The sequence below is a fragment of the Nicotiana tomentosiformis genome, chromosome 2 (genome assembly GCF_000390325.3).
Source record: "Nicotiana tomentosiformis chromosome 2, ASM39032v3, whole genome shotgun sequence".
Lineage (NCBI taxonomy): Eukaryota > Viridiplantae > Streptophyta > Magnoliopsida > Solanales > Solanaceae > Nicotiana > Nicotiana tomentosiformis.
The window spans coordinates 179065431-179137519 of NC_090813.1; the positions used below are offsets into that span (position 1 = coordinate 179065431).

General features: G+C 38.5%; 4 protein-coding genes and 1 long non-coding RNA gene across 5 annotated transcripts in view; all 5 read right to left on the reverse strand.

Annotated features, from left to right (window-relative positions):
* LOC104086188 (outer envelope pore protein 16, chloroplastic) overlaps positions 1 to 223 on the reverse strand; it is a 3652-nt gene extending 3429 nt beyond the window's left edge. The window contains exon 1 of the mRNA XM_009590387.4: positions 1 to 223. This exon is cut by the window's left edge and continues 31 nt beyond it. Within this exon, the coding sequence (XP_009588682.1) occupies positions 1 to 83 (83 nt within the window). The 5' untranslated portion in view covers positions 84 to 223.
* A 15336-nt stretch (positions 224 to 15559) lies between these two features.
* LOC138906174 (uncharacterized) lies at positions 15560 to 16441 on the reverse strand. The gene is made up of 2 exons (XM_070194700.1): positions 16366 to 16441; positions 15560 to 16227 (listed from the first exon to the last, which is right to left on the reverse strand). The coding sequence occupies exons 1-2, from the start codon at positions 16439 to 16441 to the stop codon at positions 15560 to 15562; spliced, it is 744 nt and encodes a 247-aa protein (XP_070050801.1).
* Positions 16442 to 35223: 18782 nt separating this feature from the next.
* LOC104113771 (uncharacterized) lies at positions 35224 to 38844 on the reverse strand. Its single transcript, XM_009624058.4, has 3 exons — positions 38629 to 38844; positions 36462 to 36675; positions 35224 to 36082 (listed from the first exon to the last, which is right to left on the reverse strand). Exons 1-3 carry the CDS (start codon positions 38734 to 38736, stop codon positions 35592 to 35594), a joined length of 813 nt encoding a protein of 270 aa, XP_009622353.2. The 5' UTR covers positions 38737 to 38844; the 3' UTR covers positions 35224 to 35591.
* LOC138906765 (uncharacterized) lies at positions 37377 to 38622 on the reverse strand. Its single transcript, XR_011414407.1, has 2 exons — positions 38467 to 38622; positions 37377 to 38419 (listed from the first exon to the last, which is right to left on the reverse strand). It is a non-coding gene; the product is annotated as an uncharacterized lncRNA (long non-coding RNA).
* Positions 38845 to 68695: 29851 nt separating the features above from the next.
* On the reverse strand, positions 68696 to 69169 carry LOC138906175 (uncharacterized). The gene has a single exon (XM_070194701.1). It carries the CDS (start codon positions 69167 to 69169, stop codon positions 68696 to 68698), a length of 474 nt encoding a protein of 157 aa, XP_070050802.1.
* Between the last annotated feature and the right edge of the window lie 2920 nt (positions 69170 to 72089).

A 72089-nucleotide genomic window follows, 5' to 3' on the forward strand; every position in this document is an offset into this window, starting at 1 on the left:
TGGTTGAGAAGTGGGTTGCCCATATCGATAACCAAATCCACCTTTGGAGAAGCTAATGATCCTGAAAATCGACTCCTTGGCATTTTTTCTTCCTTTTCTTCTTCTTCTTCTTCGTCGTCGTCGTCGTCGTCGTTCTTTGCTTTTTAGTTCTTGTATCACAGGTAGTCCACTCACTAACCTCTCGGGGTACGGTCGTATTGCTTTCTTTTTTATCATTCTTATTTGTTTGGCCTTTTCCAATGCATGCAAATTCCAATCGGATAAATAAGCCATTTTTATTTGCGGTCTCTGCTATCATAAATAAGCCTTATTTATCATCCGTTTAAGTTTTCTATTAAAAATATCCCTACAGTTATACATTAGGTTCATATTTACCCCTTACATGTTAAAACGGATTACATTTACTTTTCGTTATACTTTAGGATCATATTTACCCTTTACTCTTCAAAAAGGGTTACATTTGGCCTTCGTTATACTTTCCTGATATATTTATCCTTACAATTATACTTTAGGATAATATTTGCCCCTCATCTGTTAGATCGTCATGTCTCACCTTTGTTTTCTTACATAACGCTTATGTGAATTTCTTTTTCTTCCAATTTAAATATGGTCACCTATTTAAGATAATTTAATCTGTCCACCCAATTTAAATAAGGCACACTAACTAAAATAAATAGAAATCATAATTCCCAATCCCCCCTACTCATCCATCTCTATTCTCCGGGTCAGCTCCATATTTTTCGGAGAGGGAGAAAATTTTGGACAGTGAGTGAACGAAACTATAGTGTTATCTCTAATTGATTTATTTAATTATTTCACCTTTGTCTATGTTAATTTATTTCCCTTTAATACTTAGGAGTTAAGAGAAATGAATCACTCAATGATATTTTGAAGTGTTTGTAGAGATACAACTCTGTAAAGTCTAAACTGGGTCAATTGACCATTATTGATCCACGAAAAGTAATTTCCTGATACGGCATTTACAAAGATTATACGAAATACAATAGTTATAGCAGCGGCAACATATTGGCAAATAATAACTTTGAACTCAAAATCACTAATCTAATGCATCTCACAATTATTGCAGTAACCAAAGTAAATTACGAGAAGCTGCACAACAATGGAGTTAATGAAGTCTTATTTAAATTGGGTGGGCGGATTAAATTATCTTAAATAGGTGACCATATTTAAATTGGAAGAAAAAAAAATCCGCATAGGCGCCATGTAGGAAAACAAAGGTGGGACATGGCGATCTAACGGGTTAGGGGCAAATATTATCCTAAAGTATAATTGTAAGGATAAATATGTCAAGAAAGTATAACGAATGGCAAATGTAACCCTTTTTTGAAGAGTAGAGTGGTAAATATGATCTTAAAGTACAACGAAGGGCAAATGTAACTCGTTTTAACGTGTAAGGGGTAAATATGAATCTAATGTATAACTGTAGGATATTTTTGATAGAAAACTTAAACGGGATAAATAAGACATATTTATGATAGTAGAGGGGCCGTTATGTGAATTCCAGTTATGCCAGCAACCAGCATCTTTTTTCTTTGACCGTTTTTTTCTTTTCTTTTTTTTTCCTTGCTTTTATAAAAAGGACTTTTAATTCTATTGCATTGAAAGTCTATAAAATAATTATATAATTGAGTCACTAATACAAAAAAATTATAAGTAAATTTCTATAATATGTATAACTCAAGTGATAATAAAAATGCTAGCTATTTTCTATCACAAATTTTACTTAACTGTAAATTTATTTGGATATTTTAAATATTGTGAGGAAAATATGTATATAAACGGGAGAATCTTCCAAGTTGGAAGATATAGTATTTTTTTTTCAATGATTTTTATTCATTTTATTGACTTATGAATCACACCGTTAAATATAGAATTTAGAAATGTGTGCCTAAATAACTCTATTTCTCTTTTCTTTTTCACTTTACTCATTTTAATCAATATTTAATTTTCTTGGTCGGACGTATATTTTTTGTAAAACAAGAGCATGTTTGGATTAGCGGATGGTAAATAGTTGATAAGATTGAGTGTTGAAAAGTATTTTTAAGTGTTGAAATTGATTTTTTAAATAAGCATTTACGTGTTTGGATATACATGCTGAAACTGATAATAAACAGTTGATGTGTTTGGTAGAAAAGTGTTAATAAGTTGTTCTTTTGTAATAACTACAATATCCTTAAAAACTTTAGAAAAGATTATAAATTAAAAAGTTTGTTTGTAAAGCAAATGATGAACAACGAATATGGAATGAAAACAAAGTTAGAAAATTTATTTTGGGAAAAATATTTTGTGACTTAAAAATTATTATTAAGAATAAACTGGTAAAAACAGTGATCAAACTAAAAGTATTTATAAGATGAAAAGCAATAAATTGTGGATGATCAACTTATGACTTATGACTAATTTTAGCTTATAAATATTTGACTTATAAGCACGGCTATTTAACAAACGCGAAAAGATGCTTATAAATCAGTTTCTTAGCTAAACACACTCTAAATCGTAATAGAATAAGCCGTGTTATTTATGAGAGTATTTGCTAAAAAGGCGTTGATGCAAGTAAGTGGTAGCGACTATAGCTCGTCCTTTACATTTATAGCTAATATCATTCAAAAGAAAATTGTAGTCCTACGTATATTTTATATTATTTTCTTTGCACTATTTTAAGGTGCGTGTAATCATAACTTATATGTTATATTGATTGAAAAAGAAAATAAGTTGTGGTTGAAAAGTAAGTAATTTGATAGAGAGAATATTAATATCAAGTTCAAACTTTGATTAATTTAATGGGTTTAAATGATTAAAAATTGTATAAATTAAGATGCTATCACTTACTATTTTAAAACGTAAAGAGCATCATACAAATTAAAATAAAGCTTATATTAAAGGCACCACTCTCAAAAGACTCAAAATTAATTAAAACAAAAGAAACAATACGAAGAGTCTTTGCTTGCGGTGTCATCTGTCGGTGTATAACAAATTGGAATCTCTATGAATTTAGAAGTTCATGTAGGAAAAAAAAGTTTGTAGTCATCAACATCTAGAGAATATTCTCTCTATATATACTTTTTGGTACATTGAAAATATAATTAAATAAAACAATTAAGATTTCTTATAGTCACATGATTTAAATCTAATTCTTTTTAGCGCAATCTCCCATAATCCAATTTTTGTTGTGTTTGTGATCTTCATTTCCCAGAAAATCTGCATATTGGTTCGTCTCTCTCCAAATATGCTTGATAATGGCCTTGTTAATTTCCAATAAATACTTATAATCTTCAATTATAGTCCCAAGAGAGTGACACTGTATGTCTTCCTCTTTGATAATCTTAACAGCAATTACAGTACTCTGTTTTCACTTTCAGTTCTTTATATATGTCATATTTTTTGTTAACTTTAGCTCTTGTTTTGTTAGCCTCAAGGTTTCATATACTGATTTTGATGAAATCAAACAAAAATAAATTTTAATCAAAAAATATTTACTTGCGATAAATTTATCGTATGCATGTTTGGTAATTGAGCAAAGACAAAAAGGAAAGAAGACATACAAAGGCAATAAGGGAAAGAAGATTTGTCCAAAATTAAGAAGACCGTACTGGAGGGAAATAGATGTATAAAAATTCATAAATCAAGTCAGATGTACTGCATAAATCGGGAAACCAAAAATGCAAAAAGGATAGTTACGTACAAGGAGAGGCGGACCCAAGTTGCGAGTTCAGGGGTCACGGGACCCCGTTAGTCTCAGCAAATACTCTGTATATATATGTCATATATATCTGTACAAATATAGATGAAACTCTTAAATAATTTTCTTGTGCCTCCAAATACGAAAGGGCAGACTGGTGAAGTGGTTGGCTGGGGCGCCTAATTTTTTTTCTTTGTTGAATGTCGTGGGTTTGAAACCCAGTTAAGCTATTCCTCCTCCTTCCTACTTTAGTTCTTGCTTTTTCTTCTCCTTTCTACTTTAGTTATTGCTTTTTCTTCTCCTTTCTATCTTAGTTCTTGCCTTTTCTTCTCCTTTCTATTTTATACTTAATAGCATATTGCTTTATTTTTATATTTATCTTTTTTTTAATTCAATTATTGTTTAACACTAACACATAACAGTCAACTTCATTAATTTTTCTTTTTCAAATTCCTCCCTTAAATTAAAAGCCTCAAATTATAATTTATCGCTCCATAAATAGAAAAATGTCAATTCTTTTGCCACAACTTTCTTTAACAATTACTTTGACTCCAACTCGACAATGACAATTAAGAGTTTGAGACTCTTCTTCAGTTCTTTGACTATTAACATACCCTTAATCTTGATTTCATGAGTAAGTTTTTGATATTTTAAAGTCTGAACGCCCTTTTCATCACTGACCCCCTTTTTAAAATTAATAAACGAGAATTTTTAGTGTGAAAGATGCTTAATCAAAACCTTCTCTTCCAATAACACCGATTTTGCGAAGAAATCTCTCTCTGTTCGGTGCTTTCTTTTTCTTTAGAACTTCTTTTTGTTTATACTTAGATGATAAGTCATCATAATCATTAAGTTTTCAATATATTGAACGCCAAATTTTATCGCTAGTGATTAGTATACAATGGTGCCTCCGTCGTGCTCAGATCCTGGGTCCGCCTCAGCGTACAAGCTAAGAGCATATATCAACAAAGAGACTACATTCAACATATATCTTTTTGAAGATTTGGGCAAAACTTAAATCTGTACAGCCAAAGAATTTGATATGAAGTGGAAGAAATCATGGAAATAACGGTGGTCAAGTTGTGAATAAGGAAACAATTTCAAGACTCCAATCAAGAAGAATTTCCAAGCAAGGAAAAAAGTTGGACGTGTGAAAGGAAGCAAAGGAAGATGGAAAATGAGTAGAAAAAAAGTAGTGCACTTTCAAAGGAAAGAAGATCTGCATGCTTTTCAATATCCGAGAATTAAGGATCTATTTAGTGGTATTATCACTGTGCTCGAAACCAGAAAATCAAAGAAGTAAAGATATGTTTGTTCAATAAAATAAAACATAAAATAATTTCTGAGCCCACAAGTTATTTGTGTGTCCTTAAGAATTTAGTTCTCTCACTGTTGCCCAAAGTTATGGATTACTTCCTCTCGGGATAGAACAGAAAAACTATTCTGTAATACTGACAATCGAAATTTTAGAATTTCAGTGAACTCAACAAACAGAGCAAATCACACCTGACACTTTGTTTATTTAAAAAAATAATGCAACAATGTAGAAAAGAGGGGAGAAGTTTTCAGATTTTTCATGTATAAAAAATGAGGCTAAGCCTCTAAATTTATAGACAATGAAAGGGTGAGATGAACAGGTGCAATTCAAAAGGTGCCTCTTCGATTTCCCATTCACGAAACCTAACAATCCTCCACATGAATGGAGAATCAAAATATGTTTAAAAAACATGCAAAATATTATGTGATTCGCAAGTAAGGATTAATCGCATCTGGATAAGTATGTTTCCCTTTGAACTTTCTGTAGTGAGCTTATGTCGGATATACTCGGTTATTCGGTAGATTTGATATTTTTGAACTGTCGAGCTTTGATGTATACCTAGACAACCATAAGTCACACAATCAACCCTTAACCGTCTTTGGTTCTCATTGTTGTGTTCGTTTCAGCCATGAACACCGCTTGGTTTTATAAGTGCATAGAGAATTGGCCTGCAAAATTCTCTTTGAAGCGGCTTACACTTCACACTTACATAGATGATTTCTAAACGTGTTATCCTGTAGATACACTATTTGATATACCCCGTACCAAATTTAAAAATTATTAAAAAGCCTTAACACTTTATCCTTGGTACTGAACATTGTCTCATCACGAGAATGGACCAAAAAAAAAATTTTATTGACAATGTTGAACCGTCATTAATGACTTTGTTTGAGCTCCTTGAACCTAGATCTTGGGATCTCCAGTCTTCTAGGTAGAGTTGCCGCTACAATGACTTGTCCTAGTCCATAGTCTCATTCCCCTCGATGATCTTTTAACTACCTCTCTAGTTAGGCCTTTTATAAGTGGATCCGACACATTATCGCTTGACTTCACATAGTCAATTATGATAATTCCCCTAGAGAGTGGTTGCATAACGGTTTTATGTTTTCGTCGTATATGACAAGATTTTCCGTTATACATAATTCTCCAAGCACTTTCTATTGCCTCTTGACCATTGCAATATTTGCATATAGGTGCCAAAATTTTGGGCTAAGATGCAATTTCTTCAAGAAATTTCGGAGCAATTCAGCTTCTTCACCAGCCTAGTCTAAGGCTATAAACTCAGCCTCCATTGCAGAGCGGTAATGCATGTTTGTTTGGATGATTTCAATGACACCGCTCCTCCACTAATTGTAAAACTATATCCACTTATGGATTTAGTTTAGGTTGATCCGGTGATCCAATTTGCATCAATATACCTCTCAATAACCACATGATACTGATTATAGTGCAATGCATAGTCATGGATATATTTTAAATATACGTAAACTCATTTTATTGTCATGACAGTTCAATGCTAACTTCCTTATGTCGTAGACTAATACGTCTCGACTTTCAATTGCATATCAGATTATTGACTACACTTAATATAGCAATAGTATATTATAAAAATAGCCGGAATGATTGGCATCAGTTATGGCCACAACCTTTTAATATAAAACATATTTTGCAATCACTCCGCCATTTTCAAGCATTTGTATGATATTTATTCATACTGTCTAGATGATATGCAAATTATAGCACGTTTATTCATGAAATAAATCTAACTTGCGATGGATTTTGGTCATGTTCATCGGTTGGTTCACCTCATTATAGACCAACGTGGTAATACATTCGTTCATGAACGATCATGTCTATAAACGTATAAACACATCTTTCATGAATAGTCACAACCTTCACCCTTTCATAAAAGAGCTAAACATTATAAATGTTCAAGAAAGAATACATCCATTCTGGAAAGACACGTAAACAACTTTCGAATTTGTAGTTTCATCACTAGTCATCACTAAGACTAAATAAGTAATGAATTCACCGACTACCATATCAATATCCATTAAGGATTCGTGGGGTTCGAAGAATCATATAATCTAGTTCTTCTAAATAATATAGACATCACGTCTAACATTAGCTTTTGTTATGCATAAATTAAAGACCCCCACATTTCACATGTTTCATGTGCCTTTTTCTATCAACATATCATCCATATATAAACAAACAATGACTATATGATTTAGAGTATTCTTAATGTAAATACATTTGTCACACTCATTGATCTTGAAATTATTTGATAACATTGTTTCGTCAAATTTCGCATGCCATTGTTTTGGTACTTGTTTTAGTCCGTAAAGTGATTTAACAAGTCGAAATGCCTTCTTTTCTTTTTTTGGAACTACAAACCCTTCAGGTTGTTCCATATAAATTTCTTCCTCCAAATCTCCATTTAAGACGGCTGTCTTCACATCCATCTTATGGATTTGAAGGCCATACATGGCGGCTAACGCTATTAACACCCGGATAGATGTAATCCTTGTCGCCGGCGAGTATATATGTGTCAAAGTAATCAAGACCTTCTCGTTGTCTAAACTCATATACAACTAATCTTGCCTTATAATTGTCAATAATACCATCAACTTTCATTTTCCTTTTAAAAATCCACTTAGAACCCAAAGGTTATTTCCTAGAGGAAGATCAACCAATTCCCAAGTATGATTACTTAATATGGATTCTATCTCACTATTGACTGCCTCTTTCCAATACTGTGCTTCCGAGGAAGACATTGCTTCTTTGAACGTTTGAGGCTCATTTTCCTTTGCTTATTCCTGAGATCGCTTAGATATTTTACTAGACGTCTCATATTCCTTTTTATTCGAATAAATATTCTCAAGAATTCAACACTATCTGATTCGATTACCGTATTAATATGAATGTCGGAATTTTCTGATTTATAAATTAGAAAACGATATGTCTTATTATTTGTTGCATATCTTATGAAAACGCAATCAACGATTTTCGATCTAATTTTTATCCTTTTGGGTTTAGGAACTTGCACTTAACTCAAATACCCCAGCACTTAGAAATATTTCAAGTTGGGCTTTCTTTCTTTCCATTTTTCATATAAAATAGATTGTGTTTTGCTATGGAGAACTCGAATGAGTATTCGGTTAGCTGCAATAATAGTTTCCTCACAAGTTTTGGAGTGAACCAGAACTTATCAACAAAGCATTCATCTTTCTTTCCATAATTTCATTAGATTGTGGTGACTCAGGGGCTATTGTTAGATGAATAATGCCATATTTCAAACATATTTCTTCGAAAGAAGATTCACATTAACCGCCCCTATTACGTTGTAGAGCCAACCACATGAACTGTTGTTTGTATCACGACAGAGCCAGAATTAATAAACGATGAAGTTTTTAATCTTCAAACCGAATAATATCTGACCCAACTAGATTTAGTAAGCGGTGGAATTTTTAATCTTCAAACCGAGTAATAAATTGGAGTAGAAAATCACTAAGATTTTAATCTCCAAAACGAGTATAAAGTCACTTAGACTTTAATTTTCAACAAATGAGTAGAAAGTCACGAAGACTTTAATCTCAACGAATGAATAAAAAATCACACAGATTTTGATCTCGAAACAGGAGTAGAAAATCACGAAAATTTTATTCTCCATAACGGGTATAATAAATCATGAGAATTTTAATTCTCTTTCCAAATGGTTTTCTAACTAAACCATTACAACCCCTTAACATTTCAACAGTTTGATATATTGTTCTTATCAAACTAACATATGTATATCTGTATTCACTCCAAAATAATATACATATAAAATAGTATCTTTATGATCCAAAAATAATTTTCAAGTAAAAATGTAAGTTTAATTCATATCTTACAACCTTGAAAATTATCACTCACATAATTATATGTGCTACCAAATTATATACCAATTAATTAATTTTATAGCATGCAAAAAAAATATACTTTGAGATCAATCTACCCTAACATTTATTGAAACTAAATTTAAGAAATCACATTGGGCAGATTTAAAGAATTAGTTGAGTAAAGAAGTAGAACCCATTTTTGCCAGTTTCTTCTTTGCCAAAACGCAATACAACTCTACTTAGCCACTGTTGTACGGCAATTCCGCAACAAAAAGATTCTCTGCCTCCAAATACCCTTTCGGTTTCAAGACCTCTTTAGGCTTGTTTCTTTAATTTCACATCAGAATGAATATACTAGAATTCATGTGAATGACCCAATGACACCATTTAATTAATGGTTGACACTTGGCAGTATCTACGATTCCAATTTCTATTTTCTAAGAATTGAACTTTTCAATCTTACTTTTCTCAACAGGAGTACCATTATAGGACCAAGTTTTGTATACAGAAATTGTTGTCGATTTGAACTTTGTCGATTTAAATCCAAACTCAACAAATTTAAATTGTCGGACACCCCAAAACAAGCCACCACAATGATGACCAATAATTCTTCTAAATCAGTGATGAAATATTTCAACAGACGATCATTTTTTTTCCCTTCCTTTTCTTTTTCCGTGACTGTTTCCGCAAGAAGTGGTATTGTGTCCAAACAATTTTCCACCCACAAATTCGATTTTTCTTGAAACTAATATCAACAAGCAGCCTCTAGTAATATCTGCTTGTAGTGACATTTCCTGAAATGACATCAATTGCCATATATCCCATCGAAATCCAAGTTGGTGAAACCAAACTTCTCTACAACTTTTACGAGTTCAGAAATCATTTGTGGTTTTTTTTAACAAGCATGACGAAAATGTGTGTTTAAAAAAAAGAGTGACATTTTTATATATAACGCTCTTTTAAAGGGCGTTATATATATATATATATATATATATATATATATATATATATATAACGTCACTGTAAACCGCGCTATACATGGCTGATAAGACAGTTATGCATAGCGTGGTATATAACCGCGCTATATATGTATAGCGCAGTTATATACCGTGCTATATATAGATAAATAAACGGTCCTTCTCCTTCTTCCCCACATTCGAACCAGACGACTCCCTCCCCCCTCAAAATTCTGAATCAACCCTCCCCCTCCCCCCCTCCCCCCCCCCAAAATTTCTTCTAAAATAATTGTAGTGGACCCCATCCGTCACACAAAAAGATAAGATTGTAGGTCCCACATCCTAGCCAAGCCTTCTATTGTTGTGGTTTCCTCGTTTCGGACTCAAATTTTCAATTCATCGACTTTCCGAAAAAATATAAATCGAGGTATTCCGATTTAGTTTATGTCGAAACTCGTATAATAATGCATATTAGTTGTTTTGAATGTGTTTTCATGTTGTTTTGTATTTTTTTTCCAATTAAACTAGTATGTTATTTTTATCCGGACTAAGATATTAGTGTTTTGTGTTTGTTTTGTGATTAAAATGTATTTGTTGTTTTTATCTAGTTTAGATTATTTATTTGCTTAAAAACTAGTGCCCTTTTACCGTAGTAAAATGTAGAGCCTTTTAGCGTAGAATCCCTGTAGTTTAAGTATCTTTTATACTGATAGATCAAACACAAACTCTGTCCAATTTATAAAAATTCATTATTTAATTTATAAAACAAACATACAAAATTATAAAAATATTAAAATTGACACACATAAGAATTCAGGATAGCTTGGTGCTACTGGGCCTCAAATATCGAGTCTGGAACCCATAAGTATATACTCTGTCTAATTAAATATGATAAAAATTAATTATTTAATTTACAAAACAAACATACAAAATTATGAAAATATTAAAATTGACACACATAAGAATACAGGATAACTTGGTACTAGTGGTCTCAAATATCGAGTCTGAAACCCATAGGTATATACTCTGTCCAATTAAATATTATATAATTATAAAAAATAATTATTTAATTTACAGATCAAACATAAAAAATTATGAAAATAATAAAATTAACACATACAAGAATTCAGGATAGCTTGGTGCTACTGGGCATCAAATATCGAGCCTGGAACCCATAGATATATACTCTGTCCAATTAAATATTGTATAATTATAAAAAATAATTATTTAATTTACAGATCAAACATACAATTAATGTTGTTTAATTTACAGTAGACGACATGGACGTGCCGTCTATGCATCCGGACCTGTCTCCGTATTAGTGTTACAGCGCGATCATAGGTCTGCCTACGTATGGGAGGGAGAGTTACTAGTCCAGACTCTCCGCGCCAGGAGAGTGGACGACATGTGGGATTTTATGAAGGATAAAGATCTCCATCCCCGTGTAGTCCAGCGCCTGCGGGATACGGGCTTCTACAGGATTTTGGAGATCGCGCGGCTGCAACTCGACTGGTCTTTGATCACGACCCTGATAGAGCGGTGGCGACCGGAGACGCACACTTTCCACCTGCCCATTGGCGAGGCCACCATCACGCTGCAGGACGTGGAGGTTTTATATGGGATACCTGTTGATGGACTGCCTGTTGCACTGCCTCAGGCCATGAGAGAGATGACGCGTGGGCAGTATTTGGACATGCTGCAGCAGCTCACTGGTTTCAGGCCACAGGATGAGACTGCACACTCAGGGGCCAGTCGCATGAGTTTGACAGCTATTCGACACTATTTGGAGATATTGCACCCCGACATCACCGGGGAGACAAATGATCTGCATATTCACCGGTATACGAGGTTGCTGTTGCTCCTTTTGTTTGAAGAGGTCTTGTTGCCGAACACTTCGGGGAACCTAGTTAGCTTGTGATTTTTTCATCATCTTCAGCTGCTAGATGATTTACCCCAGTACAGCTGGGGTGTTGCTGTTCTCACCTACTTGTACAGGCATCTGTGCCGGGCGAGCATGGGCACCCAGCATGACGTATGTGGATTTTTACCGCTTCTACAGGTGACAACATATTCGAATACTCTGTTCATTCCTTCCAATTCTATCTAGTCAAAATTTATCTTAAACGTTTACGTCAACTTTATATGTTAGGTTTTGGCCTGGGAGCGGTTCCTGCAGTTGCAGCCACCTCTACCACCATTACCTCCGGATGTACCACCTCTATTTCTCCCTCTAACTAGGAGGTGGGTTCTCCGGCATGGATATGTATGAGATTACGAGGCTCGGCATAATCTCCCCTTTGCAGGGATGTGTTGGATATGCTGGAGGGCGCACAGGTAAATGTGTACCTAAACTTACTTGGTATAGCTTCACATGTGTTGCGCATACTCACATTTTCTGTTGTTATTTGATAGTTCATCTGGATGCCATACAACAACGACTTGATAGGTGACCTGCCCGATTATTGCTCGGCCGACCGACTGATTTGGAGCATTTTGGTCCCGCTGATGTACCTCGATATTGTGGAGCATCATGCCACAGAGCGGGTACTTCGCCAGTTTGGCCGTCCGCAGTATATACCGAGGGGGCCTACATGGGAGGCCACACATTATCAGCGGGATGATCGTTCTAGGGCGGACGACGCATATGTAGCATGGCTAGAGGCGCAGGTCCATACTTGGGACCGGCGAGCTGACCTGATTCCACCCTCCCCCCCCCTCACAGATCCAGACGGAGACTATTCAGCTCTATATGCCCTGGTACCGCCGCGTTACCCGACTTTTTGTTGGGAATTCCATTCATCAAGCTGGCGATCGGTACATTCCATATGCCGGGCGGCACGAGGCCCTGGTATGTTTTTTGTTATTATTAAATATATAACTGTAACTTAGTGTTCTGTAGTTTATATTTTATACGTTGTGTAGGCTATTGGCTTACATATAGTCTACCAAATGGGACTGTATATGCAGCAGCATGCCGGCGAGGGAGCGGCCGCTTTGCACGATTACGGCCGGCAGGTTGCAGAGGTGGCTGCCCGGACACTGCAACAAGCTCGAGAGGATCAGCGCTTGGGACATGACCCTGCTTATGTGGCGCCAGAGCAGTACCACCGAGGTAGGGGTTTCGCATGAGGTAGGGGTTTCCTACGAGGCAGAGGTGCCCCTCGAGGTGGGGGTGCCCCACGAGGCAGAGCTGCCGCACGGGGTCGTGGTGGGCGGCGAGGATGTGGTCCCCAGCAAGGGGGCGTTGAGGCCCCTGTTGATGATATTGATGCTGATTTGCTGGGTGACCTACATGAGCCAGACGAGTATTCCACCAGCATGCCGTCATATAGCCTTGGGATGCATCTCATTCTAGGGACTTCGCAGGTGACCCCGTCAGGTCCATTATTGATCACGGGCACGGACCTTACCGGAGAGGATTGGGAAGCATACTTCCCAGGCTCATCGACCGCTGCTGAGGATCGGCCGGCCCAAGATTTGGATAGTGGGCGCCGACTGAGTTATGGCTCATCATCACAGGCATAAGTATGTTTTTATTAGTATTAAATTTAAATTTATTTTTTTTCCTCATTTATTTTCCATAACTTTATTAATTTTCTTATTAAGGCTTCATCCCCGCCCATCACGAAGGCCCATTTGTGCGATGCTGACATGGATACGACGGATGATTATATTCAGGAGCCCGACGAGACCATGGTAAGACAATTTAAATTGTTGTGACTTAATATATACTTTTCTATACTGAGCTGACTTATTCTTCTGTAGGTTTCTACTGGACCGAAGACCCCTTCTACCGATCCTGCCAGCACCACTGATAATCATACTGCAGCGCATCCTGCTATAAAGAGGCGCCGTGATGAGGGTGATCTTGATAGCGTAGCTGGGCGGGATGGGATGCGCCTCAAACCAGCGGTTGCATTGAAGCACACAGGCTGTGGGACACATTGATTCTTTTTTTTTTCTATTTTATGTAAATATTAATTTATGTAAATAATAACAATAATTTTTTATGTTTACATAATATGCGCATTATGTTTTTATTTTTCCGTTCCTTCTTTATTTTAATACTTCAACACAAACACAAAAACATAGCAACTTAACATAATTTAAATTCAGTACAACTAATAAAAATACATGACACGGGAAACATAAAGATAAAGTAGCACACTCAACACATACATGTCATTGTTTAGTCACTGCCGCCCATTATTCTCTGTTCCAACCACTTAAATTTCTCTTCCATTTTATTTTTTTCTAATTCTGCCTCTTTCAGTTTCTCCTTCACTCGTTTATATTCTTTTTTATATTCACACTGTTTTAAGGTCAAATCATGAAGATACTGCAAAGATCGTTTGTAGCATTCCTGCTTACAGGGTTCATCAATCCATACCTCAAAATTGAAAAAAGTTTCGTCGGGAACCCTATAAAACTTATTCACATACATCCAGTAGTGGCGTCCAACTTCACCATCATCCCAACAGTCATTCATCATACATTGTTTGCCACACTGGCACCTTGGTACATAAAGGCGTTCAGACATTTGTTAAAGCGTAAAAAATAAACCTTGCTTTTATGGAAAGTTTTGCTATTGGTTATTGTTAAGCGCAAAAAATAACTAGAATGCGCCTGTTATTTATAGGCAAGGCAACACACATAACGTAGTATTTAACCGCACTATATATATTCACATAACGTAGTATTTAACCGCGCTATGCTTTACGTGTTAAAGATTCTTTCGGATACAAAACAATTTTTTCTCAGACGGGCAACTTTTCAGTTCGATAAGACAATACACATAACGTAGTATTTAACCGCGCTATATATATTCACATAACATAGTATTTAACCGCGCTATGTGTATTTACATATTTATCAAAACTTTACCTTTAACTCAATTATTTTTGAACTATATTTATCAACTATATTTATCAAATATATTCACATATTTTTCCGTTTTTAATCCAATACTATTTTTGATTACATGAATGGGAGGGAGAAATGCATTAATTTACTCAACTGGAAAATGTTAAATATCAATAAGATTTAACAACAATGGAAACATAATTTTATTTGATACATCTTGCAACATAAATAAAATAGCTACTTATTACAACATAAACTCATTGATAGTTGGTCATATTAGAAGAACACCCACCACGAGCTTGATTACCACCGCTACCCAAACCAGCCGAAGGACATTTTCGACGGTCGTGTCCTGTTTGCGAGCATATACCATATTTGCGCGCATAAACAGTATCGCTAACATCCATTTGGTTCCGTATACGCTTTCTCTTCTGCACCTATATTCGACGCAAATAGTCCTTGTTACACACCATTTTAAATGGTTCCGGCAGCCAATAATGCTCAGCACCCACTGGCTGCAACTGTCCACTATAGGTGTTTAAGTAAGCAGCAACACTATATTATTTATCAACGTAGTTGGTTGGACCTAAACCTGTATGTTGAAAGCACCTGATGGCATGTGAGCACGGCATGTGGTAGATGGACCATTTCCCACAAGAGCATAACCTTCTAGATTCATTTATGGTATGTACATTATTCTCCCAATTTTAGTGGATAGCGGTGCGAACTTCAAAAACATTTATGTCGTGATCATACTGCAAAAATGAATGCCAATGTGCTCGCCGCCTGCATTTCTCAAATCTCTTCATCAGCAGTGGCATAAATTTAACACCCCTTTCCATCAATGGCGTTGCAGCTGCAAGCCTGCAATCCTTTCAACAAACCTCTCCGCCATCTGCTTGAACGACATCCGCACCATGGCAGTGACATGCAATCCTCTTGCCGACTTCAATAACCTATTGAAAGACTCTAACACGTTTGTAGTCAGAATTCCCCATCTTCTTCCACCATCCGCATGCAAAGTCCACTTGTGAAGCTCATGTCGCATCAACCAATGATAGGCTCTCTCGTCTTCCTGCCTCATAGATTCCATGTGCCTCCGAAATTTATGCACTTGGTGCTCTGTTGCTGCTATCCACATCAAATCATGCAGATCCTTGTTGGGATGTGTCTTCTGAAAATTGGCCTTAAAGTGCCTCACACAGTAACGGTAGTTGGCATAAGGTTCTTGCCATGCAGGCAAGTTCTCTACAGAACTTAAGATACCACCATGCCGATCAGATATTAGACAAATGCCGGAATGCTGTTTGGCAACGTGCTCTTTCAAATGGTTCAAAAACAACGTCCACGTCTCTTGGCTTTCATTGGTACAAATAGCAAAAGCTAGAGGAAATATTTGTCCATTAGCATCTACTGCAATGACTATCAACAGCTTGATATTATACTTTCCATAGACATGAGTGTCGTCTATGGATATTACCGGCCCACAATATGAAAAACCATCAATTGCTGGTTATGCCCAGAACACATAATTGAATATATATTCTGATTTTCCCGGACTCCGCTCAAGCTTCCATTCAACAATTGTCTCGGGGTTAAAGTGTTGCAGTGCGGCCATGTACTTGGGTAGAGCTGCAAATGACTTACCCCAGTTACCATAAAAAATTTCAAACGCACGTTTGCCCCGAGAGAAATGCCTTTCTTTTGGTAATGGTATGGCCATATTCCTGGTGGACTGATGTAATGCACTGTTTAATTTTATACCTTATGGACGCTTCAAGGTGTGGAATAAGGACAAGAGAAATCAAGTCAATATCCAAGTTGTAGTGATTCCCATTGAATGTGTCCATTTCACATCTGTGCTCTTCAAAAATACTAACCCAATCCAAATCGTAAAAATCCCCTCAAAAATCGCCCAAAATCGAGCTATCTAGCTCAAAATGTGATAAAATAATCAAACCCTCTATATATAAAGCTTCTGCCCGGGGGTTCCGCATTTGCGGACCCAAACACGCCCCTACGAGCTCGTATTTGCGAGCAAATGCTCACATCTGCAATATTAACTTACCCCGTATTATGCACCGGAACTCGCATCTACGGCAGTGCAGAAGGACAAAAACATCTGCAGAATCGGACACTCACCCTGAGCCTCAAACCTGCATCTGCGATCCACCATCCGCAGATATGACCCCGCACCTATGGTCCCCTACCCGTAGAAGTGGAAGACCTGACCATGCAAAATCTCGCAGAAGTGACACAAAATCACGCAGAAGCGAATTCGCATCTGTGCTCCAACATGCGCAAATGTGAAACACCAGAACCAAGTCTGCCTAACAATATGGAAATGATCTGAAACTCGTCCGAAGTTCATCAGGGCTCCTCGGGACCCCGTCCGAACATACCAACAAGTCCCAAATCATAATACGAACTCACTCGAGGCCTCAAATCACGTATAATAACATTAAAATTACGAATTGCATCTTAAATCAAACTTAAATGAACTTTGAACTTTGAACTTCCAAAACTCGTGTCAAACCATATTAAACCAACTTGAAATGACCTCAAATTTTGCATGCAAGTCCCAAATTTCATAACAAAACTATATCAACTCCCAGAAATACAACCCAAACCCGATATCAACAAAGTCAACTCCCGGTCAAACCTCTCAACCTTCCAAACCGTCAACTTTCCAAATTTCGCCAAAAAGTATCAAATCAACCTACGGACCTTCAAATCCAAATCCGGACATACGCCTAAGTCCAAAATCACCATACGAAACTATTGAAATCATCAAAACACCATTCCGGTGTCAAACCGGTCATACACACAAGTCATAATGCATAATATGAAACTATTCAAGACCTTAAACCACCGAACGAAATGGTAAAGGTTAAAGCGACTGAATGAGTCGTTACAATACTGTAGTCGACTAAATTTTTAGCAGACATACAATTCACTCCTCTTGTATTTTCATGCTTGATGCTCTGTAATAAGGCTTGAGGCAGGTTACATCTTACCCCCGACTAACCTAGCATTCATTTTTCTGTATATACACGAACATCTGTTACTTCACATACAATGCTGTTATAATTCTAAGAAAATTTTAGAGTCGAACATACATCAAAGCAAAACCACCAATTTCCAAGAAAATTTTATAGTCGAACACTTGAGTACTTATGATATCCTCGAAAATAGGTAAGTTACACTACTAGTGGCCAGTGGCGAAGGTAGGATTTTCACGAATGGGGTTAAAAAAAATTAAAAAAATTGTAGCTAGTGGGAATTGAAACTATGAATCTTACAAAGATTTTGAATCCCTTGACCACTAAGCTACACTTTTGAGTTGTGTTAAGGGGATTCAAAACTTAATATATAGAGGTAAAAATAGATTTTATCTTATATATATACAGTGTAATTTTTCGACGAATGGGTTTGGGTAAACCCCTTCCGCCCCCTAAATCCGCCCCTGCTAGTGGCAAGTGTCAACTACTCCTATATTAACAAAGGAACGAATAAATTTGTTTAAGATAAATCTTGAAATCCTACTATCGTGAGAACTTATTTTAGATAGATTCAGGGACAGATGTAGTACAATTATCTGAATTTAATATTTTTAATGGGGAGCATAAATTTATATATAAAATTTACTAAAATTACAATAAATATTAGATATGAACTCATAATTTCAAAAATTCAATGAGTTCCATGCTAAAAATCATAAAGGTTAAACCAATAAAGTTTAAATTCTGGATCGTCTTTTATATTTTACTTGTTTTTAATTTATTCGTGAAACACCTATATGAGTTGCCATGGAGGATTTAGCACAAGTGATTTCAATTTATTGTAATAATTTAGTTTGTAAGTGAGTCTTAATCTAGAGTTGTGGTAGCGCATTTAAAGAGTTATGTTTTGTTCTAACTTAAAATTTATTTTGTAATTTTTCTAATACTATCATTTATTTTATGTATGCATATCTTTTTTATTTTTTACACACATATAAATCAAATCAAATTCGTGTCTTTGCCACTGAGCTGATGGTAACTATGAAAAGGCATGGTTTCATTATATCAACGATTGATTTTATACCAACATGTAAATGATTGTGTAATTGCTGCCAAGGGATGTACAAAGTAATTCACGCTAAATCAATAATCTGACAACTCGAAAAGACTAATAATTTTAGTTTGATTTGATCGGGTATAAAGAAAAAACTTAACCATAATTGATTTAGTTTGTATTAACTAAAAAATAAAATCAAGACCAAATCAAATCAAATCATATATAATTTTTTTAAAAATAATTTAATTTGTAATTTTTTAAAAAAAATTTCTTAATTTTTGCCTTTTAGCATTTTTTTAAATGGCCCAATCGATCTTCGAGCTCGACTTCACCCGATCATAAATATTTCGACCCTGGCCTAGTCAGGGGGTTTGGAAGCTCGATCAAATATCGAGCTCGGTTTTACCCATATACAGCTTCAGACAAGGTAATGAAGTGGCACATATTTTGGCTAGGGAAGCACTGATGCAGTCCAACATAAATAAACTATGCCTCTTAGCAGCACCTCCACAACCGGCGATGGAAAAGTATCAAAGGAACCTGGAGGGTTTTTCTTGTGTAAAATATATTTCGCTTGATGTATGCACTAGATTGGCTGCTCTAGGTAATGTTGATGCCATAGAAGGCAATAGTTCGTACATAGGTGCCAACAATGGCAGTTTGGTTTGTAATATCCCAAGACTTGATGACTAGTTATTAATATATTATCCTTATTGCTCAGAAAAAGCAAAAAAAAACAATTGCAAAGTCTTGTTGAACATTCCTGTTATGTTTTCCTTTTTCCAGAAGAGCAACAGGTTAAACAAATGGTCTCTTTATACTAACTTGAATCAGAATAATAAACACCCGAGACACAAGAAACCTTAAAGCTTAAACCATGGAAAATAACAATAAAAATACATGAATGGTTATATATTGAGCTATAATTGTTGTATCTTACTAAGGCAAAAAAAATATTTGAAGCACTGATTACATGTTTTGTGTTGTGGAGATCTTATTGGAAAAGAAAATAAAAAAACCCGAGAAGATCGAAAAAATAAAAAATAAAAAAAAATCAACTTTAGTTGATTCGGTTTGATTTATAAGTTTAGCAAACCGATACGATTAATTCGATTTGCAAAATGAAAAGGCCAAACAAAATCGACCTATGCACATCCCTCATTGGTGCTAACATATATTGTGCTCGAGAAAATCATAATTGATTTGTTGAAAGCATGTGAAGTTGTGGGGTTTGAGAAAATGAGATAAAGATCATTGAAAGGGATGTCTAATAACTACCAAACCTTCTTCTTATACACCGTTGGTGTCAATTGTCAACTATTACGATAATTATGAATATTGGTAAATTTGGACCAACCGTGCATATAGAAACAAAAATCACTTATGTCCAACTTCTCCTATAAAACATCAATATGGTTGATTCAATTATGAGGAAGCAAATTAGACTAGTCCCTACATCTAAAAAAAAAAATAAGCTACTTGTATACTGTCGAAATCGAGTATATCCAATGTCGTTGGCAGGGAAGTTGCCTCGAGGGTAACCTCATAATAGATCGGGCTCGAGCTCGAATATAAAACATCAAGCCTGGAGATCGAAGTGTTCATTGAGATCGAGGCCAGCAACAATCGAGATCAAGCATGACTGACGTCGAGTAAAGTGTAATAACGGAATGGCGAGATATCAGTAACCGGTCGAAGATCACGACGGAAATCCCAGAACAGATCAAATCAAAGCGGTTATTAGTGCCAATCATGGGATCTACTTCCGTTATTATAGTTGTACCTTATTTAGGATTCCTCTATTATATAAAGAGGGATCTCATTCACTTGTAAGCAGAATAATCATTATTCACTGATAAGAATATACATATACGTTGTTTTCTTTGTTTTACTTACTGTTCATCACTGTTCATCGTTGTTTGTTCCCTCCTCTATTGTTCTTATTAACTAACCTCGAGACTATCTCGAATCGAGGTCGAGGCATTGTTTGCAGATCGGTTTGATTTATTTTATTGTCCAATTTATCTATTTAATTCGTTGTTTATCAATTGATACTGGGTTAACTCACATATCCTTAAAACCACAATATAAGTTTAATTGTTACTCAATTTTTAGGGTAAACAGTTTGGCGCCCACCGTGGGGCTAAGGATAATAGTGATTATTCAGTATTGATTATGGTAAAACACATTATTTTACGCTTGTTCTTGTCAAGTATCTTTGCTTTCAGGTTAAAACATGTCAAACTCACAAAATGCATCCACACACGGTGACAATGGCCTCGGATTCCACTGTGAAAACGAAAATGTGATTGCTCCAGGAGTCGAGGTGCCACAGGCTAATCTCGGGGGAGCACCGGTTGCCAATCCAGTCAATGTCAGTTAGCACGTTGCTCTAAATGCGGACCTAGGCACAGATCTCGATGGGAGTGTACGCAGAGAAGGCCGATCTAATGACCAAGGAACACAGGGCAGAGGAGACGAAGGAATCAGTCTCCAAGTGATATTCGGGATGCTTCAGGCTCAGCAAGCCGCTATTGCTTAGTTACAAAATCAACATAGAGCTCCGAATAGGGTCGAGCCAAAAATTACTCATCGTACCGAGCCAGTACCGGAAAGGTCGAATGGTAACGAATCGGGGACTGATCCTGCGGTAATGAAAATGCTTGAGGAACTCACCAAAAGAATTAAATCAGGGGAGAAGAGAATCGAAGTGAACGATAAAAAAATAGAGACATACAACTCTCGAGTTGATCAGATACCGGGGGCACCGCCAATTTTGAAAGGGATGGATTCGAAGAAGTTTGTACAAAAGTCGTTTCCTCCAAGTGCGGCTCCAAAGCCTATTCCAAAGAAGTTTCGTATGCGAGACATACCCAAATATAATGGGACCACCGATCCCAATGAGCATGTTACTTCATATACATGCGCCATCAACGGTAACGATTTAGAAGATCATGAAATCGAATTTGTGTTGTTGAAAAAATCCGGAGAGACTCTTTCGAAGGGAGCAATGATTTGGTATCACAACCTGCCACCAAACTCCATCGACTCATTTGCCATGTTAGCAGATTCTTTCGTAAAGGCACATGCCATGGCCATAAAGGTTGCAACGAGGAAATCGGACCTTTTCAAGGTAAGACAAAGGGATAATGAAATGCTGAGGGAGTTCGTGTCCCGATTTCAAATGGAACGCATGGAGTTGCCACCGGTCATAGATGATTGGGCCGTTCAAGCTTTCACCCAAGGGTTGAACGAGCGGAGTTCGATAGCATCACGTCAGTTGAAACAAAATTTGATCGAGTATCCAACTGTAACTTGGGCAGATGTGCACAATCGATATCAATCGAAGATCAGGGTCGAGGACGACCAATTAGGAGCCCCTTCCGGTTCAGTACATCCAAACAGGTCGGCAATTAAAAACCAGAGGGACGTCGACAGGGAGCCAAGATCAAACAGAGGCCGATATCAACCATATACCACAGATCGAAGGAACAATGGTTCAGGACGCAATTCCGCCCGGAACGATCGAAGAAGTGATCGAGGACAGAATTCTCGGGGACTTGTGAGCAAAAGTGGTTTTGACAAGTATGCCGATCCCACAGAGGCACCTCGGTTATCAAAATATAACTTTAGCATCGATGCATCGGGCATTGTATCGGCAATCGGAAGGATCAAAGATACTAGGTGGCCCAGACCCATACAAACCGATCCTTCCCAAAGAAACCCAAATTTGATATGCAATATCATGGCACGCATGGTCACAAGACCGAGGATTGCAGGCAATTAAGGGAGGAGGTAGCCCGTCTATTCAATGAGGGCCACCTTCGAGAGTTCCTCAGTGATCGAGCCAAGAATCATTTTAGAGAAAGGGACGCCAACAGGAAAAATGAACAGGAGGAACCCCAACATGTCATTCATATGATCGTCGGTGGGGTCGACATTCCACATGGACCCATATTCAAACGCACTAAGGTATCAATTACTAGGGAAAAACGAACCCGAGATTATGTGCCCGAAGGCACTTTATCATTCAACGACAAAGAAGCATAAGGAATTTCTCATCCCCACAACGACGCTCTGGTAATTTCTATCTTATTAAATAAATTCAGGTTAAGCATGTTTAAGTAGATCCAGGTAGCTCGGCGAATATCATCCGATCGAGGGTCGTGGAGTAGCTCGGCCTACAAAATCAAATCGTGCCCGCAGCTCGAGTCTTAAATGACTTCAATATGGCCAGTGAAACAACTAAAGGGAAGATTATTCTACCGGTGAACGTGGCTGGAACTATTCAAGATACCAAGTTCCACGTAATCGAGGGTGAAATGAGGTATAATGCCCTGCTTGGAAGGCCTTGGATCCACAATATGAGGGAAGTCCCTTCGACTCTCCACCAAATGATGAAATTCCCGACGTTGGTCGGTGTAAAAATAGTATACGGGGAGCAACATGCTGCAAAGGAAATGTTTGCGATCGATAAGGTAACGCCGATATCGACACAATCAACCTCGGAAAGGTCGAGCATCAAAGGTAAACAGGAAGTCAAATAGCAATCACAGCCATCAGCCTCGACCGAATTGGGGAAGCAGGAGATAGAAGAAGAAGAGGAGGATTTTCTAACCCCTCGAACTTTTATTGTTCTTGAAGATTCGGACGCTGCCTAATCAACGGTCGAAGAGCTGGAATAGGTTATATTGATCGAGTGCCTGCCCGAGCGAAAGGTATACCTGAGAACGGGATTAACCTCCGAACTCAGGAAAAAGCTTATTCAATTTCTTATTGATAACATAGATTATTTTGCTTGGTCCCATTTAGACATGACAGGGATCCCACCGGAGATAATGATGCATCGGCTAAGCCTGGACCCTAGGTTCAAACCGGTGAAGCAAAAGAGAAGACCCCAGTCCGAGGTAAAGCACGCATTCATAAAGGACGAGGTAACTAAACTTCTCAAAATATGGTCCATTCAGGTGGTGAAATATCCCGAATGGTTAGCCAATGTAATTGTAGTCCCTAAAAAGGGGAACAAACTTAGAATGTGTGTAGATTATAAGGATTTAAATAAAGCGTGCCCCAAAGATTCTTTTCCACTGCCTAATATCAATTGCATAATCGATGCCACGATTGACCACGAGATCCTTACTTTTCTCGATGCCTCTTCCGGGCACAATCAAATCCAAATAAACCTAGAAGACCAAGAAAAGACTTCATTTATCACAAAGTATGGAACATATTGTTATAATGTAATACCCTTCGGGCTAAAAAATGCAGGAGCTACTTACCAACGCCTAGTAAATAAAATGTTCAAAGAACAAATACGTAAATCAATAGAAGTTTATATTGATGACATGCTAGTTAAGTCCATGAGCGCAGAGGACCATTTGGCTCATTTGCAGGAAACGTTCGAGATTTTAAGGAAATACAACATGAAGCTCAACCCCGAGAAATGTGCTTTCGGGGTCAGTTCGGGCAAGTTCGTTGGCTTCATGGTATCGAATCGGGGGATCGAGATTTACCCCGATAAAATCAAGGCCATCGAAGACATCACCATCGTGGACAGTATAAAAGTCGTGCAGAGGCTAACTAGACAGATAGCTACCTTAGGCCGATTCATTTCGAGGTCGTCAGATCAAAGCCACAGATTTTTCTCTCTACTCAAAAAGAAGAACGATTTCGCCTAGATCCCGGAATGCCAACAAGCATTGGAGGAATTGAAGCGATACCTATCGAGCCCACCACTGCTTCTCACTCCAAAGGCAGATGATAAACTTTACTTGTACTTGGCAGTATCGAAAATCGCGATAAGTGGTGTCCTAGTTCGAGAAGAGCAAGGTATGGAATTTTCCGTTTATTATGTAAGTCGAACCTTAGGAGAAGCAGAAACTAGATATCCACACTTAGAGAAATTAGCTCTTGCACTGATAAGCAACTCTAGAAAGTTAAGACCATACTTTCAATGTCACCCCATATGCGTATTAACCACTTACCCACTTCGTAATATTTTGCACAAACCCGTACTATCGGGCCGATTCTCCAAATGGGCCGTCGAACTCAGTGGGTAAGATATCGAATATCAACCCCGGACGCCCATCAAGTCTCAAATTTTAGCGGACTTCGTGGCCGATTTCACGCCAACCCTTGTACCCGAAGTTGAAAAGGAACTCTTGTTAAAATCGGGTACATCATCGGGGGTATGGACCCTTTTCACAGACGGTGCTTCGAATGTGAAGGGGTCCGGGCTAGGCATCGTTTTGAAGCCGCCCACGGGTAGCACTATTAGGCAATCTATCAAAACTTCTAGGTTGACTAATAATGAGGCCGAGTACGAGGCCATGATTGAAGGTCTCGAGCTAGCTAAAAGCTTGGGAGCAGAAGTCATTGATGCCAAGTGTGACTCTTAATTGGTGGTGAACCAAGTAAACAAAACCTTCGAAGTTCGAGAGGATAGAATGCAATGGTATTTGGACAAGCTGCAGGTAACCTTGCACCGTTTCAAGGAATGGACTTTACAGCATGTACCTCGAGAACAAAACAGTGAGGCCGATGCACTTGCAAATTTGGGGTCATCGGTCGAGGAAGATGAGATCATCTCGGGGACTGTCGTTCAACTCTCGAGATCCGTGATCGAGGAAGGTCATGCCGAGATAAACTCTACAATATTAACCTGGGATTGGAGGAATAAATATATTGAATACTTGAAGAATGGAAAGCTCCCATCGGACCCTAAAGAGTCGAGGGCCCTACGAACCAAAGCTGTTCGATTCACATTAGCTGAAGATGGAACATTATACATAAGGACATTTGATAGACCATTGGCAATATGCTTAGGACCAGGAGACACCGATTATGTTTTACGAGAGGTACATGAAGGCACTTATGGGAACCACTCCGGCGCCGAATCATTGATTCACAAAATCATTAGAGCGGGATACTACTGGGATAGCATTGAAAAAGACACTAAGGAGTTTGTTTGAAAATGTGATAAATGTCAAAGGTTTGCACTAATGATCCATCAGCTCGGAGAACAACTTCATTCAGTCATATCCTCATGTCCATTCATGAAACGGGGGATGGATATCGTCGGCCCTCTGCCATCAGCCCTAGGTAAAGCTAAGTTCATTTTATTTATGACTGACTATTTCTCTAAATGAGTTGAAGCACAGGCGTTCGATAAAGTGAGAGAGAAAGAGGTTATAGACTTCATCTGGGATCACGTCGTATGTCGATTTGGGATACCTGCCGAAATAGTGTGTGACAATGGAAAATAATTTATTGGCAATAAAGTGACAAAATTCCTCGAATACCACAAAATAAAAAGGATATTATCAACGCCGTATCACCCTAGTGGGAACGGACAGGCCGAATCGACGAACAAGACTATCATTCAAAACCTAAAGAAAAGGTTGAACGACGCTAAGGGAAATGGAGAGAAATTCTACCCGAAGTCCTTTGGGCATATCGAACAACATCAAAGTCCAGTACGGGGGCAACCCCGTTCTCCTTAGTATATGGCTCCGAAGCCTTGATTCCAATCGAAGTCAGGGAACCCAGTGCCAGGTTTCGACATACAACAGAAGAATCAAATCACGAGGCTATGAATACTGGCCTCGAATTATTGGATGAAAAATGAGAAGCCGTACTCGTTCGAATGGCTGCACAAAAGCAACGAATCGAAAGATACTACAATAGGAGAACCAACCTTCGCCACTTCAGATTCAGGGACTTAGTCCTGAGGAAAGTCACCATCAACACTCGAGATCCTAATGAAGGGAAGCTCGGCCCAAATTGGGAGGGACCTTACCACGTCCTCGACATCGTCGGAAAGGGATCTTATAAGCTCGACACGATGGATGGCGAACAACTGCCAAATAATTGGAACATATCGCTTCTCAAATGGTATTATTGCTAAGGTGTTCGATCGAAGACATCGAGACCTCAGGTTTTAAAGCACGCGTTGTACTCTTTCTCCCTTAGATCAATTTTTGTCCCAAGTGGGTTTTTCCGGCGAGGTTTTTAATGAGGCAACAATTATGTGCTACCTGAGGACAATTCAACAGTATCCAAGGCTTATTTACAATCAACCTAGAATACTGGGGGGCATCACCCTCAGATGTTACACTTTCGAGGAAAATACTTTATGTCAAAGGGTCTCGATAGGGAAACTTTATAATGGGCCAAACGATCGAATGAACCGTGTCCATATAGATTAGTCGAGCCCCGATGGAAAAACATGTACGCATGTATAAATTATACAAAGAAGTATTCTTTCTATATCAAACATCTTGTGTCTCAAAGAAAATTTTCTACTATACAAGCTCCATACTTATGATTTTGTGAGAAATGGCTCAAGGGCCAAAAGCAAATATACCTCGTACACTCGGGGACTACCGTCGACGATCGACATATTCGAGTAATCTAAACTCAAATTCATAAGACTTCAAAGAGGCACCCCTCGATCTATAGGCCAAGGCCATCATTCTCGGGGACTAACACTTCGAACTTTTATTGGGAAATAAGCCCAAGAGGCATACCCAAAGGCTACGGACAAATTAAGGCGGCTCGGAGACGTCTGAATCCCGCAATAAAAATAGGCCTTCGAATTCTTTGAAAAATCGGTTTTAAAAGGCTACCCTCGGCAAGTAATCAAAAGGGCTTCGATAAAATCAGCCCTCAAAAAACTTTAAGAGGTATCAAACTATCTTAACACAAACGTGCTAAGGCACAAAAAGTAAAGGGGTTTCAATCGACATCGAACCCTCAAAAAACCCAATGGGTAAAGAATACGTGTTAAGGCATAAAGAAATTTTTTACTACGTCTTCTAAGCCGAAAAAGGGAAAAAATAGCCATCTTTTAGAGGCCATATCGGCCCAATCTAAAGAGCCTAAGGGCCAATACACTTAGAGTTCAAGATTTTGTTCTCACTCAATTCGGACCTAAGGGTTCCACTATTCCGAGCTCAAATAAAACTAACTTGAATATAGCTCGAGGATTCATCATTATTTGATATAAAACCTTAAAGGGTCTGTTACTGTGAGTTCGAAACTTACTCGAACTCGGCTATAAAAACAGTACAATTACGGCTTCGATCAAGCCATCCGAAATCAAAATCCAAAAACATATTGTTGAGCTTGGGGACTCGCCCTCGCTTAACTAAAAAACCTAAGGGTTTGTTCTACTCTGAGTTCGAGCTATTGCTCACTCGATTATAGATGCTACAGCAACCCGATTGCAACAAAGTTTTCACAAGGCAAAGGCAAGACAAAATTTATCATAAATAAGAAATCGGAGACGAAACGGAAAGAAAAGGAATCTTTCATATATGAAGTATTTACAAAGACCACACAGGGTCTTGCACAAAAAACAAAAGGAGAAAAAATCCTAAGTGCCTAGTCTGCCTCGGGAGCCGCATCTTCGGGAGCTTCATCTTCATCTCCTCCGTTCTCGGATCCACTCGTAGAGTCTTCATTATCGGAAAGCAAAGCTCTGGCATCGTCCTCCAAAACCTTCACACTCTCGATATCAGTCGTGAGGTCGAAGCCACGAGCATGTACCTCCTCAAGGGTCTCTCTTCGAGATTGGCGCCTAGCATGCTAGGCAACACGGGACAATCTAACCTCAGCAGCGTCTGAAATTTCCTTTGCCCGAGTGTTAGCGGCTTCAGCGTCGGCTCGGTAGGAGGCCACGAATGCCTCAGCCTCAGATATGGCCCTTGCAAGCTCAGCGGCCAACCGAGTCTCGAGCTCTTCAACCTTCTGGGCTCAGGCCAAGTTCTCCTCCTCCACACTTTGGAGTTGACGCTCAACCGAATACAGTTGGGCCCGAACCGCATCTTTCTCCGAGGCGAGACGGTCCATGTTCTGCTTCCACCCCAAAGTCTCTGCCTCTTTCATCTTGGCCTCCTCACGAAGTTGCTCAACCAATTCGGCCTTCTGCTGAACCTACATGATCAAAGTGTTAGTCGCCAATATCAAGTTAATACATAACAAGCTCCCAAAAATTTACATTACCCGTTCAATGAGCTCGGTCTGATCTTGATGAGCTCTTGTCAGCTCGGCTCGAATACTCATGATCTCCTCTTCTTTTTGCACATAGAGGAGTTTGAGGGCGTCTCTCTCCTCCGTAAGCTTTTTGAGATCAGCGTCATATCGGGCCAGCTCAACTCGGTATTTGGAGGACGCTTCTCGATGGAGCATCGTAGCCTGCACAGAAAGGAAGGAAATCAGACTTAGAGAAATAAGAACAAACGCAAACATGGTAACATGGGCTAAAACTCACTTGGTTTAGAAGCCGCTGAGCCTCATCAAAAATGAGTGATGCGTCCAGGTCGGGAACATCATCGACCCCTGTGAAGCAGCTGCGAAATATATCATCCCCTTCGGGGGACGTCCCCACATCGGGAGTCCCCATGGACCGGGCATCCCGAAACTGCCCCTCAGAGAACGTGGGGCCGGGTGGCGAATCATCAATGTTAATTTCCCCGAGCGAGTCACTTGGGGCATTCTCTTCTCTTTGAAGGGCCTCAGAACTAGACCCTTCGGGCACACCCGCCGGTTGCTCATCACGACATGAGGCATCATCAACACCCGATGACTCGGGGACTATGCTCGGACCTCCCTCCGAGATTACCTCGGTCTGCGGCTGAACCTCCTCGACTGTCACCGGCTCAGTAGTTCTCGAAGCTTCGATGCCTCCCCTCTTCTGAGCCACCAGCAGGCAGTTGGCATCTTCTCCCTCCTCGTCTTCATCTCATAGTATTTGGACTACATCGGGAGACAGAATAGCCGGATCAATCTTCGACTTTTGAGCCCTGCTTTTCCTGGGCTTTGGGGTATCTGGAGACGAGGCCCTTCTCCTTTTCTTGTCTTTGGTCAGCTTCGGGATCTCCTCTTCCCCGGGGGGAGGCAGCCTCATGATGACATTGTCACCAAGACCTGTATGAGAAGAAATCAATTTAAAAAGAAGTATTCACAGAAAAGCATCAAACACGGACATGGGAACTTACCATGATTTTTTTCCTCCCATCGACCCTTGGCCAAATCGCGCCACGAGCGCTCAACATACAAAGAAGTTGAAACCAGTTGTCGAACCCAACCTGCAAGGTCCGGGACTGCACCAGGAAACCAGGGGGAAGCTGCACCATAAAGAAAAATATAGATAAGAAAAAGTAAAGGAAATATAACAAGTAATCAAACGTTATCGGTGAGGTCCTACTTACGCTTCATGTTCCATTCTTCGGGGAATGGCATCTTCTCGGCGGGGATTAAGTCGGAGGTCCTGAATCGGACAAACCGGCTCATCCATCCTCGGTTCTTATCCTCGTCTATGCTCGAGAACAACACCTTCGTGGCCCAGCGCTGAAGCCTTATCAGTCCGCCCCGATAAAGACATGGGCTGTATAGCCTAGTGAGATGATCGAGTATGAAAGACATCCCCTCGACCTTGCTCGAGAAGAATCTGAGCAAAATGACAATGCGCCAAAAAAAGGGGTAGATCTGGCCTAGGGTTACCCGGTATTGGCGGCACAAGTCGATTATGACAGGATCGACGGAACCCAGTGTGAAAGGGTAAGTATACACACTTAAGAACCCTTTCACATGAGTGGTGATGTCCTCCTCGGGGGTAGGAATCACCACCTCTTTATTCTCCCAGTGACAGTCTTTTTTCACCTGCTCGAGATCGCCTTAGGATATCGAACAAATGTATCTAGACATGGGCTCGCATTGGCTAGGAACCGAAGAGTGTTTTTCGACTTTAAAGTCGGAAGTAAGTTCACATGGCTCGGGGATGCACTCTTCGATACGTGGCTTCACCGGTGTTTTGTCACCGGCCGGCCGCGATGAGGAGGCCTTTTCCTCTTGAGGAACGGTCTTTGATGTTTTTGCCATTGCTATATGAGGTTTAAGAAAGAAGAAGGCGGAATTTGTGTTTTAATAAGAGATTGGCAAACGGAAACCGGCAAAGTTGATGAACTTGAAGAGAATAGAAGAGCTTTTGAAGATTAGAAGAAATTTGAAAGTAAAGTTTGAGAAGATTATGAAGGTGTCTATTTATAATAGCCACTTTGATGGTTTGAAAGCACTGGTGGCCGACCATCAACTGGCGTTAATTAATGACCTTGGGAACTGTATAGACACGACGCTTCAATCGCTTCTGTCGCTTACGTCACGATGTTGATATCATAATTGATCGAGGTATTAAATCGAAGTCTCAAATTCGTTTCTTCTCGTTACACTCCAAAAAATGAGGGGACTATCTGTATACGATCGAAATCGGGCATACCCGATTTCGTTGGCAGGAGAGTTTCCTCGAGGATAACCTCATAATAGATCGGGCTCGAGCTCGAAGATAGAACATCAAGCCTGGAGATCAAAGTGTTCATTGAGATCGAGGCCATCAACAATCGAGATCAAGCATGACTGACGTCGAGTAAGGCGTAATAACGGAATGGCGAGATATCAGTAACCGGTCGAAGATCACGGCGGAAATCCCAGAACAGATCAAATCAAAGCGGTTATTAGTTCCAATTATGGGATCTACTTCCGTTATTAGAGTTGTACCTTATTTAGGATTCCTCTATTATATAAAGAGGGATCCCATTCACTTGTAAGCGAAATAATCATTATTCACTGATAAGAATATACATATATGTTGTTTTCTTTGTTTTACTTACTGTTCATCGTTGTTTATTCCATCCTCTACTGTTCTTATTAACTAACCTCGAGACTATCTCGAATCGAGGTCGAGGCATTGTTTGCAGACCTGTTTGATTTATTTTATTGTCCAATTTATCTATTTAATTCGTTGTTTATCAATTGGTACTGGGTTAAATCATATATCCTTAAAACCACAATATAAGTTTAATTGTTACTCAATTTTTAGGGTAAATACTACTAGTGTTATTTAGAGAGTTAAATAACTATTATATTTTTTTCAAGCATTTTTACATAATTTAACTATATATTAGTAGTAATTTTGATTCAGTTTCTAATTATGTAAATGTTATATAGTAGTAACACAATTAAGATATCAAAGTCCAAATTCAAGAAAAGAATTTGGGGAAATTAACTTTGTCCTATGTAACAATCTTCTTATTCGAGAATTTACCAAGAATTCTAAGGGACTTTAGGATCCTAGTATTTAGGATTTGTTCCAACTGTGAACGATGACTATTATATTTGTAAGAACATAAAACTCTCTAAAAAATTTTAGCTCTCGGTTGTTTCTCGAGTATACTTCTTGAATGACTAACTTAGTAAGATTCAACTTTATATCTCAAGGAGAGCACTTAGACAATTCACTTTGAATACATGAAAGTCTGTTAGTAGAAATTCTTTAGGGCGTATTACGGTTTTTTACCGAGGGGTGGATCGAAGCGATTGCAACAAAAAATTGATCTGAAACGAAGCACGTCGTCTATAAGCATTGAAGAAAGGATAAAATATGAACCTAATCGTTCTTCTCGAATCGTTCCGGTGTGATGGAATGGGAGGGTCGGACTCTATGTATCATTAGTAATAAGACGAACCATCAAAGGTGTCTGGGTGGTAAGTACATGTTATCTATAAGAGGTTGGATTCAAGTCCTGTAAATGAAATTGTCTTTAGTAAAAAGTGTTTCTCTTTCAAAGTGAAACTTTCCGACGTGAATATAGAATAATCGAACCCCAAAATAGATACCAAACATAAAATGGTAAACAAACAAAAAAGGGGCAAAAATTACTTTTAGCACGCGGTCTAAACTATTTGCATGCGGCAGCTGCAAAAGTATATATAATATATATATATATATAAATATTTTTTCGAATATTATTTTTAGAGCAGTTATACAATATCATTTAAAAAAAAAAAAAAGAGCGAAGAAACGAAGAGTTACAACTCAAATGACAAGACCCATCTCAATTCTCACTCAGCCCACCATAACTACCAACCTTTGACCCAACTCACAGATTTGGGCCGGCCCAAGCGTCAACTCTCCATTTCCCTATTCTTTTATTAATAAAACCCTAATCCAGTCAACAAACATTTCACCTCGTTCCAACATTCTGCAGAGTCACCTGCTGCTTCAAGTTTTTTTTTCCTCCCTTCAAAACTCTCTTTGCTTTGATTAAAAATAAGAATGTTATAAATACATAGGGATCATAAATCTGCCCTTATAATAAAAGTGTTAATAGTTTTGTTAACTTGTTTTGCTACTTTATTTGTTCTGTGAAAGTTTTGTGCTTCAATTCCAATAGAGAAAAGCAAAATTTTATTCTTTTTTATAAAATTTGCATGATGTAGTTTGAAGCCAAATTGATGTTCTCCTTAAAACCAGCGCAACAAAATTTATGTTGCTTCTGGACGTTATGGGAACTACAATTGATGGTACGCTCTGTATCCAATTTTAATTGAAGAAAGCCGCTCTTATGTTATGTGATGGGTTCACAAATATCAACGAAAACAGAAAATATTCCATCTAAATTTGTCATTGAAATAAGAGAATAAATAGTAATCCTTTCCGTCCATAATTTATACTTTTTTAGTTTGGTTTAAAATTAAGTGTTTTTTTACCTAATAAAAAAGAAACTCATTTTATTTTTTCAAATTTACCTTTATTTACTTATCCCTAGGAAGTCTTTTAAACTATTCTAATTTTTACTAATAATATTAACTAAATTCAACAATTGATGTGCACTGAGACGTGAGAATAACTTTCTCACATTTTATCACATTCTAAGGCTGATTGCCATTAATGTAACTATATTTATGAGTCTCACTTGAAGAGTTCAAGGCTGGTAAGGTGCAAAGCAAAAAAAAAATGTTTAGAACCCAATTATTAGCATTTATTCGCTGTTTTAAAATCTAGAACCCATAAATATGCGTCTGCTTGGTTATTCTTATCTATGAACAAGCCCTTCCATTCTAAGTGTTTATATACCGAGATTGTTTCACTACTAGCCGTGGGAAATGTAAAGGCAGGCAGACTTAATTAAAAATCCCAACATGCATAAGTGAAATGTTGATTTGGGTCAAAACAAAATTATGGAAAAAAAAGAATATCTTGCATAATGAGTTGAAAATATCTCTTGTATAATCCTTAACCTTGAGGTATATTGAAGTTTATAGGTTGGCTTGTGTTGTGAACAGAATGGTGATCAAGACTGAATGTGGTAAAGAGATTGCTACTAAAGAAGATGAGATTGAGAGGATCTCTTATTTTCCCAGAAATATATGGAGACATTTTGGACTATGCATTTAACTTATTTTAGTAATATAAGATTCCTGAAGGTCTTTGGAAAAAAAATTGACCTTTCAATAAACTTTACAACATCTTTTTGAGTAAAGCTATGAGAATTCATATTTTTGATGTTTTGGTTCAAGTTAGCCATTTACTCTTTAGCTATGAAAACTTGGTGGTAACACTTGCATTATAGGGTTAGGCATCTTGTCCACTCCTATTAGGATGAAACTAACAATTTGTTTAAATTTTTATTTTCAGCTTCTGTTATGAGCTTATGCATTGGTGTGGAACCTTAATACCCTTTTAGTTCAGAAGGAGGCTTAAAACTGAGGAGTCTCTCACTCTCAATTCTTTTACTACTTGATTTGGCATTACTTTATGGAATATTTTGCTAGTTTCTTATTACTTGGGACTTTCATCCATTTCAGTGATATTTTGGAAAAAGAAATGAAGACAGATATCTATCTTTACAGATATTTCTTCAGGTCAATGCTTAACTCCTAGTAAGCTCACTACAGAGAATTTGATACAAACAGAAAAGATGCAATGAGTGTCAAATTATCCAAAGTATCTTCATCTTTCTAAAAGAAATTTATTTCAGATTATGTAGAAGGAATGATATGTTGTGAAGAGTTAAAAGCCAGCGGCGGTACATTTCTTATGTCACTTGGTATAGGACCCGTTTGATGAAAGTCTAATATTATATGGTTTTGAATTAAATTAAGGTAATGATGTCATTCAAGTGAAACGATCAGGTTCAGGGTGAAGTCGAAATAATTCAAAATGATAAAGAATATAATACATTGTGTGAATCCAGAAAGTTAGAAATCCAGTGCTTTTGTGTTAGAGAACTGGACTTGTTCATTATGGAAGCAAGGTCACTTCCAAACCTACATGCTAAGGGCAAAATAGACAGATTATAATATTTTTGTATTAATCATTAATAGATTAATTTAGGGAAGTAAGTATAATATCATAAACCATAAGGGAGTAACACCTAATTACTATTAAGTATTAAGTCTCCCGTTTTCAAATGACACAATTATCACATAACTATCAGCTGCTTCTAACAGTAATGTCAGTAAGAAAGGAATTGCTAATTAAATAAGATCAACTTCCCAAAAGTCGGTGCATACATTTGACAAAGCGAGGCTCAAATTTGTTAATAAGGAAAAAAAATGAAACTTAAAACCTTACATAAAACAATATTGAGGGTGATTAATCAAGTGTCAAAAGAAAGTATCAATGAAAAAATTAAATTGAATCTGATCTTTAAACTGGGAACCTACAAAGTTGGGATACCCTGTTCAGTGACAATAATTTGAACAATATATTCAATAATTCTATATTATGGTAGCGAGATGCTAAAATAAAACCAGATGCAACTGCAAAACCTTGATCGTAGTAGCGCGAGAAAAAGAACGTGTCATTTTTATGATACAAAACCTAAATCCGCGGTAATTTTTACCTTCTCTTCAAACTTTGAGTAATTTGTTGAACGCCTAAATGGAAGTGGAAATGAAGACATAACAAAACCGTCAGAAAGTTGATGTTGGACAAAATTGTGTTCTCTCTTCACCGCAAGATCCATGCAAGATCACGGTGTCACTGGTGAAGAATGCCTCAATTTATCAATCTTTAGTCCCTGCTTCTTTCTACAGCTTTTAGGAACCAAGAAACTTTTGGCGTTGATTTCAGACCCAATACTGGATTTTATCCTCCACAACAGCTCAGTACAATGCTGATGAGAGGAATTAGAGGGGCCAATGCTGCTTTGGACCTGAAAGTTGGCTACTCTTTGACTGGATGATTCCCACTTGGCTTCCAGATAAGCAAGGGATCGCCACGGAGGAAGAGGCATTGAGTTCTGTTTGAGCGAGCATCTCGCTGCTTCTACCATAGTCTGAAGATATTGCTTAAGCTTTCTTACTGTGCCAACATACACTGGTGGAAGACAACTCAAGACCACATTGTAGGATTTGACAGCTCTTGCAATCTCAAAGTGGCTCCTGAAGTCGATGTCAATGATGTACCTTTCAGAGCATCCATCATTTCCACGGGAGATCACCTCAATGTACTCATGTTCACCTTCATAACATAGGAAAAGTAGCACAATGTCAGGCAGAACTCCAGCTCTCATATTTATTTCAGCAGACGTTATTACCACGGTAAATTTTTCGCTCAAAATTGAAAAGTTAATTATTTTAATCAAAAGATAAAGTTCCATGGGAACATTATCTTGTTGAATCTACTAATATATATGGTAGACAATGCCACATATTTTGCACACATTGACACTAGAACTAAGTTGAAACCCAGCATATAGATATATTGGAAGTAATACAAAACACCGTAGCACCGTGAAAGACTTTCTTTATAAGCCAAAGAAATATTCATAGTTAGACATCTTAAGGTAGCAAACATGCAGGAAACGAATTCAGATAAGTAATAATCTTTGAAAGCATACCTCCAGGAATCTTTCCACAACCCTGCCACTTGGTTGAACACAAAGCTGCATCATAACCGCAAGACTGTAGGAACTTCACTAGATTAGATCTGATGCAGCTCGCATTGCAAGTCTCAGGCTTGCTAAGATGGCAGGACTCGCCCAATGAAAGAATCAGCGAATGAACCACCATTGTTAGATCACTTTCATACTGGTCCACTGAGTGCTTGTGTAACTACATAATGGTTCAAATTTGCAGGTAACAAGATTCAGCAAGAAGCAGCAGACAAATATATGAGAGCTAGTACTTAAGTTTTCTTATGCTAGGAGCTCTAAGTGACTCTTTCATTTGGAAGTTCGTTGCATTGACAAGTCTTTTCAGCAGAAGATGTCTGCAACAGGCATGGTAAGCAGAAAGGGACATAGAAATAGCTCTTGTTTTACTCCAAAATTTGCTATACGAACATATTCCAATAGCTATAATTATAAAACTCCTAGTCATTTCCATCTCCTAGTTCATAGTTATTGAAAAAAGGAGAAATCAAGATTGGAGCCTACTACAAATAGTGATGCTTTTACTTAGAAAAGTCATGGCAGGTTGATACCATATGTCCAAGGAAGAAAGGTAGTACTGCCCGCCCTGAATTTAGCGCAGGATAGTAGGTTTGCTAATGCCGGCGGGTTATCCAAATTTGCATTTTCAGGAGCTTGTGCTCACCCACCATAAAATGCAATTTTAAACTATTGCTTATCGAGAAACCTTCTCTAATTAAAACAACCACCAAAACTGAGATGAAGCATATGCCCATGTAGTGTGCGCACAATCTTGCTTCTACATAGACTACCCTTGTATCACACCTGATAAAAATTAAATACCCTATTGCTAAATGCGAGCTCTCAACCTCTTAGCTTTCCTTCCTACTCTCCGCATAATCCTTTTCCCAATCCATTAGCTTTCTCCTCATTATCCCCAAATTTTCACTCCCTAACACTCACCAAAAGCTTTTGAATTCTGTACTCAAAATCTCCAATATTGTGTCACACAGAAAGAATTTCACCATCATATGACCATCGCAGGATCCCTCCATCCAACCATACATAGCTTGTTACTCAGCAATCAAATACTAGATATTCAGACAAATCATTTTTTTCTTGATTACCTGCAAAGGCAGAAACCACTTATGGCCCCCCTTTCCTATCTTTAATGTCATGCTAAAAGAATCCCTAATTCATCAAATTGGTTCCAGTTATGGACAGCTTTTTACCTTATCAAAAAATTACTAAAAAGAATAAAAGAAATTTGTACATTCCAATTCAAACTTTATTCCTATGGGGGAAAACCATCACCGTCATATGTGTGGAACTCCGATTATTCTATCTCAAACATTAATCCTCTGGAAAAAATCCCGTATGTGCTATAACGATATCCAAGCTCGCTACATAAACCAAGATCAAACTACTTGAGCAATATCAACTCTAGCATCTCTCATCGACAGGCAACATTATAATCCGATCTGATGAGCATAAACATATGTGTATACAGATATAAGGATTACTCCGTTTCAAACATTAATTTCTCAGAATAAGATCCTTATTTGTACTACCCAAGGTCGCTATGTATACACCTAGACCGAAATACTTGAACTAAAGCTCAACATACACAGAGGCGGATTTAGCTTGTAACCTACCTGAACCCAATAGCTTTTGCCCATACTCTATACATGTTTTAAGAAATCACAAAATATCTATCAATAATTGACTATGAACTCAATTATTATTGTATATTAACTTGAGGTAGCTTTAGGAACTCATAAACTTCAACTCATGGATCGCCGATCAGCATAAACATGTCTATACACAGAGAAAAAGATTGCTCCGCTGAAACTTTAACTGCTCTGGATAAAATTGTTATCTGCGCTATTCAAGCTCTCCCTATATACACCTAGACCAAAATACTCGATCAATTTCATAGCTAAAACCTCTAAAAACCATGCAAAATCAGAATTTGATAAGCATAATTATAAACATGTCTATACACAGAGACAAAAATTACTCCATTTCACACTTTAATTGCTCTGGAGAAAATCCCTATTCAAGCTAGCTATGTATGCAGTATGTGTCTCACAAAGAATGCAAATTAAAATCCGATAAGCATAATATGCATACACGGAAACAAAAGAATACTCACCGAAATCCTATCAGCGAGAAGAGCGAGATCGGAGAAACCAGAGTCATTATCACTGCTATACCGAGACTCCGCACCGACACTACTACTTTCCAAAAAATCACTAACCATAGCAGCCAAGTCAGGTTCGCTCTCGTGACTGTAACCGCCTCCGCCGCCGCTGCCGGTTCTATTGAGCCAATTTCCGGCTGTCCAATACAGTTCTCCACCTCCACCTCCACCTCCACCTCCACCTCCACCTCCGCCGCTGCCGACGACGGCCACCGGGCCTCGGCGTTCGTGACTACTCATCTCCGGCGAGCTGAGTATGTTAGCTAGGTTTTGAAAATGGAAATTTTGGTTTGGATATTTTGAAAAAGGAGAAAGTGTCAACTGTCAAATGAGGCGAGCGGGAATTGAGAAGCTAATTCCTTTCTTTTCTCTTTTGTCCGTTGAGCTTTCAGCTTTCTATTATGATGATCTCTTTTTTCTTTTTTCCGCGTTTCTATTATGATCTCCATTGTTCTTATATAAAGATTAAACAAAATAAAAAAACGACTTGCACATAGAATATTCTACGTAAACCGTTGGCAAAAGAAAGTAGATGACAATTGACTTGTTTGGATGACTTACCTGTTGGATTGTATGGTATTATTAAATATGTCGTTACGTAACAACAAAAAAGTATTATTTTATGTAAAGATTAATTTGATGTGATCGCATTGTCACATTATTTTTTCCCTCTATTTTATTCTTTTTAATTATTAAATAATCTTATTTTATTCTTTACCCTATCTTATATAATAATTCTACCTTGTACTTTATTTTTTTTATTTTTTTTATATAATATTACAAGTTTATTATTCATATTATTGATACATGACATCATGAAACGACGACAAACAATACAATTTATCCAAACACTTTATACATCAAAACGATACAATATAATACAATACAATATATTATGAAACGATACATAACAATCATCCAAACAAGCTGTAACTAACAAGTTACTACTACAAGTCTCTCTCTCTCTCTCTCTCTCTCTCTCTTATATATATACCTGAGTGAGTATTTGCATCAAATTAAATAATTTAATTTTAAAAGTTAAAATTAAAATGAGAATAAAAATGTGTATGGAAATTGGTAAATAAAATTTTGATTAGCCGAAAATTAGATGCATTCATTCTCGCACACAGAATTTGGTCATTCTTTCTGAGAGGAGAATTATTGAACATATATTCTTACCGCCACATCCGAGGGGAGGTACCGTGGTGCATGCTATTTGCAGATGATATTGTATTGATTGATGAGACGTGAGACGGTGTGAACGCGCAATTAGAGGTTTGGAGACAGACCCTGAATCTAAAGGTTTCAAGTTGAACAGGACCAAGATAGAATACTTGGAGTGTAAGTTCAGTGGCGAGACTCAAGGAGGGGAAGGAGAGGTGAGGCTCGACTCGCAGGTCATCACCTAGGAGAGGGAGTTTTAAGTACCTTGGGTCTATTATTCAGGGAGACGGGGAGATTGATGAAGATGTCGCACATCGTATTGGGATGGGGTGGAGAAAATGGAGACTTGCTTCCGGTATTTTGTGTGACAAGAAGGTGCCACTGAAACTTAAGGGTAAGTTCTACAGAGTGGTGGTCAGACCAACGATGTTGTATGGGGCTGAGTGTTGGCCAGTCAAGATCGCTCATGTCCAGAAGATAAAGGTAGCAGAGATAAGGATGTTGAGATGGATGTGCGAGCACACCAGGTTAGATAGGATCAGAAATGATGTTATTCGCGACAAGGTGGGTGTGGCCCCTATTGAGGACAAGATGCGGGAAGCACAACTTAGGTGGTTTGGTCATGTGAGAAGGATGGGCATAGACGCTCCGGTGAGGAGGTGCGAAAGGTTGACATTGGAGGGTCTACGGAGAGGTAGAGGTAGGCCAAAGAAGAGGTGGAGAGAGGTGATTAGGCAAGACATGGCGCAACTTCAGCTGACCGAGGACATGACCCTTGATAGGAAGGTATGGAAGTCGAGGATTAGGGTAGTAGAGTAGGTAATCTAGAGTGTTCATAACAGTAGTATTGGCACACAGTCTCGCTTTCTGTTGGTAGTAGGTTTATATGACTAATCGTTGTTTTCTTTCATTGTTGATAACCTTACTGTCTTGTTATTTTTATTCTGCTTTTTTATGGCTTTTTGGTACTGTCCTTTCTTGTCTATATTTTCATCCATGTGGTGCTTATACTTTTCTGAGCCGAGGGTCTATTGGAAACAACATCTCTATCCTCGCAAGATAGGGGTAAAGCTTGCGTACACACTACCCTCCCCAGACCCCACGGTGTGGGATAATACTAGGTATGTTGTTGTATATTTTTACAAATGGGGCAATTAACAAATAACAAAGATATTTAATATTAACAAATCAATAATTGGACAACCTACCAATAATTATTAGAGAATTGAATAGTGGCAACTTATTGGTATTATTGTAGCTACGTTACATTTCAACATTAAATTGCCACCATGTCATCATTTCCTTCCCCCAATCTCTTAGCCGGAGCCGCCTCTAAAGATATTATAATTTTCTTTTATGATATGGTTTTAACGAGAAATGAGCACACCTCGCGTGAAAAGTTGAATTAGGTTATAATGACAAATCCGATGTCCTATAAAAAAACATTATTAATAGTATACGCGAGTTTGTATAACTTGTGGAGTTCTTCATATTAAGCAGCTGATTATAATCCTTTGTTAATTAGTTAGTTTCAATTTGCAACGTGTTTGAAAAACTCTTTTTTTTTTTTTTTTTTTGTGAAGAATGAATACATATTACCAAACAACCGTTTGAAAGAACCAAAAAGGGAAAAAGAAAAAAGAAAAGTCAAAGCAAGAGAAAATAAAACATATTTTTAAATTTAAAAGAATAGAAAAAATCAACTTGCGTAGGTATACATACGCCAATACGCGTCTGCTTTGGCGAGTCAAACAAAAGTGATAACCATCAACCCTTGGTAAATGTTATCCTAATCCCATCTCCAGGCGGTGGCTGTCACTTTCACGCGTTTTTTTTTTTTTAAACTATATACTTTTTCCGTTTCAATTTAAATGAGTTAGTTTGACTCGGTACGAAGTTTTAAAAAAATAAAAGACTTTTGAAACTTTTGTTCTTAAAAGCTTAAGTAGTAAAGGCTTTGTGAGGTCATGACATTTGTATGGTTATAAAAACTTCTCATTAAGGATAAAATGAAGAGTTTAAAGTTGAATTATTCGTAATTGTAGAAATATGTCATTTTTTTGGAACAGACTAATAAGAAAAATGTATCATCTAAAGTGAAACATAGGAAGTACTTAATTAATCAAAAATAATTACAGGGCATGCATGTTTGTAACACTGTCCAGGTGGTCATTTGACTTGTATGGTAACCCACTGCCTATGGGGTTTGTTTCTGGCCACAAAGTGGTATTGAATAGATTGTTGTTCCTGGTTAGCCATATATTTCAAAAATAGAAAGGTGGAGGAACTGCCACCAGATGTATTTATTGAAAGTCATGTCTGTGAGCTTGAACCAAGTCTCATTCCAAGAGGTTGGATTGAAAAGGAGGGACTGGGCCAGTGCTTGATTAGGAGAGCATTGGCAAAGATTTCTCTAGAAGGCTTTGTCATTGGTGCACTGAAAGAATATGCGGTGAATAGATTCCTCAGGATCATTGCACATAGTGTATGGAGGGCTTAGATGGATTCCTATGTTGTGGAGATATTTGTTGGTAGGTACCCTGGAGTGGGCTAGGAGTCATGTGAAGAATTTCATCTTGTTTGGGGCATCTAGTATCCAAATCCATGTGAAAGAGGATTCCTAATCTGGTGGGGTGCTCCTCTGAGATAGGAGGAGTGAGTAAGCTGACTTTGAAGAGAATATGTCACTATTGGTGAGACCCCATATGAGCTTGTCCTCTGGCTCAAGAATATGGAAAGAAAGGTTTTCCAGATTCCACTTTCCATTGCTAAAAATGGAGGATATCTTAATGCATTCTTCCCAAGTAATTTGGGGCCACTGGTTAGTGTATCAATGGGAGCCATGTTGGGGATCCAACTGTCAATGAGAAAATTTACCATATCCCCCTTATTAACTACCCATATGGAAGCTTTAGTACAGATCCTCCAACCATCAAGAATGCACAGCCAAGTGTTGGATGAGGATTTTCTTCTAGTAGTTTGAGGGTTACAGTATTTAACAATTAATGTTTTAGCCCTTAATGTGTCAGGCTTGTGAAAAAGCCTCCAAGCAAGCCTTGGGTAACATGCCTTGTTCTTCAATTGTGCTTTTTGAATGCCAAGGCCACAATGGGCCTTAGTCCTGGTAATGACATCCCAACTTAGTATGTGCATCTTTCTTTTCTCAGCAGTAATTCCCCATATGAAATCTCTCTAGATTTTATTGATCCTTTTGGAGGGGCTTCTGGGGAGTTTTATGAATTGCATCACATGGAAAAGGATGCTTCCAAGGCTTGCCTTGGCCAAGGTTGTACGCCCATCCATGTATAAAAATTTGGTTTGCCAGCCAACTAACTTAATATTCATGTTGTCAATAATAAAGTGGAAGTCCCTATTTGTAGGTCTCTTATGGAAAATAGGGAAGCCAAGGTACTTGCCAAAAGTGTTGTTGGCTTTAATGCCTTGGATGCTGGAAATAGCTCTAAGTCAGCAGGATTAGTATTTTGGAGAAGATAACTTTAGACTTGATCATATTGACCTTATGGCCCAAGATGGAGTTGAAAGCATTGAGAGTTCTCAAGATGGTTTCACAGTTATTTCTATTAGCTCTGGAAAAAAGTGTGAGATCATCAGCAAAGAAAAGGTGGGAGATTTTGGGCCCACTTCTACTGATGGAAATTGAGAACCAGTTGGTTAGGTCAACTTCATTTAAGTCCTGATTTCTCTGTTGCTTCACAAAACATTTAGGTAAGGAAAGGAGGTTCATTTACTGGTGAGGTTAGGTATGCTCATTGACGTGACATATTTGCCTTCTGAATTTCTCTGGTAATATAAAGTTGCAATTTGGAATTTATACAAGCATGCTGAGTAGAAGAATGTGTCTAACCAATTGTTGGTTGTACTACTTGGTTAGATGTTCTCGGACTTCTGTGAAACTTATTCTTCTACTACTAATATACCCTTTAGTTTCCTACTTATCTATTTTTGGTAGCATCTCTTTCTTACTATGCCCCGGTCAAACAAACTATGAAATATTTATTCAAAACATTGAACACACTTGTATTGGAGCTGGATGGATCAAATAAAGGCTTACATCTGGTGTTTTGTGTGACAGGAAGGTGCCTCTAAGACTTAAAGAAAAGTTCTACCGAGTGATTGTTAGACTGACTATATTCTATGGTGCGGAGTGTTGGACAATAAAGAACTTTCATATCCAAAAGATGAAAGTACGGAAATGAGAAGCCGGAGATGGATATCCGGACACACTAGGAGAGACAAGAATATGAATGGAGATATTTGGGACAAAGTGAAAGTGGCATCCGTGGTAGACAAGATGCGGGAGGCGAGGCTAAGATGCTACGATCATGTGAAGAGGAGATGCATAGATGGTCCAGTAAGGAGGTGTGAGAGATTGGCCTTGATGGGTCCTAGGAGAGGTAGAGGTATGCCTAAGAAGTATTAGGGATAGGTAATTAGGCAGAACATGGCACAACTCCAGCTTAGCGAGGACTTGACCTTTGATAAGAAGCAGTATTTTAAAAGGCGTGGGCGTAAGGGGAGACATTTTACATATGTCTCAGCGAGGTGTAAGCCCCGAGGTATGGAGCGTAAACCCCATGGGTATTTAATTTTTAATATTTTATAAAATAATATAATTATAGTAAATATTTATAAATAAGTAAAATTGCATAAAATTGAAGAAAACTATAAATATGTGAAAAATATATATATAGATGTGCTCCATCCCCATAAAATATTAGTCAAAATAATCTATTATACGCAACTTACAAGCACAAATAACTTGAGTCGAAAAGAATAATATTTTCTCCATTGAGGAATAAAAAGGATGACTAACCTGCAATTTGAACTTTGAACTTGCTGCTATAAAGGAGAATGAAGTTCTCTTTGTACTTGTAAAAAAAAAATATATTCGTTGCTTTTGGGAGATATTAACAAACAAGCAGACAAGATAAAGAATTGGAAAATACCATAAATTAGGGCTTCAATCATTAAAAAATGTCTTGACTTTTATATTTAATACATTTCAGTTCCTTTTAAAAATTTTAAGTAATTACAAGCTGACTTTTGAGAATTTGGGTATTATATGAAGGATTTATTCAACAAATTTTGTTTTAATTTGAAAAAGTCTCTAGGGCTTACGCCTCACTACAAAAACGCACCTCAAACGCCCGGGCGTACGCCCTGAATTGTTGGGCGTACACCTCTTGAGTATTTCGCTCCACACCATCGCCTCGGGGCATTTTGGTGCGCCTCGCCCCGGGGCTCGCCCTGAAAAAGCCTTTTAAAACACTGATAAGAAGGTGTGAACGGTTAGAATTAGGGTAAAAGGCTAGTACGTAGTCGAGTGTTTCTCTTTGCCATACCAGTAGCTTAAGTATTATTATCATATTTTCTTAACCTTAGATTTATACTATTACATCTTGTTTCTTTTGCTTATGTTGTCTTATTATCTTGTTGTTGATACTGCTTCTCTATCATGACTTTTTTTCACTACTGTATTTCTTTTTAAAACTGTTATGACTGTACTTTGCTTGAGCTGGGGGTGTATCATAAACAGACTCTCTACCTTCGCAAGATAAGGGTAAGTCTACGTACACACTACCCTCCCTACACCTCATTTGTGGGATTATACTAGGTTGTTGTTGTTATTGTTGTTATTGTTGTAGTAGTAGTTGGTTAAGTCAACTCCATGGTCAATCTGCCTAAAGCCTGTCTAGGCACAAGAAGAAGATGTGGGGGTAGGGGGCAAATACATATGCTTTGTTTACCCTGAGTTAGCGACAAATCCTCGAGGGTTATCATAAGAAAGAGAATATATCAACCAAATATTCTATACGAGCATATTTGGAAAGTCATCTTGTAATTGAATTTGGGTATAATGATACAGCCTTAAATTGCTTGTCAGGCTAAGTAATTATTTGTCCAACATAAACTTGGGTATAGTCAAGGAGAGCAATTATATTTTCAATTTTCAAGGGAGATATGAAAATTATTGATAATTATATGGTGTATGACAAGGCGATTTTTCAAAATCACTTTTAAAATAATTTCATGTTTTACAAACTTTTTTTTCCTATTTATTAATTTATAATATTTATTATAGAAATATGTTTTCTAAACTCATACATATTTTTTTGTTATTTAAACAATTAAACAAATCATGAACTTCATTATATTCACATGGGTGGGAAAACACCAATTATTCTTTATGATATCAATTATCAATTTATAGCTAGTAGATATATTTTTTAAAATTACTTTAAATACCAAGTAATAAATAAAATTTAATATCTCGATCTTACATGCATATATTTATATTTTTTAAATGTTAATGTTTATATACTAATCCATCTAAAAAAGTTTATTTATTTTAAGATAAAAGATCTAACTATGTACTAATTATACTTGTGCAACCAAATATGAGATATAAAATTATATTATAATTGTATGGGCCGAAAATTATCTTTGATATGAGTAAGCTGCGTCAATATTAAGAGAGCCTTCATAGGCTACCACACGTTATCAGTACGACTTCGACAAAGGCCTGCCCAAGGTCGAAGTGGTCCCTTAAGAGATGAAGGGTGAGGTCGACGAGTCAGTGAAGACCAAGGTCCAGAAGTCATCGTATATCAAGGTCGAGGTCGAACATCTTAGACAAAGTTATAACGGCTAATTTTAGGATAAGACACAAAAGAAAATATTGTAGTGAATATTCTCTGTACGTGTACTATTAGGGTTTTTAGGAACTATAAATCGAAAAAGATATAATGATAGGGGACATAAGATATTCACTTGTAAGAAAACACATTGACTTTTTATATAAAATCTGGCTTTATTGCAAAGATAAAACAAATACCTTTTTTCTAAGATTCTTGCCTATACTTTTTCACTCGATCCAAGAACAGTCTAAACATTCGAAGGCTCGTCAATCATTCATCACTGTCAGAAGGAATATTCGCAAATCTCATCCTTTTTCAGGTGACTCACACGTTCTTATTTACTTAAAAGCCATCATTTGCTATTTATTGTTAGTTAATGTTATCCCCTTCTTTTTGGGTCATTGAATATTGTTAGTGTTGTCAATATTTACTGCCATTCGTATAATATACATATTAATTTACTACAAGATTAGTTAACGTATCTTTTGGACATTAATATTGGCTAAGATTGACTCTATTTTATTAAATATAATTAGTTAAGCCCATATATAGCCGTCTGTGGGAACTTCTTAGATAATCTTTTAGTTTCCATTAGATCCACAACTCACGTGATTTGCTAACATAACAAACCACAAAGTTTTTCTCCTTCTCTGCACGTATAGAAATTTACATGGCAGGTAAACAAGGATATAGAACTAAGGTGACATGTGACATCCCCGGCAATCTCATGAACGCTATCAATGAGAGGTACGAGATGTTGGGCGATGATGTGACACCTACTGCCTCACCCAGGTGCGAGAGGTCGCTTCCCCCCATTGTAGCACAACAAAACCAAATGGAAAAGGGGCCTCCACATCCATAGGAGAAGGGACGCCACCTATTTTGAAAAAGCTCCTCGAAGCATGGTTGACCGATACATTAGTAAGCATGCTAAATAAACAAGCTCTATGCATGACCATAGAAACCGCGAGAGCCCATATGGTACAACAAGGAGACGAACAGGGCGATCAACCAGACCCTCCAACGCCAGATATAACTCACAATATTACAGACAGTACAGGTGACGGCGTCCTCGCCACTATTATGAAGAGAATGGAAGAAATGGAGAATGAGAACAAAACGCTCAGAGACCAAATGAAGGAACACCAAGAACGAGTCGACAAGATACCAGGCAACCCTAAATCATTACCGAAGAGGGACGCCGGCAGGTTCATAGAGCAACCGTATAGCGAGGAAGCAGCCCCACATGCCATAACAAAGACCTTCAAAATGCTACCATATCTCAGGATATATGACGGAACAACCGACCCCGAAGATCACGTGGTACCAAGGAACAAGTGCCCTCCATTTTGCTGAAGAAATTTGGCGAAACCCTCACCCGAGGGCATTAACATGGTATTCACAGCTATCTGGACATTCCATAGAGACCTTTGAAGAAATGGCTGATACGTTCGTGACGGCGCATGCCGGGGCCAAGAAAACTGATACAAGAGTAAATGACATCTTCTCCATCAAGCAATGCCTGGGAGAGGGACTAAGGGACTTCCTCGCTCGATTCAACATGGTAAGGATGGCCTTACCAAATGTATCTGAAGGGATGGCAGTCGTAGCCTTTCAGAACGTGCTGAGTAGGGAGGATTCAAGAGCGACTAGAAAGTTGTTGAGCCGGTTGATAAAGTACCCTCGACCACTTGGGACGAAATCCATAATTCCTATTGCGCCAAAGTCCGCGTAGATAATGACGACCTTAACGGGCCAACCCGATGGCTCATCTCGGTACAAGCCGAACCCAGGAGAGAACGAAGAGGTAACATGAGGAGGGATCACCCAATCTCATGGCCAAACAGGGAGCGACATCAGCCTTACGTCAGGACCCTTGTCCCTCCCTCCTTCCTCCCGCTATGATGAGGGTCCATCTAGGCCGAGGACGGGGATGGGGACTCACAGGAATGAGAGAGGTATGCCCCCTATTTTCTACTCACAATTTTTGTGCTTCACCTACAGACATAGTCTACGCCATGGAGAAACTATGAACAAAGGTAAAGTGGCCGCCAAAGATGAGGTCCGACCTAAATACCAAACAATCTGATGTCCTCTGCGAATTCCACCAAGAACGTGGGCACAAGACAGAAGATTGTATCTCCCTAAGGCAAGAGGTTATGAACATTTTGTAGCAAGAGCACCTTAAAGAACTGCTGAGCGACAAGGGAAGAAACACCTTCGCTAAAGGTCGAGAACATTAAGGCCCATCAAAGCCGCCCTAGCAGGATCGCACCATGAATATGATTATTGGCGGCAACGACGATGCCTCCATTAATGGCATCAAGTTCACTGCCACCCACAAGCTCAAAAGATCGATCACCCACGAACGGTATGACGGACTCAAAGAAATTATCATCTTCGACAAGTCAGATACCGATGATTTGGCTTTCCCTCATAACGACGCTCTCGTCATTACATTACAAATTTTAGATATTGATGTCAAATGTATCATGGTAGACGATGGGAGTGGAGCGTGCATTATCCATCCCCGATTCCTCACCCAGATAAGATTCAAGGACAAGATAGTGCCACGCTGTATCACACTAATCGGTTTTAATAATGTAGTTAAATGGACATAACTATAGAGACAACGTTCCATATCATGGACTAGGCCACCGCATACAATGCCATAGTAGGACGACCATGGATACATCCCATGAGAGTCGTCCCCTCCAGCCTATACCAAGTGATCAAGTTCCCAACACCTTGGGAAATATTCAGCATACGAGGAGAACATCGCACGTCCCGGGAATTCTACCGCATCGCCATGGATCACATGACAACCCAACAAAAGAAAGATAAGGAAAAAGAAGCATAGTAATCAACAGGGTCGAGTTCGACGCAAGAAGAGACCAAGGATGTCATCATGGACCCTGAAATGGTCGAAGCCGCGAACTCAACTATAGAGGACCTCGACCCCGTTCAATTAGATCCTAGTGACCATGGCAAAAAGGCCTACATCGGTTGCAAACTCCGAGAACTAGGTAAATTTAGTCAATTTTAATAACTAACGTAGATTTGTTTGCCTTCAGCCATGCAGATATGACAGGCATCCCCAAGGAGATCGCCACACACAAGTTAAATGTCGACCCATTCTATCCCCTTGTAAGGTAGGTCAGACGAAAGTTCAACCCCACCATCAATGATGCCGTCCACGAGGAGGTAGAAAAGCTATTAGAAAATGGCTCCATTAGGGAGTCGAAATACCCCAAGTGGATAGCCAATGTGGTGATGGTCAAAAAGAAAAATGGGAAATAGAGGATATGTGTAGACTTCACAGACTTAAACAAAGCTTGCCCGAAAGATTCATTCTCGTTGCCACACATCGACTAACTCATCGACGCAACAGCCGGGCACGAGCTGCTGAGTTTCCTGGACGCATACTCGGGCTATAACCAGATACTCATGGAAGAAGAGGACCAGGAGAAAACCACATTCATCACCCACAGAGGAACATATTGTTATAGGGTCATACTGTTCGGGTAGAAGAACGCAGAAGCCACCTTTCAGAGATTGGTCATAAGAATGTTCAAAGACCAACTCAGCAAGACCATAGAGGTATATATCAACGACATACTGGTTAAATCTGTAAGGGCAGAAGGCCATATTGACCACTTAACGAAAGCTTTTGACATACTAAGACAGTATGGGATGAAACTAAGCCCAGAGAAATGTGCATTTGGCGTAGCCTCGAGAAAGTTTTTGGGTCTCTTAATGTCACAACGAGGGATCAAAGTCAACCCGGACCAAATAAAGGCTATCGAAGGGATACCCAAACAACTGACTACTAAGAAGCATGTCCAAAAGTTGACTGGCTGAATTGCCGCCCTTTCAAGATTTATCTCGCGGTCGTCCGACAGATGTCACCGATTTTTTGGCATACTCAAAAAGGACAACGACCTCGAATGGATGCTCGATTGCGTACAAGCTCTTTCAGAACTTAAGGTGTATCTTTCGTCACCATCTCTGCTCTCAAAACCTGAACCCGGAGAACACCTCCTCGTCTACCTCGCCATCTCCGAAGTAGCGGTAAGTGTGGTCCTGGTGCGAGAAAATAAAGATACGCAATCTCCTATTTATTACATTAGTAAAACACTTGTCGATGTCGAGACGAGGTACCCACACCTTGAAAAACTGGCCCTGGCACTAGTCGTAGCTTTACAGAAGCTTAGACCCTATTTCCAGTGCCACCCTATCTCGGTCGTTACCAGTTTTCCTCTAAGAAGCATTTTACATAGACCCGAGTTTTCAGGGAGGTTGGCCACGTGGGCCATCGAGCTAAGCGAGCACGACATAACATATCAGCCATGGACAATGATAAAGTCACAAGTGCATGCCGACTTCGTCGCGGACTTCAGCGCAAAGATAATGCCTGAGATTGAGAAGGAAATCGCTCAAGCTTCTATTCAAATACAAGACCTTTGTGTCCTATACACCGACGACGCATCCAGTGCTTCAGGATTCGGACTGGGACTCATACTCGAGGTCCCTATCGGAGAAATAATTTGTCAGTCCATAAGATGCCCGGATATGACTAACAACGAGGTCGAGTATGAGGCCGTAATTACAGGGTTGAGACTAGCACTCAAATACGGGGCGATGAGGCTGAAACTCCATTGTGATTCAAAGCTCGTAGTCAACCAAGTCATAGTGACTTTCCAAATCAAAGAACAAAGGTTGCAAAAATATCAAACCGAGATCTGTAAGTTACTGCCTAATTTCGACGAATGTCTGCTCGACCAGATCCCGCGAGCTCAGAATGTCTAAGTGGACAACCTCGCCAAATTAGCCGTAGCCACCAAAAGCATCACAACCGGGGATAAAAGTATAGTCCACCTCCTCAACTCGTCGTTAGACCAAATCGAGGTAAGATCTGTAATTTTAACTTGGGACTAGTGCAATTGTATTATCACCTACTTGCAGAACGGCACACTTCCAAATGACAAAAAGGAAGCTAAAAACTAAGAATGCAAGCAACCAGATACAACCTCCTTCATAACGTCTTGTACAAAAGGACATACGGCGGCCCTCTAGCAAAGTGTTTGGGTCCAAATCAAGCCTAACGCGTTCTCGAAGAAGTCCATGAAGGCCACTACGACGCTCATTCTGGTAATTGAGCACTCGTTAGGTGCATCATACGAGCAGGATACTACTGGCCCACCATGAAAAAAGACGCCTAAGAATTTGTAAGGAAATGCGAACAATGTCAAAAATACGCCCCAATAACTCACCAAGCAGGCGAACATCTTCACTCGGTCACCTCCCCGTGGCTGTTTATCAAATGGGGAAAGGACATTGTGGGCCCCCTCCCGGCAGGGCAAGTTAATGTGCGATTTCTTTTAGTTTTAACTAACTAATTCTCTAAATGGGTGGAAGCAGGAGCGTTCGTCCAAATACGTGAACAATAGGTAATCGTCTTCATATGGAAAAACATCACCTGCCGATTCGACCTACCCATGGAGATCAGCTGCGACAACGGACCCTAGTTCAGGGGAAAGAAACCGATGAATTCCTCGAGAAATGGCACATTAAGAGGATACTTTCAACCCCTTATCACCCGACGGGCAACGGGTAGTCAGAATCCTCCAACAAGTCCATATTAAGCATCATGAATAAAAAACTCGAAGACGCCAAGGGACTGTGTCCGAAAATACTCCCAGAAGTATTATGGGCGTATAGAACCACCCCAAAGACAAGCACAAGAGAGACACCCTATTCTATGATCTACGAAACCGAACTAATTATACCAGTCGAGGTCGGAGAGCCCAGCCTAAGATACTCCCATGAAAGCGACACTAGCAATGACGAGAGTAGAAGGCAAGAGCTCGATGAGATCGATGAACGAAGAGATATGGCATACATAAGAATGGTCGACCAAAAATAACAAGTGGAACATTACTACAATAAGAAGGCAAAGGTTTGGCTGCCCAAAGTTAGAGACTACGTACTCAAAGCCAAAACCCATACAAGCAGAGATCCACGAGAAGGCAAACTAGGAACGAACTGGGACGGTCCGTACAAAATTATAGCCAAAGCAAACAAGGATTCGTTCCAACTAGATACAATGGAAGGAAAACAATTACCAAACAATTGGAATATCAGCCACCTCAAATACTTCAACTTCTAAAAGGAAGGAGCGCCATACAAGTCGTACTCTTTTTCCCTCACTTGAGTTTTGTCCCATTAGGGTTTTCTCAAAGAGGGTTTTAACGAGGCGACGAAAGGGACACTTCGAGTCGAAGTATGCAAAGAGCGGACTGATTTCTCTTTCATTGCCTGACTCCTCAAGACTCTCCAAGTCGAACAATAAAGAAACTAGATAGACTGGTACTGGGACTGGAACGCTAGCCAATGCCCAAAGTTGTAACTTTCTCCAATTATGTAATCAGATCAATAATGTCAAAGTAATAAAAAATCACGTTTATCAAAACAACCTTAACAAAAGGTTAAGTTCGACCGTCTCTTCGAACAATGCATATCGGCCCTCGGTCACAATTCAAAGAAAGGTTAAGTTCGACCCAGCTCAAACAAACACTTATCGGCCCTCAGCCGCACCTTAATAAAAGGTTAAGTTCGACCCAGCTCGAACAAACACTTATCGGCCCTCGACCGCACCTTAATAAAAGGTTAAGTTTAACCCAGCTCGAACAAATGCCTATCGGTCGACGGTCGCATCTTAATAAAAGGTTAAGTTCGACCCAATTTGAACAACGCCTATCGACCCTTGGACCCAATTTAAGGAAAGGTTAAGTTTGACCCAGCTCGAACAAACACCTACGGCCCTTGGCCGCAACTTGACAAAAGGTCAAAAACGACCAAGTTCAAACAACACCTATCAGCCAAATCTAAATGAAGAGACATACTCAACCTATGTAAACAATAGGCTGATATGGCCCAAGATATTCATCCCCAAGTCTACGACTAGATAGAAGACAATAACAATAAAAAGAGCAGAAAGCATAACGAGCAAACAACAGAAGCAAAAATATACAAGTGCAGAAACAAATCACAGGAATGGAAGAAGGTACAAGAAACATCTTTAATATTTCACATATAAATAAAGAGTTTTTTACAAAGGCTCTTGAATACACCGGAAAAAATACACAAAAAATTTTAAAGAAAAATTATTGGCCATCGCCATCATGGCCCTCTGCGCCCCCCCTCATCAGCTTGATTTCCAACAACATCACCTCCCTGACTACCGATGCCCTCATCATCTCGGTCCCCAGCATCTTCTCCACCCTCACCCTGAGGGTAAACGGTATCATACTGGGCATCCCCTTCAAGCCTATCTATGCTTGAGCCTTAACCCGGGCATCCTCAAAGGCCACCCAAAAACAGAGCCTGCCACATATAAGTCCCGAAACACACCTAGTCGGGCTTCGACGTGGATCCACTCCTCGTATAACTCCCGAGGGATACTGGGGAAATCAGAAGAATGCGATCACGCAAGTAATTGGGCCCTCTCAGCCTCTAGGGCGGTAACTCGGTCATGAAGGTCGGAGTTTTCCTTGTCCAGTTCTCGATCTTCTCATCAAACCGGTCCTTCTTAGCCCTCGCCATCGACTGAGCATTTTTCCGCTCAGCCCGAAGAGTCTTATTCACTAACTCTAGGATTTCCAACATCCTCCGACCGTTCAACCGAGAGGACTCCGCCTTCTCAAGCCCCTCCTGCTTCTCGGCAACTTCACCGACTAGGGCCTCTGCCTGGGACCTGCACTCTTCAAGTTGGACTCACAACTGGACTACTTGAGCTTGAAGATCACTGCATTGGGCCTCTACACCCCTACTAATCTCGAGCTCCTCATCTTTACTCCTCAACGTCCCTTCAAGGAGGTTACACTTCTCTACAGCCTGCACCAGCTCTTCATCCCTCTTCTTCAAGTCTTCCCTCAAGGCCTGCACTTTGCCGCCCTGACGAAGCCGACTTCGGAGATCCCGATATTTACTGTGGTACTCAAGTATATTTCCCTTTCAGCTTTACAAAGATTTTTTTGCACCTTTTTTCCCTTTGGGCACTCTCAATTTCCAGAATTACCGTCTGCAAATCAAAGGAAAAATGTTAGAACTTAGAATGTTCTAAGACATTAGAAAAGGGTCGTGCATGAGTACTTACCCTGAGAGCAAGGCATGCATTGCTCTTTGACAGAGCACTAACATCTATCTTATTTAGGATCTTACACTCGACATCGGAACAGAGAGGGACAAGGGTAGAGACTACCTCCTCGGTGTTCAGCAACAAATCACGATCCATTGGGATTGTGATGGTCCTCGAACCCCCCTTCAATCTCACCTCGGGCAGGGTGATCCCCTCGTCGATCATTCTCAAGTCGTCCAAATCGACATCGGAACCTAACTCATTGCCATCTTCAGCAATAGTTTTCTCTCTATCATCAGTAGGCGAAGAGGCATCCATGGCTGTTTGAGAGGTTGAAGCCTCCTCTTGTCACGAAAGTGCATGGCCGCCACCAATATCGAGCTCTTCGATCTCCCTCCCTCAAAATATAAGGGCAAGCCTACATCAACTTCTACCAGCCTCGGGGCCTCGAGACTCAGATCAACATCATCATTTAGAAAAATTGTGGTTGTCTCACGTAACGTGAAACCTCCTTCTACGATGTCAACTGCCGAAGAGACTCTGCCACTCACATCCACGGACCTCCTTTTTCGAGGTTAAAGATCCCTGTCGTTGTGCGAGTGTTCATCTTCCTCGTTAACAAGTGAAAATAAGGGAGGAAAGGAAGTCGCGATAGCCGAAACATGGATAGGGGCGGGAAGCAGTGACAAGTGGAATTGGGACGAAGGTAAAAGTGGCAATGGCTAAGACAGGGGCGGAGATTGAAGGTGTAGTGGCCCTCCTCTTCCGGAATGAGGGTACGGGTCCCTCGACCTCCTCGCAGCCCGTCTGACCGAACCTAGAGAAAAATTGAGAAGGAATGGATCAGCATAAAAGACAGACATAGATGGCAGAAAAACAATGTCGACGATAGGGAAGAAGTTACCCGTCGAGGGAAGAGACAGTCTGAATTTCTGAGAAAAGCTCGACTAGTCACGTATTTATGAGGAAGGATTTTTCCGACCCAGTCGGCAATATGGGTCACCAATTGGAGAGGTCGTATAGTAGCTGCAGAAAAAGAAGAGCTGATTAACCAATCCACAACAAGAAAAATGTTAAATAACACAAATAATACGAGCACTTATGGTTGGGGTTCCAGGCCTCAGGGAAGCCGGCGGCAATAGATACTACGACCTCGGTCCTAATAAAGAAATAATTAAACCAGAAGTGCTGACTAGCCTTGTCGTCTATCATCACTACCAAGCATTTTCCCCCACAGTGGTGAAGATTCAACAACGTCCCTCGATAGAAATAAGGGGCGAAGAGGTGAATTAGGTGGCATACTGTAATCTCGATGTCGGCTAATTCGGCGAAATTTGCTAACATTTTAACTACCTTGAAGACGTAAGGGGCGAGCTACGTTGGACACACATTATAGTAGCGGCACAATTATTCTATCAACGACGGTAAAGGGAACTAATAGCCGATTATGAATGGATATGCGTAAAAGGTGCAGAATCCGGGAAGATGGACCCGCACTTCGTCATCACTCATGGGGACCAATTTCACGTGATCAGGAAGGCTTAGCCTAGCCTTAATTTTGGCTAAACGCTCGACCGTCATTGTAGATCAAAACCTCTGAGTAACCACTTCTGGCGTCTTGTGGAAATCGGGTTTGGCGTTAGGGTACCGAGGTACAATCTCCTCTACAGTAAGGAGGGTTTCCTCCTCAACATCAACTGCAATGTCTTCCCCCTGATCAGGGAAAACGACGTCTAAAGGGATAGAATGATCTTCCATATGGATATCGGATGAGAAGTTCGACATTGTTGTAGAGGAAGACAAAGAAGTAGAGAAAGCAACAGATAAGCAGTAAAATCCTATGAAGGATAAGAATGATTTTTGCTTAAGAAATAGAAGAAGTGTGGAAAAACTTCAAAATCAACGAGCCCTCCCCTATTTATAAGATTTGGGGACACCAAAATCAAAACGGGTGGTCATGATTATCACAGAGATCGAAACAGCAGAACCAATCAAGGATCATATGAGAATAGATGCAATGCGTCGGGAATCAGAGTCATCATGACGCATGACGTCATGACATCACCCCTTCTCTTGGACCAGATGGCTCCAACAAATTACACGCGAAATTTAAGGAATTTGAACAACGCGGCCCACAGAGAGCCAACTTGCTTGCTCGCTATAACGACTACGATCCGTATAGTATGCTCGATAAGCTCGACCACGAACGACATTATCTGTTCATCGAACTCACCCGCGAGGACGACCTCAACAAGTGGAGGGACTAACTGTATGGGCCAAAAATTATCTTTGATATGAGTAAGCCGCATCAACATTAAGAGGGCCTTCATAGGCTGCCACGTGTTATCAATACGACTTCGACAAAGGCATGCCCAAGGTCGAAGTGGTCCCTTAAGAGATGAAGGGTGGGGTCGACGAGTTAGTGAAGACCAAGGTCCAGAAGTCATCGTAGATCAAGGTCTAGGTCGAACATCTTAGACATAGTTATAACGATTAGTTCTAGGATAAGACACAAAAGAGAATATTCTGGTGGATATTTTATGTACCTGTACTATTAAGGTTTTTAGGAATATGTTCCCTATAAATAGAAAGAGATATAATGATAGGGGACATAAGATATACACTTGTAAGAAAACACATTGACTTTCTGTATAGAATCTGGATTTATTGCAAAGATACAACAAATTCCTTTTTCCTAAGATTCTTGCCTAAACGTTTCCACTCGATCCAAGAACAGTCTAAACATTCAAAGGATCATCAATCATTCATCATTGTCAGAAGGAATAACCACAGATCTTATCCCTTTTCGGGTGACTCGCATGTTCTTATTTACTTAAATGTCATCCATTGCTATTTATTGTTAGTTAATGTTATCCCCTTCTTTTTGGGCCATTGAATATTATTAGTGTTGTCAATATTTACTGCCATTCGGATAATATATATATTAACTTACTACAAGATTAGTTAACGTATCTTTTGGACATTAATATTGGCTAAGATTGACTCTGTTTTATTAAATATAATTGGTTAGGCCCAGATCTAAATTTTGGGTCAAACAATAATTACGTTATGCCAAACAAATAGTCCTATGTAATATTTAGCGAAGGTAGGTTATTATTAATAGGTTCGGTCGAACCCAATAGCTTTTTCTTAGAACCTATATTTATGTTAAAATAGCATAGGTTGGCCACTTTTTGAATTGGTCACTGAAAATAGCCACATATTAAAATATAATTGAAACATAGCCATTTTTAATGTGGAAATAAAATTTGGTACTGTTCCAAACTTCAGAGCAGTATGTCACAACATGGTACTCGTGCCATGATTCCAACATCGGTTGCTCCACCACCCACTCAACCAGCTTGACGCGGGATCAGGTAGCCCGAGGTAGAGGTCAAATAGTTAGAGGTAGAGGTCAGTCAGTGAGAGGCCGTCCGCGAGGTGGAGGTCAGGTTGGTAGGGCTCAACCCCCATTGTTATGCATTTCTAGCTAGACTAAGGCGGAGTCGTCTGATATAGTTATTTCAGGTATTATCTTAGTCTATCATAGAGATGCTTCCATGTTGTTTGATCCGGGTTCTACATATTCTTATGTGTCTTCATATTTTGCTTCACATTTGAGTATGCCTCGTGATTCCCTTGATGTTCTTGTTTCGGTTCTATACTAGTTGGGGATTCTATAGTAGTTGATCGGGTATATAGGTCTTGTGTTATTATTATTAATGGTTTCGATATTGTAGTTGATCTTCTATTGATGGATATGGTGGATTTTGAGGTTATTATTGGTATGGATTGGTTGTCCCCGTATCACGTTATCTTGGATTATCATGCTAATATTGTGACTTTAGCCCTGCCGATTTTTCCTAGATTGGAGTGGAGAGGGATTCTTGGTCACTCTACTAGCAGGGTGGTTTCATATTTGAAGGCTCGGCGTATGGTTGAGAAGGGGTGTCTGGCATATTTGGCTTATATTATTGATTCTACTACAGAGGTTCCTTTTATGGATTCGGTTCCGGTTGTGAATGAGTTTCCCGAGGTATTTCCTACAGATTTGCCGGGTATGCCACCCAATAGGGATATCAACTTTTACATTGACTTATTTCCGAGCACTCGGCCCATTTCTATTCCACCGTACCGTATGGCTCCTGCTGGGTTGAAAACATTGAAGGATTAGTTGCAAGATTTGCTTAACAAAGGATACATTAGACCTAGTGTCTCACCTTGGGTTATGCCAGTATTGTTTGTGAAGAAAAATGATGGATAATGAGGATGTGCATAGATTATCGGCAGTTGAACAAGGTCACTATTAAGAACAAGTATCTGTTGCCGAGGATTTATGACTTATTTGACCAGATTCAGGGTGCCAAGTTATTTTCCAAGATTGATGTGAGATCTGGCTACCATCAGGTAAAGATTAGGGCATCGATGTCCCTAAGACAACTTTTAGGACTCAATATGGCCATTACGAGTTCTTGGTGACGTCATTTGGCATGACTAATGCTCCGACAACCTTTATGGATTTGATGAACCAGGTGTTCAAGCCTTATTTGGATTCCTTTATGATTGTGTTTATTGATAACATTATGGTTCACTCTCGTTGTAGAGAGGAGCATGAGCGGCACCTACAGATTGTACTTCAGACATTAAAGGATCGCCAGTTATATGCTAAGTTTTCGAAGTGTGAGTTCTGGTTAGACTCGGTTGTATTTTTGGGTCATGTTGTGCATTCGAGGGTATCAAGGTGGATCCTAAGAAGATTGAAGCAACTTAGAACTATCCTAGACCTACTTCAGCTACAGAGATTCAGAGCTTCTTGGACTTGGCAGGTTATTATCGCCGGTTCGTGGAGGGTTTTTTTACCTATCTCATCCCCATTGACCAAGTTGACCCAGAAGGGTGCTCTTTTCAAATGGTCCGACGAGTGTGAGGTGAGCTTTCATAAGCTCAAGACTGCATTGACTACAAGCCCAGTGTTGGTGTTACCCACAGGTTCAGGATCTTACATTGTGTATTGTGGTGCATTGCGTATTGGACTTGGCGCGATATTGATGTATGGCAGTAGGGTGATTGCCTAGGCTTCTCGTTAGTTGAAGGTTCATGAGAGAAATTACCATATGTATGATTTGGAGTAGGCAGCCATTGTTCACGTGCTCGATATTTGGATGCATTATCTATACGACATTCCATGTGAGGTCTATACCGACCATCAGAGTCTCCAACAAGCAGAATGACCTTAATTTGTGGCTATGAAGATGGTTAGAGTTACTAAAAGACTTTGATATTATCATATTATATCATCTAGGGAAGGCCAATATAGTGGCCGATGCCTTGAGTAGGAAGGCATAGAGCATGGTAGTTTGGAATTTTTACCGGTAGTGGGAAGGCCATTAGCCATGGATGTCCAGGATTTGTCCAACCGGTTCTTAAAGTTGGATGTTTCGGAGCCTAACCGGGTTCTTTCTTGTGTTGTAGCACAATCATCATTGTTGGAGCATATCAAGGCTTGCCAATTTGATTATCTTCACTTGTTGGTGTTGAAAGACATGATGCAGCAGGGTGGTTCTAAGGAGGTTGTGATTGGAGATGATGGTGTTATGCAGCTTTAGGACCGAATTTGTGTGAATATTGATGGGTTGAGAGAGTTTATCCTCGAGGAGGCTCATAGTTCACGGTATTCCATTCACCAAGGTGTCACGAAGATGTATCGTGACTTGAAGCAACATTATTGGTGGCGGAAGATGAAGAAATATATTATTGATTATGTCTCTCGATGTTTGAATTGTCAACAAGTGAAGTATGAGCATCAGAAACAGGGTGGGCTGGCTCAGAGATTGAAGATACCAGAGTGGAAATTGGAGTATATCACTATGGACTTCGTGGTAGGCTTACCACGAACCTTGAGAAAATTTGACATTGTTTGGGTTATTGGGGACCGGTTGACTAAGTTCGCACACTTAATTCCAGTGATGACTTCCTATTCTTCAGAGCGGTTGGCTAAACTTTACATCCGAGAGATTATCTACATGCACAACATGCAGTGTCAATTGGGCACGCGGGTCGAGCTGAGTACCGCATTTAATCTTCAGACAGACGGACAATCTAAGCACACCATTCAAATTTTGGAAGACATGTTGCGGACATGCTTTAGGGATTTCGGGGGTCAGTGTAACCAGTTTTTACCTCTAGCAGAGTTAGCCTACAACACAACTATCAGTCGAGTATCCAAATGGCTCCGTATAAGGCCTTATATGGGAGGTGATGTCATTCTCCGGTTGGTTGGTTTGAGCCCGGTGAAGCTAGATTGTTGGGCACAAATTTGGTTTGTGATGCTTTGGAAGAGGTTAAGGTGATTCAGGAGCGACTTCGTACATCTCAGCTCAGGCAAAATAGTTATGTGGACCGGAAGGTTCGAAATGTGGCTTACATAGAAGATGAGAAGGTTCTTCTCTGAGTATCGCCTATGAAGGGCGTGATTCGATTTGAGAAGAAGGGCAAAATGAGCCCGGAGTTTATTGGCCCGTCTGAGATTTTGGAGAGAGTTGGTGAGGTTGCTTATAGGCTTCCATTGTCTCCTAGCCTAGCAGGGGTATGTCCGACATTTTACATTTTTATGCTTCAGAAATACCATAAAGATAGGTCACATGTTTTAGATTTCAGCACGGTGCAACGTGATGAGAATTTGACCTATGAGGAAGATTCGGTGTCAATATTAGACCGACATGTTCGAAAGTTGAGATCTAAGAGTTTTCCTTCTGTGAAAGTGCATTGGAGAGGCCAGCCGATTGAGAAGTCTACATGGGAGTCCGATTTTGATATGAGGAGTAGATACCCGTACCTTTTTGCCAGTCCATGTATATTTTTATGTCCGTTTGAGGACGAATGTTTCTTTTAGAGGTAGAGAATATGATGAGCCGATAGGTCGTTTTGAGTACTAGCTCTCATTTCTATATTATGAGACCTTTCATAGCTTTATTTAATGATATATGACTTGCGTACATGGTCCGTATCATTTTTCGGAAAGCTTACATGTGAAATTTTAAAGAAAATGTGATTTTTTGCTTTATAAACGACTTGAGTTGACCACGATCAATATTTTTGGTAAATGACCTCGAATCGATATTTTGATGATTTTGGTAGGTTCGTATGATATTTTTGAACTTGTACGCATATTTGGTTGGGGTCCCCCCGTGACCCGAGGCCGTTTTGGCACATTATGTGAAAATTTAGAACATTGTGTTTCAAAGTTAAAATCTTGAGTTTTGATGATCAATTCTTGATATTTGATATTATTTTAATGATTGAGGTAGCGAGCGAGTTTGTATGATATTATTACACTTGTGTGAATGTTCGGATTGGAGCCCGAGGGGCTCGGTTGAGTTTCCGATATGTTTTGGCTAAGTTTAGAACTATTGTTGGGTTGTTGGTGTGCGCTGCTTGCATATGTCGCATTTACGAGGTACTTCTCGCAAATGCACATCATTTTGCGAGTAATTGATCGCATTTTCAAAGAGGGACTGAGCACTTTAAATTTGAGAAGTCTGAGCCATATTTTTTATTGGTGGGATCATCGCATTTGCGACAGTGGGACTGGTAGAGAAGCTTCGTATTTACGAAGCTTGGTTCGCATTTGCGATGGGGGGGGGACCTGTGAAAATGTGAAGAATATGTCGCTTTTGCGACACTGTTTGGATGGGACACTAATTATATTTGCGATCAGTGTTTCGCTTTTGCGATGGTCAAGTTCGCAATTGCGACATCTGCAGCTGGGTAAAGGTTGGGAATTTTGAAACTTAACTCATTTTACACTATTTTTCAACCCTAAACTTCATAGAGGCGATTTTTTAAGAGCAATTTCTTCTCAAATTCATTGGAACTTATTTTCAATCAATTTCAATTACTTTTTCATGAATTTTATCATCAAATCTATGAATTTCAAAATAGAAATTAGGGGGTTTGAGTAAAATTTAGGAATTTTGTAAAATTATGATGTAGACCTCGAAATGAGGTCAAATTTTGAAAAAAATCATATATCTAAGCTCGGGGATGAATGGGTAATTGGGATTGGGTCCTAATCTTGGATTTCGACCACGTGAGCCCAGATTGACTTTTTGTTGACCTTTTCAATTATGTTGAAGATAGAACCTTTTTCATTTGTGGGGTAGTTTCTAAAGCTTATTTTGAATTATTTGAACAATATTTGACTAGAGTCGATTGATTTGGAGGCTTGTTCCAAAGAGAAAGTCGTGGTTGATTGTTGATTGTGTTCCGGAAAGAGCTAAGTGTCGTGGTTAACCTTGACTTGAGGGAATTAGGAGTTGATTGGTCTATTTTCTATGTGAGGTATGTGTGGGGACGGCGTATATGCAAGATGATGAGTGTATATGCATTGTAATGGGTTTAAACATGCGGGGTGGACTATTTAATTGCATGTTTTTAATTATATCATGCCTTCTTTTATTCCATGTTATTACTTTCATGCTTTAATTACTACATGCCTACACTTGTTAAATACATGTCTTCACGTTCTACATGCCTCTATTTGCTACATGTTCCATGTATCCATGCCTTTATTTATTGTCCGCTTTTACATTTTCTATGCTCTATAAGTTATTAGATAGATGCCATTATTTGTCGCATGCCTTTACTTGTTCATTTGTATTTACTTGCTTTCTATTTCACTTTAAATTGTTATATTGGATTGTCTTAGAGAATTTATACATTTTGGTTCCTTTTTATGTACATTGTGAGATACGTCGTATGTGGATCGGGTTGCACGCCGCAATGATATTATATATTTTTGGATCGGGTTGCATGCTACAATGGTATTATATAGATGTATCGATCGGGTTGTACGCCGCAATGATATTAGTATTATATATTTGGATCAGGTTGCATGCTGCAACGTAGAAGTTGTATTATGTTTAGTCTTGCCTGTTTGGTTTTCGTTACCATATTGTATTGTGAAATAGAGTAGTGATGATATCCTGAGGCCTTCTGTTATGTATTTCTTGTTTCGATTATCATGTTAATTAGTTGTTTCTCTATTTCATTATTGATTTTCTACTTATACTCGCATAAGTTTTAGTGAGTGTCTTGTTTTAGCCTCGTCACTATTTCATCGAAGTTACAGAGTACATGGGGTAGCTTCTACTCATACTACACTGCTGCACTTCTTGTGCAGATTCTGGTATTGATTCCAGCTGAAAGTACAAGAGGGGGAGAGGGGTGAGTTGTAGCCTTTTTAAATTTCTAGTCGACTACTCTTTAGACCTAGTCGACTAACACGGAGACAGCCTGCTCAATACTGTTAGTACTTCGATTTAAACAAATATTAATCTCAATAAACAGTAATGGTATATAATAAAATATAGGAGCAATAAAGTAAATGATACCAGAAACTTTATATTGGTTCGGAACCAATGTGGTATCCTAATCCAGTCCCCTTGGGTTGCAAGGAGGCTATCTCTTTAGCTCTTTGTAATTTGGGTTGAGTACAGTTTGTGTGATTTTCAACGTTCACCACCAAAGTTTACAAGGTTGGTTTTCACTCGCTCACCAACAACGAACAAGGATTGGTTTTTACTCGCTCACCAACAACGACCCTTTGGTTTTCACTCACTCACCAAGGAAACGAATAATGACGCAACCTCCCAGGATGCACTGTCTCTCCAATATTTTTCTCTCTCTTCACTCTCTTGTGTACACAGTAAATCTACTAAAAGTGAATTACAATGCTTGTTAAGAATAGAATAAAGAACTTGTAATTGGGTAGACAATTGTATAGAAGGTTGTGTGGATCTTCTTCTCGATTGCTCTTCAACTTATATTGTTGCCTCCAATATGACCGTTGCTGATTTTTCTCATTAATGCAGAATATATAATTCTTATATCATAGTCAATGATATGATGGATTTCCTTCTTCTTTGTTCTCCTTTAATCAGATTTGTCCTAATCTTGATTCTTTTCCACAAATAAATATTCTTTCCTTGTATAATAAATCCCACTTAATCTTTTTATTCCATCAATATTGCTTCTTCTTTTCTTCATAAATATAAATTTCCTTTCCAAGCTTTGCTCCTCTTCCTTTATGGTCAATCTTGTACAACTTCATTATTTTCCTTCTTCTATCCTTGTCTCTAAATACTTTTGAATTTCAGCTCGATGCTTGCCTCTTGGCTTGTGGAAATAAAACATCGCTTTGTCTCCTTCTTTACTTTCAAGATTGATTAGCAGTTTCCCTTCTTTACATAAATCTTGGAAATATAATTTATTTCCATATCTAAAGCTTGTAGTGACTTGGCAAATCTTTTTAATAGTCTTGCCTTGAAATTGTAGTAAAACCTAGCACTTCTCTTTCAAACTCATAGTAGATATATCCAAAATTGAATAGGATATCTTCCTTCAAGAATAGATAATATTCTTCCCATTAATACTTGTGAACTCTTCTTCCGGCGATACAAGTATGGGTTCTTATGTAGACAACCCAAGAGAATTTCAAGATCCTCTTCCTTTGACTTTGGATCTTGAGTATTGTCTTCAATATGAAGATCTCAATAACCATTTATTATCTCCACAACTATGAAAATAATTTTCTTTTGAACAGATCTCAATATATCTTTGAACTTCTATTATATTGGAAATATCTCTTTCTTGATCTTGAAAAATAATCTCTTTCCATAATATAGATTGTACTATATTCATAATATATTTTCTTTCCATAGAAAATATATTCTTCTTATATTAGAAATATTCCTTTCTTGATCTTGAAAAATAATCTCTTTCCATAATATAGATTGTACTATATTCATAATATATTTTCTTTCCATAGAGAATATATTCTCCCTTCGCCTTGTAGTATCTTTCTTGCACAAAATAATAGATTTTCTCCATGATTTTAACAACCTTTCTTTCAAGAAATTTAAGATCTTTTCTTCCATAATTTTCGTAGAGTCTTCTTCTGATATTGTAGTAAACCATTCAATATTTGAAATATGACTTTCAAATACTATTCCTTTCATGACGCTTGGAGATTAAATATCTGAAAATAATCTTCCTTGATAAATTCATCACATGATATTCTCTTTCTCATATTTGTTTGGATCTTTACCAGCATCTTCTTTCTTGAATAAACCTGTGCAAGAATAAGATTACCAGTAGTAAATATTCTTTGATTAATAATTATGTTGGTTTTGTATCATCAAAATCAATACGTGAAACTTTGAAGCTAACAATCTCCCCCTTTTTTGACGATAGCAAACCATTGAGTACAAAATAAGAAAATTTAATCAAAGACTTAATTAAACGCAGTAAGGGGATATGCTAGATAAACTGGTTACTTCCCTAAAGTAATCTTCTCGAAATGTAGATAGTACATCAAGTGAGAACTCCCCATCACTCTATGCATTCCTCAGTTATGCTCCCCCTGTCTCCATGCATTCCATCTGAAATTTCGGGCTTTTGTACACATTATTTTCTCCCCCTTTTATCATCATCAAAAGGGTAAAATATGATATAAATTACTAGAACCAATAATAAAATATACGCTCAAAGCACCAGAGATTATTAACATAATTAAAAAAATCTATGTTCCAAGGATCTCTTAATTAGATAAATGCATAATCTATTAATTCATCCAGCTTAAAGTAAAACCAACAAAGGTACAATAAACACTAAGCAGTCAATACAAAGGTTTGATTCGGTTTGAAATTTTTTGAGTAACCAAATCATTGTAGACCACGCAAAGCACCTCATTTTAGGTCAACCAATAAACAATTTCAAAATATTAAAATAAATTGTTAAACTTATAAAAATGTAGAGTATTACGACCTAATTTTGAATTTACTGAAAATAACTCTAACATGATCGAACCGCATAAATACTATCAGATACTTAAAATCACACAAATGATAAACACAAAAGAGGTAAGATGATAATAAATTATTTTTACCAAAAGGATACATAAGGATACCATTACGATACCAATTTATTTCCTCAAAAGAGAAAGTACTTCAATATCCTCAAGGCATGCTTCCATGTTACCTTACCTGATGCAAGCCTCTAGAATAGTTCTTTTGAATGCTTGGCTTTATGAGAGAACTTCCTTTTTTGCTTTGCATTATTGAGAAATTTGAAGAAAAATGTTAATTCTCACTTGTACTCTCAAAATTAATCACCTTGCAAACTCTATAAAATTCTTCTTGTTGTGAAACCTTGAGCTATAAGTTTGCCACTACTTCTCAATATCTTACCATTTCATCAAGCTCGATTTTTGAATATACTTGGTTGTACATTTGGTCGACTTTCATACTGTCTCTCTTTCGACTTTATTCAGCTATTCTTGTATTTCTAGAATACATCAGTCACCGCAATGCTCCTCATGGATTTGCTAGATCAGATTTTATGAATGTACCAATACCAATCTATATTCACACTTTTGCTCAAAGATACATTAGTGCAGTAAGATAAATTCATGTCCATGAGATTAGCTAGTAGCAAAGGCTAATGAAGATACTGTCAATCTTACGAACTTTTATCCTTTCCATGATATTGGATAGACATTTAATCAAAAGGATGAAATAATCAACAATTGATTTTTCTTCATATCATATCTCATATGAATTATTCTCCAATATAGATTCAGAACATAATCCAATTGAAGTGAATAAACATTAATAGTAGAAATACATACCTTTTGTCTTCAACTTTTTGAGTATTGCCCGAAAATTTCATGTGCAGAAGTGACCTCAAGGTTTAATAAACTTCTTGGCTTGAATGAAGCATTAGTATTCATACCAGAAAAGCAAATATCATACATATTTTCACTTCAAGAATAATCTTAGTGATACCACTCACTTCTTTAGATCATACATCGTATTTCCTTCATCCTCTGTTGAATATATAAGAACTTTGAAGTATCTTTAAGCATGTGTCTCGACCAGCCAATATGCAAACATCATTGATCCTTTTTATGGCTGGACTTAGGAATTCCTGCAAAACAAATTAGTTTGTTTTTGGTACCCAAACCTTTTTGGGTCCTTCATGGTTAGTAGCTTGTATAATTGGAGATACATGTAACTATTTGGGTCTCCAAATAAAATTTTATCCAACATGACTTTTGGCATAATTACATGTAAATGCCTTATGTCCAAAATTACCATATTAGTGACATGTAACAAATAAAGTAGAGTATTATCAGCAGCTACCTTAGTCGACTTGAAGCTTTCCTGAGTCGACTTGTTTAAAGTAGGGTGTCTATTGGTAGATCCCTTGTAAGTCAACTTGAAGTTATTAAGAAAATAAGCCCGCTTGTTCGGTCGATCAAAATAATGGCGGGAATATTTTTGCAAACTATTCATTTGTTTACGAAGTTCCGCATTTTTTTCTTGAAGTAAGTTATTTTCAACCTCATATTCTTCGAATAGAATATCCCACTCTTTCTTTTCCTTTTTCAACTTGTTATATTCTTCAAGTTGGGTCTCCCAGTTCTTGTTCTCCCGTTTAGTCTTCTTGAGCTCATCAAGAATTTTTCTCATATCTTCTAAAGCTTGTTCTACGATATTTTGAAGTTCATTACATTTATCACAGTCATAGGATCTTACCTCACTTGTTTCACTTGGGACCATAAATCAGTTGCTTGTAGATTTCTCATGATCGTTGTCTGATATATCTTCATCACTCCAGGCACCAAAAGATTTTCTTTTCTCACTTGTTTCACTTCGTGCCATGAAACAAAGGTTGGCAGCTCCATTATGATCTTTATCTGGTACATATTCATCACTCCATACGCTGGAAGGTTTTCTCTTTCGATCGCCCTTGGATAGTTTCCTTTTTAGTTCTGGACAGTTGGCTTGGATGTGACCATAATTTCGCATTCGAAGCATTTTCTATCATTATTTTTCTGCTCACTTATTTTACTACCTTTTCTAGAACTTGATTTGCCTCTTCTATTATTTTTGCTTCTTTGCGTCGTGTTAGAGACAACTCTAGAAAATAATACAATATCATCTTGATGTTTGTCTCATTCTTCTTCGTCTTCACTTTCAGACTCAACAATAGATTATTTAGAAGCAACACTCTTTTTCTTCTTTTCATATCCATGCCTTTTGATATGGGTTTGCTCAAAGGCTATAAGGTCTCCACGAAGTTCATCATATGATAATTTGTCGAAATCTCCGTATTCAAAAGCAACAATGTTTGGTTGCCATAAAGTAGGTAAACTTCTTAGAATTTTTTTGATTTGTTCACCACTTGAATATGGTCTTCCAAAGGATTTTAGATCTCCAACTATTTTACTAAATCGGTCAAACATGTCTTCAATGGATTTATCATCCTTCATTTGAAACAACTCATAATCACGAATCAGAGGGTTTATACTTATCTCTTTTACTTTACCGGTACCTTTATAGGTAACTTTAACTTTATCCCATATTTCTTTGGTTGTGTTACAACTTGATATTTTCTCAAATTCTTCTCTGCTTATAGCATTGTATAATAGGTTTTTTTCCTTTGAATTTGTCCGTACGATCGTCATATGCTCATCAGTATAATCATAAATATCAAGGGTTTCAGTAGATACCTGTCGTTTTGGTTTCTTTTCTAGTTTGGACTGTAGGAAAGGAAAGTCACCCTTCTTGATGACGCTTCATACTTTGACATCATAAAATTTGATGAAAGCTTACACTCAAACTTTCCAGTGAGTGTAATACTGTCCGTTGAAGTATGGTGGTCTTAATGTAGAAGTCCCCTCTTGGTGTAAGACTACGATAATTGTGTGTGCTAACATAATATTTTCTCATTTGCTGTGAAGCAAAAGTAAAAATATAAGACCTGCTCTGATACCAATTGAAAGTACAAGAGAGGGGGTGAATTGTAACCTTTTTAAATTTCTAGCCGACTACTCTTCAGACCTAGTCGACTAACACGGAGACAACTTACACAATACTGTTAGTACTTCTGTTTAAATAAATACTAATCTCAATAAACAGTAATGATATATAATAAAATATGAGAGGAATAAAGTAAATGACACCAGAAATTTTATACTGGTTTAGAACCAATGTGGTATCCTAATCAAGTCTCCTTGGGTTGCAAGGAGGTTACCTCTTTAGCTCTTTGTAATTTGGGTTGAGTACAGTTTGTGTGATTTTCATCGTTCACCACCAATATTTACAAGGTTGGTTTTCACTCGCTCACCAACAATGAACAAGGGGTTGGTTTTTACTCGCTCACTAACAACGACCCTTTGGTTTTTACTCGCTCACCAAAGAAACGAACAATGACACAACCTCTCAGGATACGCTGCCTCTCCAATATTTTTTTTGTCTCTCTTTTCTCTTTTGTGTACACAGTAAATCTACTAAAAGTGAATTACAATGCTTGTTAAGAATAGAATAAAGAATTTATAATTGGGTAGATAATTGTTATAGAAGGTTGAGTGGATCTTCTTCCCGGTTGCTCTTCAATTTATATTGTTGCCTCCAATATGACCGTTGCTAATTTTCCTCATTAATGCAGAATATATAATCCTTATATTATGGTCAATATGATATATGATGGATTTCCTTCTTAAGGAAATCTTCTTTGTGTTCCTTTAATTATATTCTTCCTAATCTTGATTTTTTTCCCACAAATAAATATTCTTTCCTTGTATAGTAAATCCTAGGCAATCTTTTTATTCCATCCATATCGCTTATTCTTTTCTTCATAAATGTAAATTTCCTTTCCAAGCTTTGCTCCTCTTCCTTTATGGCCAATCTTGTACAACTTCATTATCTTCCTTCTTCTATCCTTGTCTCTAAATACTTTTGAATTTCAGCTTGATGCTTGCCTCTTGACTTGTGGAAATAAAATCTCGCTTTATTTCCTTCTTTCCTTTCAAGATTGATTTGCAACTTCCTTTCTTTACATAGATCTTGGAAATATAATTTATTTCCATATCAAAAGCTTGTAGTGACTTGGCAAATCTTTTTAATAGTCTTATTGTCATGACCCAAATTTCTCTCCGTAGAGTATCGTGATAGCTAATAATTTGTGGAATAACTGAATATAAAACTAAACTCAAATCTCAACACATGAAATATAAATACGATCTATGATTCGATTAATTTACAACTCCCAAAATTCGGTAGAAATAAGTCGCAAACTTCTAAGAGAAAATATTAAGTGTCTCGATATATCAGAGTTTAAAGAGAAAAAGGAAAACAACATAAAAAGGATAGATAGGGACTTCGAGATCTGCGGACGCTGGCAGATATACCTTGAAGTCTTCATGTACGGTCTAGTTCACTGGTATCTGGCCTGGTAGAAAGAACCTGGATCTGCACAAAAAGATGTGCAAAAGTGTCACGACCCAAAATTAACCCCTGTCGTGATGGCGCCTATCGTGGAACTAGGCAAGCCGACTCATTTCCAAACAAATCGATATTTTCATTTTAAAGATAATTTCAAGGTTATTTAACATAAAAACCTTCGTAAAGGAGTTCCAATCAAAATAAAAGTGCGGAAAAGAATAAGCCCGACATCGGGGTATCACTATTCATGAGCATCTACTACAATCTATCTAACAATATCAAGGCTAACTCAGCATGGAAAATAGATAAATACAACTAGAGGAAGCAGGGGCTGCGATCGCCAAACAGCTACCTTGCTATCTCCAATAAAATCTGCAACCAGAACACTCAATAACCGCTACCGTGTCCAGCTACACCTGAATCTGCACACAAGGTGCAGGGAGTAATATGAGTACGCCAACTCAGTAAGTAACAATAATAAATAAAGACCGAGCAGCAGTGACGAGCAATAAAGCATATAACATTTATATCATAAAATCTCAGTAAAGTACAACATGCTTTAAAAACCAGTGTTTGAATCAATCATCTCGTTTAAACCCCATTCCAGTAAAAATCATTTAAAGATATTTTTCCAACAGTTTTTCAAACAAAGGCTCAATGCAAAAGTGAGCAAAAATGATGGAATCATAAACAGCCCATCGGGCAAAATATCACTCATATACAGCCCCTCGGGCAAACCTCACTATCACTCGTGCCACTCGGGCATACCTCACAATCACTCTTGCCACTTGGACATACCTCACAATCCCTCATGCCTCCCAGTCACTCAGCACTCGGCACTCGCACTCAGTAGGTACCTGCGCTCACTGGGGGTGTGTACAGACTACAGAGGGGCTCCTTCAGCCCAAGCGCTATAATCTGCACGGACAACTCACGTGCTATAATAATAAAGTATGCTGCAGGCGGGTAGCCCCGATCCATAATCATCCTCACAATCAGGCCCTCGACCAATATCAACATGCTGCGGCGTACAACCCAATCCCATAAATATTCTCACAAATCAGGCCCTCGGCCTCACTCAGTCACAAACCTCTCAAGCCACTCGAGCATTTCAGTAAAATAGGGCATTCGGCCCAAAACATTTATATGCATCAAAATAAA

Bases quoted from the DNA above. Each gene is read 5' to 3' on its own strand.
- LOC138906174 (XM_070194700.1), bottom strand. From the start codon at position 16,441: ATGGCCATACCATTACCAAAAGAAAGGCATTTCTCTCGGGGCAAACGT. The intron at 16,228-16,365 runs GTAAGTCATTTG...GGGCATAACCAG, and splicing joins AATTTTTTATGGTAACTGGG to CAATTGATGGTTTTTCATAT.
- LOC104113771 (XM_009624058.4), bottom strand. From the start codon at position 38,736: ATGGTTAGTGATTTTTTGGAAAGTAGTAGTGTCGGTGCGGAGTCTCGG. The intron at 36,676-38,628 runs GTGAGTATTCTT...ACCATTATGTAG, and splicing joins TTCTCGCTGATAGGATTTCG to TTACACAAGCACTCAGTGGA. The intron at 36,083-36,461 runs GTATGCTTTCAA...TATGTTATGAAG, and splicing joins TTGTGGAAAGATTCCTGGAG to GTGAACATGAGTACATTGAG.
- LOC138906175 (XM_070194701.1), bottom strand. From the start codon at position 69,169: ATGACGATCGTACGGACAAATTCAAAGGAAAAAAACCTATTATACAAT.